The 72,089-nt window shown below is 36.2% G+C and overlaps 2 protein-coding genes across 2 annotated transcripts; one reads left to right on the top strand and one right to left on the bottom strand.

Moving 5' to 3' along the window:
* Positions 1–20,917: 20,917 nt before the first annotated feature.
* Positions 20,918–35,030, bottom strand: LOC105054744 (glutaminyl-peptide cyclotransferase). The gene is made up of 11 exons (XM_010936330.4): positions 34,594–35,030; positions 33,837–33,893; positions 31,189–31,224; positions 30,270–30,334; positions 27,737–27,800; positions 24,855–24,972; positions 24,681–24,778; positions 24,293–24,363; positions 24,142–24,169; positions 21,489–21,543; positions 20,918–21,344 (listed from the first exon to the last, which is right to left on the bottom strand). Exons 1-11 carry the CDS (start codon positions 34,882–34,884, stop codon positions 21,235–21,237), a joined length of 993 nt encoding a protein of 330 aa, XP_010934632.1. The 5' UTR covers positions 34,885–35,030; the 3' UTR covers positions 20,918–21,234.
* A 32,532-nt stretch (positions 35,031–67,562) lies between these two features.
* LOC105054743 (transcription factor MYB41) lies at positions 67,563–69,279 on the top strand. Its single transcript, XM_010936329.2, has 3 exons — positions 67,563–67,852; positions 67,953–68,082; positions 68,461–69,279. The coding sequence occupies exons 1-3, from the start codon at positions 67,720–67,722 to the stop codon at positions 69,113–69,115; spliced, it is 918 nt and encodes a 305-aa protein (XP_010934631.1). The 5' UTR covers positions 67,563–67,719; the 3' UTR covers positions 69,116–69,279.
* Positions 69,280–72,089: the final 2,810 nt, after the last annotated feature.

Below are 72,089 nucleotides of genomic sequence, written 5' to 3'. Positions count from 1 at the left end.
AGAGAGTCCGATCTCTATGGGGATGACAGCTTTGATTCTAAAAGAGAGGTTGAAAGGAGTCTCTCCCATTGGAGTTCTTTGGATGATTCGATAGGCCCATAGGATATTATACAGCTCATCAACCTAAGCTCCCTTTGCTCAGCCGATCCTAGCTTTCAACCTCTGCAAAATGGTTCGACTGGTAACTTTGGCTTCTCTGTTGGCTTGAGAATGGCCTACCATACTAAAGTGCTGGGAGATGCTGCGGTCTTGACAAAATTCAACAAATCTCGAACCTATGAATTGACGACCGTTGTCTATAATAATCATTCAAGGAAGATCGAACCTGCAAATAATAGCCTTCCAAATAAAATTGATCACTTTGGCTTCAGTAATCTTGGCAAGGGGCCTAGCTTCTATCTATTTAGTAAAGTAGTCGATGGCCACTAATAAGAATTTTCTTTGGTCTGATGCTGGTAGAAAAAGACCTAAGATATCCATCTCCATTGAGCAAATGATCAAAGGATGGTAATTGGAGTGAGCGGCACAGATGGCAGGTGCTGAACATTGATATTCTATTGGCATTAGTCATACCGTTTACTGAAGTCAGCTGCTTCATCTTGCATCTTAGGCCAGTAATACCCTTGTCGAAGTAGTTTGTATACTAGAGACTTGCCAGCTAAGTAGTTACCGCACATTCCTTCATGCACCTTTCGAAGAGCATATTCAGCTTCAGATAGGCAAAGACATCTTAAGAGAGGCAGAGAGAAAGATCGCTTGTAGAGTCTCTCATTGTAGAAGATGTAGCGGGTGGCCTAAAACTTGATTTTTTTGGCTTCCTTTGAATCTACAGGCAGCACTCTATTCCTTAAGAAGCGAATAAAAGGATCCATCCAGTAGGGTTCATCATCCACTTGCAGAACTTGGGCTGAATCTTCTATGTTTGATCTTTTCAAGACTTCAAAAAATGATTATTGTGGAAGATCTCCTGGTCAAGGGTTGTCAACTTTGATAGCATATCAGCTTTTGAATTTTTGGCCTGAGGTACTTGTTGCATGTCGAAGTCAGGAACTTTCGATATTAGATCCTTCACTTTCTGTAGGTATTTTTTCATGTTTTCTTTTCGAACTTCGAAGTCTCCTCTTACTTGTCCTGCTATCAATTGGGAATCAGTGCAGATCTTTAGTTTTGATACTCCAAGTGCTTTGATGATCCTTAGCTCTATCAGAAGTGCTTCATATTTCGCTTCATTATTGGTAGCTGGGAAGCTGAACCTCAAGGCATATTCAACAGTGAGCCTTTCAGGTCCGAGCAGTAGTAACCCAGCCCCTGATCCGATAGCATTGGATGAGCCATCTACATATATTACCAAGGAGTTTTTTGGTTCTGATGACTCTGGTTCTTCTATTACATCTTCCTGAATAGGTTCGAGTATCTTCAGATCATCTGAGACAGTACATTCTACAATAAAGTCTATCAAGATCTACGGTTTGATGGAAGGTCGAGGTCCATATTGAAATTTAAATTTGACAAGTTCAATGGCTCATTTTGCCAGTCGATCAAAGGTGTCGAGATGATGCAAAATAGTTTTAAGTGGCTGATCTGTCAACACCGCAATTGGATGCGCAAGAAAATATAGTCGAAGTCTTCTGGCAGTGATAATGAGCGTAAAGATCAGCTTCTTCAACTTTATGTACCTGGTCTCCGTGTCATGTAAGACTCGACTGGTGTAGTAAATTGATTTCTGAATATTATTCTGCTCATAGACCAGTACAGCACTTATTATCATTGGAGATACCACTAGATATAAATAAAACCGCTTGTCTATGTTTGGCTTGCTAAGGAGTGGCACTGAACTCAAATATTGCTTTAGCTCCCCAAAGGCTTGCTGGCACTCATCGATCCATTGGAAATTCTTCGGCTGCTTCAAAGTTTAAAAAAATAGAAGGCAACATTTGGCTGATCTCGAGACAAATCTATTTAAAACCGCCATTCGGCCGGTGAGGTGCTGAACTTCTTTTATATTTCTTGGTGGACTCATCTCTATTATAGCCTAAATCTTCTTTGGATTTGCTTCTATCTCTTGATAGGACACCATAAAGCCTAAGAATTTGTCCGAAGTCACTCCAAAGGCACACTTGATAGGATTTAGCTTCATGTTATACTTTCTCAATGCTACAAAGGTCTCTTTAAGATCTTCAATGCGGGTCTGGAAGGCTTTGCTTTTGACAAGCATGTCATCCACACAAACTTTCATATTTCGATCAATTTGATCCTTGAAAATTTTATTGACTAGGCGTTGGTAAGTTGCATCTATATTTTTTAAATCAAAAAGTATCATCCTATAATAAAAGTGACCCCGTTCAGTAATAAAGGCTGTTTTCTCTTCATATTTTTAAGGAGCCATTCAGATCTGGTTATATCCGAAAAAGACATCCATAAAAGTGAGGAGCTCTTGGTCTGAAGTTATATCCACCAACTGGTCAATGGAAGACAAGGGGTAGCTATTTTTCGGGCATGCTTCGTTAAGATTTGTGAAGTCGATGTAGACCTTCCATTTGCCATTCACCTTCTTCATAAGGACCATGTTCACGACCCAGCAGAGTAGTTGACTTTCCAAATAAAGCTTGCATCCTGCAGCTTATCTACTTCTTCAGCTATCACTTTTTGTCTTTCAAATACGAAGCTTCTTTTCTTTTGCTTAATAGGCTTGTGCTTTGGGTTGACGCTCAACCGATGCATTATCACCTTCGAATCAATGCTGGGTATGTCGGTCGGTGTCCAAGTGAATACATCAGTATGGGCCTGCAAAAAGGAGATAAATCTTTTTCTAGTTACCTGGTTGAGATTCGATCCAATCTGAATGGTATGCTCCTTGTTGCCATATCCAAGTGGGATCATCTCCAAGTCCTCCACCGATCTTCCTCTTTCTTCGGACAAATCATCTCGAGTGTCCAACCCATCGACTGGGTAGGCTTTGGATGGCCCCAATCCATGAAGTGCAATATTGTAACACTGTCGTGCCAAGGCCTGATCCCCACGTATTTCACCAACTCTGAAGTTCGTAGGGAACTTCATCTTCAAGTGATAGGTGGATACAACGGCCTGAAGTACATTGAGTCCTGGATGTTCGAGGATTGTATTGTAGGCTGAAGGTGCTCGAAACACCAGAAAATCCATCTGAATTTTAGATTGTCGAGGGGATTATCTGGCCATTACAAGAAGAGTTATTACCCCCTCAACTGGCACAGCATCCTTAGTAAACCCCATAAGAGGGGTGTCCATCCATCCCATTCATTCTGGTTGTATGCCCATTTAAGAGAAAGTATCAAAAAATAAAACATCAGCTGAATTTTCATTATCAATTAAGACACAACATACATCATAATTTATAATATTAAGAGTTACAACCATCATGCATCCTCTTCAGTAAAAGCAAGGGACTCTTCGACCTTCGGCTTCCTGGATGGTTCGACTGCTTCTTCTGTCCTTTTGCGGGATCCTCTAATTATTGCATTGATCACTCCTGAAAGAGGCCGATCTCCAAAAGGCTCCCTCTGTTGTAATTCTGATGGGGCTAGTAATCTTTGTTGCTCCTCCTGCTGATCCTGTCGACACTGGATGAACTGATCTAAGTGACCTCATCGAATAAGTTCTTCAATTTCATCTCGAAGTTGGATGCAGTCTTTGGTGTATGTTGTGGCCATAGTCACGGTGATAAAGGCAATATTTCTTTAGATTTCGCCGACCAGGATCAGACTTCAACTTTGGTGCTCTTGGAATTCGATCCTTGATCTCCATAAGCACCTGGGATCGGGCGGCGTTCAAAGGGGTGTAATTGGTGAACCTCCCAGGTGATGGTAGGTGCTGATCCCTTTGAGGGTTGTCCCACTACAAAAAAATAAGTTATTAACTACGAAAAATTTTTATCGCTAATAAGTCAATTTCGTCGCTAATAATAATTAGCGACGATTAATGACAAAAATTTTATCGCTAAAATTTTATCACAAAAAATATCATCGTTGATAATATTTTACAATGAAATTTTTTTCATCATCAATAAAAGTAATTTGTGATGAAATATTTTTATTATAAAAAATTAAAAATAAAAAAACTTATTCATAAAAAATAATTTATGATAAAAATAATAGTCGCTAATAAATAACAAATTAATAGCGATAAAAATATATTCATCGCTATTATTTCAAACTTTTTAGCGATGAAAATTTTTCATCATCAATAATTTTATTTAATTAAAAAATAAAAATTAAAAAATTTTAGCAACTAATATTTACATTATAAATAAATATTTTTTCGATAAAATTTTACGTCGCTAATAATTATTTACAATAAAAAATTTTTCATCACTGTTAATCATATATTTTTTAAAAAATTAAATTATTTTTATAATTTTTTATAATGAATATTTCATCGATAATAATTTCATCACTAATTATTTTTTTTTAAATTTAGATATATTTTTTTAAATTATATGTATAATATTTTTTATAAATTAAAAAATTTAAATAAAAAATTTATACAATAAAATGATAAATAAATTTTATTATTTTATTATATCAAATTAAAATTACAAGAGTTTTAAAAAAATATACATCAAAGAGCCATCACATATTGGCATGTGGAGAATGAGGTGGGGATGGAGAATGCTCGATGGAGCTCGGACCGATCTGCTGCTGGCTCAGTATTTGGATCGTCTGCTTCATGTGCACCATCTGCTCCATCATCTGGATCTGAAGTTGCTGATACTGGTCGATGCATGCAGCCAACTCCTGAGCTCGTTGCTCAACCTACTGTCGATCCTCGACAGCCTGCCTCTGCACCTCCATCAATCGAGCCTAGCACATAGAATGGATCTCAGCTCTAGATAATCGTGAAGATGGAGCAGTGATTCCATATCCTAAACTTCTAATATAATAGGATCTTGTATCGAGCATCCGACCACAAATCTCATCATCTGTGGGTGCGATCGAACCCTCAGGAGTAGGCTAGGATCTCATGTCGGTCATACGATGCTGAAAATAAAAATAAAAATTATTTTAATTTTCTAATAAAGATCAAATTATGAATAAAAAATTAATTGAAAAAATTTACAAAGAGCTCCTGGATCTCCGTCGTCCACTCTCCCGATCGTCACTGGTGAGTCCATTGGTAGATATCGATCCTACCAGAAAGCTCGCCATTCTCGGCATCTCTCTGTAATTTGAGAATTATTTAAAAAAAATTAAATAATTAAAAAAATATATCATAATTAAAAATTTAAAAAATACGTACCAAGTACTTTATGTGGTGAGCAAATGATCTCGAACCTCCACAATGCGGTACGATCTGTCTCACTCGATTCATCGCATTATGGGTACATCATTTCTGTAAAATTAGCAGTAAAATTAGTAGATAATAAATATAATTTAAGAATAAATGATTAAGTCATTAAAAATTTTTTAAAAAAATCTAAATGTGTAACCTGATATGTCGGATCCTCGTAATGTCGGCATATGATAGTTCAATCATCGATGGTGATACTGTCATAGGGCTGCAGCTGCGCTGCCTCTTGCCTATGAGCCTGCACCACCTGATACCAATGCTGATGCATGTAATGGCGATAATCCTTGAAGCGCAAGGATAGATGGGTATCGATCGCTCGCCTCACACGATCATCCTTGAAATCGACGTTGTCAAATATACCCTACCAATAACAAACATTAAAAGAATACTATGCAAATTAAATATTCATAATATAATTTATTTTACCTGTAAGTGGATGTAAAAAATTTATCTCTGAGCCGGGACAACATGATGCCAATCGAAGAGTGTCACTGCGGCATAGCTGCGGCATATGATGTCCAACTCGATCTGCCATGGCTCACACCATCTCCTAATGGATCTGATGTAGCCGGTCAGTATCTCTATCCGGAGATGCTATCTCGAGTGCTCACGTCTTCAACGCTCTAAAGTGAGGTTCTTCGATGGACCTCGCCCTCACCTGACCACCAACATAAACTGACCTGAAACAACAATAAATAAATCATTAGTATGATCTAAATAAAAGAATCAAATTTGATTATATATAAAGTGTAATGATTAATACCACTGGGACCAACCTCACTGGGACTCACCTCATTGGGATCCGACTCACTCGTAGTTGGCTCACTGGGACCTGCCAGTGCAGGATCCTCTGACACTGGAGCCGGTGAGGCAATGGAGATCGATGAAGGCACCTCAACCTCCGAGCTGTTTGTAGATAACTGTGAACGCGACCGTCGTCGTCTATCTCTTAGTGCCATATCTGCAAGAATTGAGATGTAAATAAATATAACTGTGAACCCGACCTGACCCATGCCAGCCCGATCGGACCCGGCCCGATCGGTCCCATCCAGGCCCAACCCACCCCAACCCAGGCCCAACCGACCCCATCCAGGCTTGACATGCGGCCCCACACGATCGCGGGCCGCCGTCCCGATCGGGTGGCTGCAACACGTGGCGGCCCGCAGGCCCCATGCGGCCGTGGGCCACCGTCTCGGCCCAAGCGGCCATCCCGGCACGCCAGCCGTGGCACGCGATGGCCCGCAGGCCCCATGCAGCCGCGGGCCTCCATCCTGACCAGGCGACCGTCCCAGCATGCCGGTCGCGGCTCGCAAGCCCCACGTGGCTGCGAGCCACCGTCCCGATGAGGCGGCCGTCTCGGCATGCCAGCCTTGGCACGTAGCGGCCTGCAGGCCCCATGCGGTCGTGGGCTGCCATCCTGACCCAAGCGACCATCCTGGCATGCTGGCCATGGCACGCGGTGGCCCGCAGGCCACCCCAGCCCAGGCGGCCGGTCGCGGCACGCAACGGCCTGCAGGCCCCACGCAGCTGCCGGCCTCTGGCCGCAGCATGCCGGCCTCCGTCCGTGGCACACCCCAAACAAAAAAAAAAGAGACTTACCAACGGTGGCGGCGAAGGAGGTTGGGATGTCGGAGGGGAAGGAGCTCGAGATGCGCGCACGAAGAGAAAATGTTCGGGGGGGGGGAAGAGGAAGAAAAATGGATTTTCAATGGGACTTGACGGGATGCAGGATATTAGTGACAAAAATGTTCATCACTAATAATTCTTTTCATCATCAATAATTTGAATGAATAATTATTTACGATGAAAACTAAGTTCCGTCGCTAATAGTTCTCGCCATAAAAAAAAATTTCATTGGAAAAATTCAAGTCTCAGAAATTATATTTTTCGATGAAAATAAAATTTTCATCGCTATTTAGATTATTAGCGATAAAAATTAAAATATTTTCATCGCTAATAGTTTCTGCCATAAAAAAAATTTTTGCTGGAAAATTAACATCCCGAAAAATTATTATTTATGACAAAAAATATCATTTCATTGTGAATTACATAATTAGTGATGAAAATTATTTTTCGTCGCTAATAATCAACAAAAAAAAAATTCTCATTCAAAGAAGAATTTTTTTAAATGAGAAATTTAAAATATGTCTTGTTCCTCATATTATTTTCTTTCATTTATTTTTAATTCATCTCTTAATTTGGATAATGCAATAATAATATGTATGTGTGTGTGTGTGTATGTATGTATATATATGTGTGTGTGTGTATATATATGTGTGTATACATTCTTGGTATGAAGTAACAATCCCAATCTCACACTCAATGCCTACTCTTGGAACAAGATCAAACCGTGTCCACTCCCTGAGGTTTGTCTGCCACTTTGCTGCCGCTGCCATCCCTACCTCCCTTCCCCCCAAGCTCCGACTGCTGGGTTTGGCGGAGATGGAACCGGTGATCGTCGAGTCAGTGAAAACTGGAGTTTCGTAATAGCTTAGGTCGTCGAGTCCACTATCATCGGTGATGTGGTCATTTTCTCTATTTTCGTTCGAAAATCCACAAGTATCCACAGATGAGAGCATTGCGTGGGGATCGATGAGTTGTTCTTTGATTGCATATGTCTTAAATCTGCTCAGAAGTCCAAAACTCTTCTAATTTAATCTTATTATGGTTTGGGGTTGTTCTAAATTTGATCCAATTTTGCGATTATTCTTTTAGTTGAGAATCTAAATTAATCCTACCCATTTGATCAGTCATGTAGTATCGAAATCAAATCATGTAAATATCGATTATCATCGAAATCAAATCATGTAATTTACTAGGGCACTACGTTTCCCAGCTTGCAGAGCTCATATATGAAGGAAATCAAGCAAAGATTCCTATATAAATTTCAAGAGCCTAATAGTAAGATATTTGCGTAACTAGATGCATGAACATTTCTCGGTTGAAGTTACATTATATATAACTTTTCATGTGCCCCACCATTTACACCAAGATTTCTTTATTTTGAACATATAATTTTTTTAAATTATCTTATATTTTTTATAAATATAAAAAAAATTATTATAATATATATCCTTCAATATGAAAACTTAATGAAGGTTTGAAAATTTTTTAAATATTAACGATGAAATTTTACGTCACTAAAATCACTTCTAACGATAGAAACTCCTTCTAAATCGCTAATACTTTAGTTTTTTCAAATTTAAATTTTATATTTTCTAAGTATTAACGATGAAAAATTTTTATCATAAATAATCGATGATTTACGATGATATTATGATTTATCATCGTAAATAATTCATTATTCATGATGAATAATTTTTGTCACAAATTATCTTTATTTTTTATTTTTTAAAAAATTAACTATTGACAACGAAAATATAGTTTTGCATCGGTAATATTGAAACTATTAGCAACGAAAGTATTTTTGTTATAAATATTTGGTAATTTATTTTAATTTTTTATCTTTTAATTATTTATGACTAAAAAATTTATCATTAAAAGTCGATTATTAGCAATGAAACTTGTTCTTAAGTCACAAATACCTAACTTTTTGAAATTTTGTATTTTTTTAATTTTTTAATTATTAGTGATGAAAAAATTCATCATAATTTCTCAATATTTTTTGATGAAATATTAGTATTCTGTCGTAAATATTCTGATGATCTACGATGTTAATATTTTCATCGTAAATAATTTTTTTATTTTAAATTTTTAATTTATCTAATTTTTTAATGTATTAATGATGAAATTTTCATCGGTAATAACTTTTATTTGCGACATAAAATCAAATTTCATCGTAAATAGTTGAATTATTTGCGACATAAATTTATGCTAAATATCTAAAAATATGAAAATTTTAATTTTATTAAGTATTAGCAATGAAATTTTTCATTGTAAATAATTGATTATTTGCAATGGAATGTGACTTGTCGTCACAAATACTTATTATTTGTGATGTAATATTTTTATCATAAATAATCAATAATTTTTAAATTTTTAAAATTTTTTATTTTTTCTCATGTATTAGAGATGTAAAATTATCATCGTAAATAATTTAGTTTTTATCTTCAATACTTTATAATTTGTGATGCATAATTTTTATCGCAAATAATTTTAAATTTTTGAATTTTTTAAATTTTTTATTTTTTTTATGTATTAGAGATGAAAACTTTTTATCATAAATAATTGATATTTATGATAAAAATTAATTTTCATCGCCAATACTTCATTATTTATGATGTAAATTTTTCATCGCAAGTAATCTTTAATTGTTGAAATTTTAAAATTTTTTATTTTTTTTAAATATTAATGATAAAAAATTTTCATCATAAATAACTAGTATTTGAGATGAAAATTTAATTTTTATTATAAATATTTTTATTATTTACGATGAAACTATTTTCATCACTAATATTTAAAAATTTAAAATTAAAATAAATATTTTATTATTTGTGATGATTAATTTCATCGTAAATAATTTATAATTATGATAAATTTTTTTTCATCTTAAATATGCATCTATTTAAGATAAAAAATAATTTTTATTATAAATAAAAAATTATTAGCGATGAATTTATATTTTCATCATAAATATCCTTATTTACGATGAAATATATTTTCTTCGTAAGTAAATTCATTGCAAAAAGTGGCATTTCTTGTAGTGTCCTTCTATCGAAAATTTCATGGGGGAGTTTGGGATCTTTGATGTCTGGGAGGAGAATGGGGATGTTGCTGGCTTCTTGGAGACTCCGATCTTTCTTCCTTCCTATCTTCGATAGGAATCACTAGGGGCTTGCCTTCAAACTCTTCATCTGTTCTAGCATATTTCTCTGCTTGGGCCAGCATATCGGTGAAGTCATGAGGATAGATTTTTTCTAGAGAATAATGAGGATCATTCTTCAGTAATCAGCCCTTCAGGGTAGCCATCACAACCGATTGATCTAGGTTGTGCACTTCCAATACAGTCGCATTAAAATGGTCGAGATCAAATCTGTTGGACTCTCTTTCTCTCTACTTCACATTCATCAGGGAGTTTGATCCTTTTTGCTTCCTCCGACTACTCACGAAATGGCCAACAAATAACTAGCTCATTTGATCAAAAGAATAAATCGTTAGGGGCTTCAACTGGTATACCAATACCTAGCTATATCCTTCAAAGTAGATGAAAAAGTACGGCAAAAGGTGGCATCGGTTGCCCCATGGATAAGCATTAGGGACTTGGAGCTCTCTAAATGGTCCACAAGATTGGTGATCCTATGGTAGTTCTCAAGTTGTGGCATCTTGAAGTTTAGGGGGAGCGGCTCTTGCATTATTCTGTCATTGAATGGTGGGTTAGTGTTATACCCATCGTCACATATTGGTGCCTGGTGATGGATCGTCTCGATCCGCTCATTCATCTCCCAAAATTTACGATCGATATTTGCAGCAGTATGATTTTCAGAACGTTACGGGGGGATCACCGACTAGGCATTGAATCCTGCTTAGAATGGGGACTTGACAATCGTCGTCTTCTGGGTTCGAGACTTTTTTGAGTCAGCTATAATGAGTCTGCCTCCCTCGCACAGGGCTTCGAGGGGGGAGTGGAGGTCATGCCTGTGGTGTTGCTGCAGGCTGCTGTGGAGGAATTGCCAAAGGTGGATTCGCTATCAATACTGCACTAGCCGGAGGAGGTGCAACCTTAGCCACCACTGCTGGTGTTGCCACCGCCGACATAGGGTACAACTACTACATTGTCTGAACAGTAGTGGTCAGGGTTTGGACTTGTTGGAACAGTAATTGAAACTGTTTCACACTAACAGTCGCCATCTGTGGGGGAGGTGGTTGCTGGACTTCCAGTTATAGCTGCACCAAAACTTGCTAGACCGCCACATTCTCCATGGGCTAGGAGGTGGCAGCGTTACCGGATCTTCGGATGGATGCTCGTCATGGTGCCATAATTATTGTTTAGTGCTCCTTCTCGAATTAGATCAGGACCCTTCCTCTAGCATCAATCTGTTGCCATTGAAATCCAGATTACGGTCGGAAGAAGCTGGAGTAGTGGTGTGTCCTTCCGGTTGAAAAATCTACAAGTAAATCTTGACCGAAGTTAGCTCCAGTAGAGATCCTCCGACGCTCAAGTCAGATCATAGAAAAACAGATGAGAAGGAGTGTTGATGAAATTATGGTTGCCTACCTTAGGAGGTCCCATGTGGATTCTTTTGTAGGTTAGAGTCATGTAGCCATTAGGAGAGATTATGGGGCGATTCAGGTGTGATGTAGTGAGACTTCCGATTGAGATCAACTGGGTGGTTATTGCGCCTTCCTTTTCCATTTCAAAATCAACTGAAGGACATGGGCAATTTTGAATTTTGAATTAAGGTGCAGGTAAGATCGACCCTACCTCCTTAATTGAGGGTTTGGTGTAATTTGATGAAAGTAGATGCTGAGGGAAGAAAATAGTCGAGTTGGATCTCACCCAGCGAGATGAGGATCGGTGCGTGCTCATGGCCGAAGTCAGAGCTCAGTATGCCCAAGTATTCCGCCATCTGCAGTTGTTGGTATGAAATGCTAGTTGCGGTAAAGGCAGAAGTAAATATGACGATGAAATCAGAAATGTGCGATCTTTAAATTTTGCTCAAGACCGTGGTTTAGGTTCAAGGATCATTATGGACCGAAGCTAGAATCGGACCATCTTATTGCATCCATCAGCCCATAACTGGCCGCCTACCCCTATCTTCGGCCCAAGGAGAAAATATCTCCCAATAGCTTATGTCATTTGCCTTCGAGAAGAATGCAAATTTTCAGGTTAATTTTAACTTTGTTAATGGCTATCCCTTTTCTTTCCATTCTCAGAAGAACATCCTAGGGTTGTTGCATACTCACATGAGCTTAAAATATAACCATGAGGTAGCTATTGCAATCTGCTAATTACTTGACCCATGTCTTTAATAGATCTATTTCCTGCACTACTTTATTGACCTAGATTCCGGTCCCCATTGCATGCAGAATTGATGTGAATTCAATATCTAATCGTAAAAGTTTCCTATAGTCTGCTCAATCGTGTGCTACCTCAAAGCTCACTTCATTTTGGATAGGATTTGTCTCTTTTTTTTTTCTTTTTTTGGGGATAAGAATAGGATTTGTCTATTAAAAGTCAACAAAGTGTTTCAAATGGTAAAAGTGGAATATTTAAAGTGGAAAAAATAAACCTAACCTTGAACTTTTTTTTTTTTTTTGGTAAAAGAAAGGAGCTAAGCTGATATTAAAAGCATGTAAATGGTTCACAGATACACCAGCCACCGTGCCTACAGATGATCCACAGAGCTAATATATACAATAAAGTAGCTGCTAATAAAGCAAAAGAAAAGAAGTGATTACACAGACTTCCTCCTGATTGCATCCTCCGGGCAACTGGTTGCCTCCTGATATCTTATAAACCGAAAAGAAAACATTTGTAACAGCATAAATACAGTAGACATGGAGCAGGCACCTGCCAAATGATGATTCGCCAATTTGGAGAAATCTAACCTTGAACTTTAAAAGCAAAAAGTAGTTCATATGCATTTTGACTGGGGTATTGCATCTTACTATAGGATTTAGTGGTGATGTACTCATTTTCGGCAAGGATCTAGCGCTACCTTAGTCTAAGTAGTTATTATTAGCATTAATAACTAATGACTTGATTCTAAATACCACTATGCTACCTTATTCTAAGTAGTTATTATTAGCAATAATAATTAACATCTTAATTCTAAACACGACTATGTTCAAGTTTAGCAAAATCTATCTTTGCTTGAAGGGCTTTTACTGCTCGATCACTTCGATGACATTTGCTTCGAATCCAATGCTCATCTTGTCATTTTAAGAACTACATTGTCCATAATTGGCGATTCCTTTCTATGTACCATAGACAGACAAGGGAGAGAGTGCTTCAGCGAGTTGAAGTAACAACCATGTTTCACCTTAGTTAATTTACCATTGAGATTATTAATAATGAGAAATCCAAGGTTCTCCTTGCTTCATGAAGAGAGCTTTGCTCATCCTGCTTATTTTTCCTAATTCTTCAGCATATCGGCATACATGTTGCAGGAAATGTCTGCCAACTAACATGACGAGGGATGTGGGTGAGCTTCCATTAAAAGTTGAGACTTGAGGGGGTCATCACTTGACCTGATTGTTATATAATATGTGGACTTGGTGAGATACAGAACAAAACGATGATTTTGGTGTACATGCTAGCGTGCATAGAAAAATCTATGAATCATGCTCCAGCCTCAATGTCCAAGTTCTTAGCTGTATTCCTTCTAGTAATGATCGAGGTGGAACACTTCATAGCATACATGAGCACCAACACAGAGTTCCACCAAATATTACCATGCTCTACAAAACCTCTCTTTATAATTTTAGTAATATCACCAAATATTTCTTTTAGGATATATATATATATATATATATATATATATATTCATGAGATTCACTCTTTATAATTTATTTTACTGTTTTTGTTCTGATCTTGTATTGATAGCATAGGGCCTGTTAGATAAGTCGATTTCATATTTTCTTGTGATCTCGCATGGGCCATCTAACGCTCACATATCTGCTTCATTTTTCAGGCTCTATGCTTATGTTATTCTACGTGATCGACCTAAACACATAATAGCATTTTCTCATTGTTTCATATCATCTCCAACTTGAGACAGTATGAGGAATGCTAGTCGTGCGCCCCCCCCCCCCACCTCTTCTTTTTCCATCTTCTTTCTTATTTATTTCCTCTATAATAGAAACAAAGTAAGACAATTCTTTTTGATTTTTTTTTAAAAAAAATTCAATATTTTGTTTTTTTGTCCTAGTTCTTGAACCTTTATTCTCTAGAATTAAGCATCACCATAGCGCTCAAAAGGGACATATGCATATTGTGATGCCTCAAAACCAGGTTACTCGTTAGTTAGGATATCAAAAGCAATAGGAGGCAACGGACTGGAAGTGATCCACTGCCAACTGTTGAACATTATACTGCTACAATATTTGGATGATTGGTATGGATTGATATCTTATATTATTATCTGGATAATTTGAAGCTATCTACTCAGCTAGTTCTTACCACCATCATCTTCAAAAGCCGTTTCCCATCTAATATGGGGTTAAGTTGTATATCGACTCAAAATGAGAAGGTTTAATAATAAATTGAACAGATTTTACAACCGCCGATCCACCTGACATCAATCTTCTAGAAGTTGGTGCCAAATCCCAAGCCAAGTCTATGCAACAAGAGCTTACCATGAAACCTATATGGCTAGTTGGCAGGCTGGAAAACCTTCCTTATTGATTAAAATTTAAGCTATTGAAATGAAGGAGCAAGCCGTTGAAATTACTGAAGATTTGGAATGAGTTTAGACAGTGGTAGTATAATAATTTTTGAAATAGGAAATTGTGAATGAAAATAAGGCTCAATGTTTTCTAAGAAAAAAAAAAACTATTCAATCGTTCTCTCAAAAATATAAAAAAAGACTATTCAACTATTAATATTTCTAAGTTTTCTTTGCATCAATACTTAGCTGCAATTTATGTTAGGATTTGTTACTTCGAGATTCGGTCCACATTGAGCCTACAACAAGGTGCGCGATGAAAAATGGAGTCCAACAAGATCAAGATCACCCCAAACAAAATCCGGACGGAAGAGATACACACGTTTGAAGTCGACATGGAATTCGAGGTGGCGGAGGACCGCCGGCGGCCGGTGGAGCGGCGGCGGTGTGGCCGCGTGCAGCGGGGTGCGGCCCAGCGTGCGACAGCATGCGGGCTGGGTACAGCCCAGCGGGCGAGCCCGGCCCAGGCCCAGGTGCGTGGGCACAGGCCGGCCCAAGCCCACTCACATGCACGTGGCGGGCTCGGCAGCCCGATTCCCCGATCCACGGTGGACCGAGTGATCCACGGTCGAGCATGTAGACCGCGTAGGCATTTCTCATGCGTTTCTCACGATCCACGGTATTATTCTGTGGACCGATCGCAATCGGACGGCTCTGGGATATTGCGGTCGTGATCCAACGACTGAGGGGGTTATTTGGGATTGATTAGGAGACCTAAACCTAATCTAATTTGTGTTTAGTCTTTTAAAAGACCTGATGCTCAACAGAACAGGGGGTGGTTTGGCTGGCGGTTTTCTGGGCACAGACGGCTTCGCGCGAACCAGGGAAGAACCTATGAAGAAGAGAGAGAGATGCGTGACGTTGTGAGAGAAGGAGAAGGGAGGCTCTTGGATAGTGGCCACTTCAGGGGTTCAGGAGAGTCTTCCTATAGAGAGAGCTTTTGTGAAGGAGAACTTTCTGTGAGAGAAAAATTGGGTGTACGAGGGTTGAGAGTGAGATCTTCTCTTATAATATTTCTTTTCTCATAATGAAGTTTGTATATCTCATAGAGGCGAGCTCTTTTTTGACTGATCCACGTATTTTGATTGTTTCTATTTTATTATTATTTTTTTTTACTACATCGCACAGTACGGAAAAGGTCTTGAGAGGTGGTATCCTGACCAGACATCCACCCAATAAGTGGTATCAGAGCGAGGTGGTACAGAGATGTAAATTGTAGCAGTGGTGAGCAAGACTGAAGATGGAGATGACATGATCAATCAAGATGGAGATCAACAAGTTTGATGAAAAAAGTAATTTCTCCTTGTGGCAGGCAAGAGTGAAGGACATGCTCATCCAACATAGATTGATCGATGCTTTCTTGTGCGAGAAGAAGCCGACCATCAAGGAGGTGCGGGATAGAAATGGATACAAATGCAAGTGGTGAGTATCATCCGCATGTACTTAGCGGATGAAGTGGTGATCCATGTGCTTAGCGAGATTTTTTCGATGGTGCTGTGATCGAAGCTCGAAGAGTTGTACATGACGAAGTCTCTCACCAATATTCTTTTCCTCTGGAGGTAGTTCTATCAGCTGCAGATGACTGAGGGACAAAACGTGTAGGAGCATCTAAGCCACTTCTAGAAGATCCTCACCGACCTCCTCAGCGTTGGTGAGAATATTGAGGAGAAGACCAGAATACTGATTTTGCTAGCATCGCTTCCACCTTCGTACGAGTTCTTGATGACTTTTCTTCTAGTAGAAAAGAGCACCATCAAGATTGATGAGGTCACCGCGGTGATACTCCAGAACGAGGTTCTCAGGAGGGAAAACCCAGCTTCGAGCTCAGGTGGTGGTAGCTCAGCTTTGGTGGCTTCTGGAGGAGCAGGAGGCGGTAGACGGAGCAACAGGAAATCGCAACGAGGGTGGTCCAAGTCCAAGAAGAACTTGAGCAAGATCAGATGTTATTGGTGTGACGAGTTGGAGCATCCAACCAGAGATTGCTCTCAACTCAAAAATCGGATGATGGCTGCTGTTGCGACGGCCAATAGCGATTCAAAGGAAGATGTCTTGGAGATATCTGTCGATGTATCTACTTCTTTCCAGCAATGGATATTAGATTCTACATACACCCATCATGTATGTTGCAGAGAGGAGCAGTTTGACTCCTTGGAGAATAGTGAGGGTACTGTTTATTTGCCAGATGGATCATGCTGTGCGATCAGAGACATCATGATGGTCAGTTGGAAGACACATGATGGTGTAGTAAGGAGATTGGGATAGGTCCGATACATACTCAATTTTAGGCTGAATCTTATCTCATTGAGCAGATTGGATTCGAGAGGCTACAGGACGGTGGCTGGTGGAGGAATCCTGAAGGTGCTATGTGGCGATAGGATTGCTCTGGAGGGGAAGAAGGGGAGGAGAGGACATTATTACCTGGTAGAGAGCCCAGTGCGAGGTGGAGCTTCAGGAGCCAGGTGGAGCCCAGAGCGAGGTGGAGCTCCATATGGAGGTGAATCGGGCACAAGATAGGAGACATGGGAGGATGAAAGGTGACGTTGCAAGGTGAGATTCCTATTACCACAGGATGATATTCCGAGCAGGTCTCAGGTCAGGAGAAGCACAGCATACGACGGAGGTGGGATCGAGCGGCCTGGCTTGACTCCCATGTTTGTCCATTCATAATCAGCAGACGATTGTCCTAAGGCATAAGGGTGAGGAGATCCAAAAGCTCTCGAAGTTAGGAGGAGGTCGAATATTGAGTCGAGGTGGAGATTGTTAAGATTTGACGTCTCAAGATTTGATCCATATTGAGTCCACAGCGAGGTCCGCGATAAAAAATAGAGTCCAACAAGATTAAGATCATCCCAAACGGAGTTCGGATGGAAGAGATACACGCGTTTGAAGTCGGCACGGAACTTGAGGTGGTGGAGGACCGCCGGCGGCTAGCAGCGGGCCAGCGGAGCGATAGCGGTGCGGTCGTGCACGGTGGGGCGCAGCCCAGCATGTGGGTTGGGCGCACGCAGGGCGCAGCCCAATGGGTGAGCCCGACCCAGGCCAGGGCGCGGGGGGCGCATGGGCCGGCCTAGGCCCAGGGCCCACGTGCACGTACGTGGCGGGCTCAGCAACCCGATTCCTCGATCCACAGTGGACTGGGTGGTCCACGGTCGGACGTGTGGATCGCGTGGGCGTTTCTCACGCATTTCTCATAATCTACGATACTATTCCATAGATCGATCGCGATCAGATGGCTTTGGGATATTGCGATCGTAATCCGATGGCTGAGGGGGTTATTTGGGATTGATTAGGAGACCTAAACCTAATCTAATTTGTATTTAGGCCTTTAAAAGACCTTGATGCTCAACAGAACATGGGGTGGTTCGACCGGTGGTCTCCTGGGCACGGACAGCTTCACACAGACTAGGGAAGAACCTATGAGGAAGAAAGAGAGACGCGTGACGTTGTGAGAGAAGGAGCAGAGAGGCTCCTGGACAGCGGACAGCGATCACTTCAGGGATTCAGGGAGGTCTTTCTAGAAAGAGAGTTTTTATGAGGGAGAACTTTCTGTGAGCGAGAAATTGGGTGTACGATGGTTGAGGATGATATCTCTTCTTGTAATATTTTTTTTCTCATAATGAAATTTGTATGTTCCGTGGAGGCGAGTTTTTTTTTTGGCTGGTCCCCGTATTTTGATTGTTTCTGTTTTATTCTTTTTTCTTCCTGCTGCATCGTACAGTACCAAAAAGATCTTGGAAGGTGGTGTCCTGGCCAGACATCCACCCAACAGTTTGAATAGTTAACTTTGTTCTCAACTCTAGTCCTGTATTCCATCTAGTCATTTGAGAGAAAATATTATGTCAAATGATGCTAATCACTTAATTTAATATAATTTTAAATTAGACTAAAATATAAGGCAAGAATTTGAAATTTTAATTACCATTTTAATCCTACAAAGTCCTAAGCTAAGAACCCCCAGGAGGCAACTGGAGCAAACTTATCCGATCTTTTTAAAGCTGACCAATCTATCATAAGTCGTAAAGCAAAAACTCATGAGAAGACTAGCAGTCTTGGAGAAAATAGAAGGATTGATCTCACATTGTAGGCTATTTTAGATCCTTCTTTTTTCATTTTTTTGCCATGATTTTTTATATTTATCAATTAATAAGCAAAAAATTACAAGCTCTTTTCTTTACTGTACTTCAAAATGATTTTTCTTTCTCTTCTGGAGAAAGGTGTGTTATTTGTAGAGTTTGGCTATTATCAAGATCATTTTAGATTAGCTTAAAGCATTTTCTCTTATGTACTTCTAAGATCCAAATGTAACATATATCCAACATATAAATATTTCTTGTATATTACTGAGAGTCGTGGTTGTCTGCCATGTGCCTAATTAAGATCGAAGCCCGACAGGCTATGAGAAGAAGCATAAATAGCTGAGATTCTTGTTGTTGACCTGGTGATTGCATGCATGCTAGATGCTCCAACCTGCACTATATTGGCATATGCAATACACATGCATATAAAACTGTATTTTCTTTAGGACCAATGCATATTAGTGAGATCCGGATCATCTAAGCAATAAGAAGACTTAAATCTTAAAAAAAGAAGAGAAATGATATTTCGAGATTCTTTTTCGATAAGAGAGTCTTCCATTAGCATTACGTTTACTAATATCTGGTTTTTCTTTTTCTAAAATAATTCTCTCTCCTTTTTTTTTTTTTTTTCTTTCTCAACTAAGCCACTTAACAAGCTTTTCCTCGAAACAGCTCTTTTCTCTTCTTGATATGAGACCCACAAACTGGAAATGTTTCCAAGCTTTGAGACAGGTTTTTTCCATTATATGAAGAAAAGAATACATTCACATAGGAAAATGGAGATGATATGAGCACAGTTGGAGCTTGTAGGGTTTCATGCTGGAGTCAGAGGTTGCCCACCGGGCGAGCAGAAGGTCGTGACTGGCAATCTGAGGCTACAACTTTGAGGGCATCGGACAGTGAAGGAGCCCATATCGCGTTGACCTATCATTCCAGGCACAAATGCCAGGCCCTGCTTAAATTTATGGTTGAACCTCATCCTCCGAAGTCCAATGAAAGGTGAGTCAGAGATCATATTTAAGTTGTGAGATCCATGTAGGTATGTATTTAATCTACATCAAGTATGCACTATATAAATTTTAGATACTTATATATAGAACTAAAAAATTCAAATAATATTTTTTAACTAATTTTCTTGAATAAAATTCTAAGTTAATATAAATATTAGCAGATCAAATCCACCTCATGGCTCATACGGACTAATGGATACCGTAGCACGATGTATTTAGGCTATTCATAAGTTATTGTGGTGTTTGTGATTAAATTTGAATGAATATGAATTTTTGACTTGATGAAAATGCCAAAATTTTAAATAAAAAATCATTTTTGTCAAAACTTTAAATAAAAAATCATGTGAGAACCTATGCAAATATATGCTTAGTCCGTATCAATTATTACTAAAAAAATCTTAGATACTTATATAGGTAATATAGGAACAAAGAATCCAAATAATATATTCTAACTAGCTTTTTTGAATAAGATGATAGGCTACTAAATAAGTTGTAAAGTTATCTGTATCAAATTAGTATTAAAAATATTAAAATTCTTTCCCAGCCTATTAAGTTTTCAAACGCCTAGATCTTGACACCTGGTTTGCACAAGCCACGGGAATAGTTGGGTCTAACCTTATACGGGGGAGAACTAGGATTTTTGAAATTTTCTATGAGTGGATGGATCTCACCGTTTACAAAGGTGAACAAGGATTAATATTATTTTGCATGGTTCCAATGTGATTCCAGATTTTCAATAGATAGAAGTGCATCTTGTATAAGCCCTCTCATAAAAAGACTTCTTTTTGTGAGAAAGTCTTTCAATAAAAAAAAAAAAAAACTCACATTTTAATGATAAACTTTATAGAATTTGGATTTCCACATGAAACGAGGACTCAGAGTTCTCTCTCTCTCAAGGCAGGAATCCCAAAATTTGAGGCTTCACTACTTGGAGTCGAGCCTCACTCCACCGGAGCTCTCATTATATATAGTAAAATTAGATAGTAAATTGGACAAGATTATTTTTCAGTAACCATGTTTGCCACCACAGTTTCATCCCATTGCACAGCAAGATTTGGATTGCTATGATTGGTTTACACAACTAGTTATCAGATGCACATAAATTATATGGAACCAGATTAATATTAAGAATTTTAGACATGACTAGTTTTGACAAATGGAATTAATATCAGAATCATGTTTTAACTTGCTGAATTTGATCATCTTTAGATAAGGTGCCATCCACACACTGTCCACTGCCTCCCATTTTTGGGAGGACTGAGACATGTAAAAATCTCAACACAAAGTTGCAATATGATAACCATATCACTGATGGACCAAATTTAGCCCATCCAGCGAGCAGTTTTTGCATGCCATACAAACTGACAGAGGAACTAGGTCACTAATGCAGTCTCGCACCATCTGATTTAGATGGGCATGTGGTGGATCCCACATAATGAGCTGCAACTCTCTACTAGTGGTCTTGACAATATTATCCTGCTACTTGGATTTATTTCTTATAGGACAGAGGTCTTCTATGCTTCCTTTCGGTCGGCCCCTCATTGGACGCAGCTTGATCTCATAAAGCTTTGGCCATAACTTTCCTGTCACTGAAAACATTACAACATATCTAGGGTCATGACACTGCTGTATGCAAAATATGCAACAGCTAATATATGTAACAGAGGCATGTTGCTCTGAAAACTAATCAGTACAATTCATACTGGAAATATGGTGGGGAATGGTGTAATTACCAAATAAACGGTTCTTTTCTTCATCCCAAGCAATACCGTTCAGAACATCAATATCCTGGAAGGTTGTAAAGTTCTTGCAGTCACTATGCATGGAAAATAAATATACCGATACAGATAAATGGAAATGCTAAATTAGCAACATGCCAGTTAATCTGTGTGCATGCACATCCTAAAATGCATCTAGGAGATGATGTGGTTTGACATCAGCAATGTTTAAAAAAGTTGATTTATACACAGCTTGATACAAGTTAAAGTAAGACTAGCAGAAAAGAGGCAAAGATAATTGTATCTCAGGTAATAGACAAGAGGGCCTCACCAATAAAAAAGTAACCATAGAAATGATGCAACCCACTTTTTTTTTAATTTGATATTGGTAGAATTTCTTATTTCAAGGTGAAATGCTTGGAAGGAATAAAAAATCATGGTGAAGAAGGTCATAGTAGCAAAAACAATTGAAATTTATATTGTATATATCAGAATAATCCATTTTATCATTAATTGATGGGCAGACGGATGAATGAAAGAAGAGAAAACAATTAGTTATTCATTAAGGTATACTTTGATTCAAGTAGATAAGAGCTGACAATGATTGGCTCACACATAATTGGCTCCACCAAATAAAGGAAATGATGAGCTAGAGCTTCTATGACAGCTACGTCACATTGGCTGAACAAATCTGTCTAGGGCATTATACTGAATGTATATAACAAGCAGAGACAAATCCCATAAGAACACCAAAAGAAGAGGTGAGCGTACATTACACATTAACACAAGTGGATACAAATTAAAGAATGAAAAAGAGTGCCCAGGCATAAGAATGAGAGCACCTATGATGGACAGACACAAGGGTGTGGTGTACAATAATGGAGTTAAAGGCAATGTCACACATGAACTCACATCCAGCTCAAAGAATGCACGTCGAAAATGTATCAACAGTTTGGATAAGCATCAGATACTACAATTAGTCACCAAATTCCTCACTCACAAATTTCAAAATTTGGTCAAGGCTGGAACTCTTCCAGCAACAGATAAAATTTCAATGACATTCGGAGTGGGCTTTCATAGTTTATGATTAAGAAAGTATGCAGTAAAAGGACCTTTTGCAAAATGTCTTGTATCTCGTATCTTTGGGTGGAGTTTGGATGAGGACTAAGTAGTTTGATAACAATTCTGGTGGCAAGACATATTGTTGTAACCATTTAGTATCTCTTAAGCATATGGAATATCATGGATTAAAATGCCGTCAGCATGCATAATCTGGCACAGTTCTGCACATTGCCTGTCTTGGCATGCGGCATTGGAACTGTACCAGATGCATGCTAATTCCTAGCACACTATGGTGCCAGTGCATTACAAGCACTGCCACAACATGGTACTTGCTACGCAGCGAGAGGCTGGCATGATACAAGCACATAATACCTAAAGCCATGTCAAATATAGCATGCCATTTATCTTCATAGTATGACACTAAACTGTAAGAAAGGAACAAATCATGATTTATATTATGACCATCATTAAAGATCAATAATAGCACCGGCAATTTATGTGCATCTTTCAAAATAAAACAGATTCAAATAATTGAAAGGGTTGAAATCAAAAGTCACGTCATGAATTAATCAATAATAAATTAACAACAATAAGAAATACAACTTTAAGATCTGCGGTACCAATCCATACTGCCCCGTGGTAACATACCATACTGGTAAGGTACGAGTCAAACAGGTCTAAAGCATGCAGAACCATCCCACACCAATCCATCCGCCCAGTTTTGGATGGTACTATGACCGAGAGCGACAAAAAAGTATTGCAAGCCTAGATCTGTATAGGTGTGTCTCATATTGTATGGAACCAATAATGTACTAGCATGGTTTTTGGTACCTGCTTTGTGGAGCTTGATGAGATTTATACAGAACAAGCTGTCAAAATTAAATAATAACATTTTAGATCATAAAATATGATAATATATAATTTGATAAATTTTATTCTTACATCCTTCATATCCTTTTTTCCCCTCTTGCTGAATTAGCCATCTAGACATGCATTCAAGTCCAACACTCACATCCATGTCCATGCAATAGTTGTAAAGTGTGTATTTTGCAGCTTTCCAAAATTGAAAATCGAGACCATCTACTTGCAAATGCTCACGTACGTAGAATTTCAATGAAAGTATTTCCATGCAAAATAATTGTTACACAAATTTAAAATGATTATCTACCCCTGTGAGATTGGTCAAACATAAAAGTGCAGTCTATCATTTGTGCATCATAGTTGGAATGCAGTTGAACTTGAAGTTGGGAATACTAGAAGCATGAACGTTAGTAATATCTACATTGTAGGAAGTTGAAGATTGTAAGAGAAATGAGATAAAGTGTTATCAAAGACTGTTCCATCATGGTTAACCTGATCCACATCAGTTTCAAAAGGAAAGCAAGGCCTCAAGAGTCGATGATGGCAATTTTTTGTGATAATTCTCAATGAATGGAGAAGTGACTTATGGAAAATATTACACTGGCTTTAAGAAGGGGAGAAAAAAAATAAAAGGAACAGCTAGATTATCGCTTCTGGGTTTGCTAAGGATAATTAAAAGGAACAGAGATGAAATCACTATGGCTGATATTGACCCAGATACAAGCATAAGGAAATTGAGACTCACTTGGTGTCCAGATCTTAACAACCGTTCCCTGTAAAGAATTATAGGGGAAAAAAAAATCATGATTACAACACAAGACATATACTGTAGCAAGATAATTAAGGAATTTATTATTAGGGAAAAAAGGACACTTAGAAAAATGAAAGCAGCACACCTTAATTCATGGAGAAGGATCCAACCAAGCACCGTGCCATCTTTCTGAGAGATTCTAGCTATGCAATCTGTCTATACCATGTAAGTGTAAATATTTAGAATTATACTGTAAGATGTTATTAAAGCAAATTGACAAGATATCACATCTAATTTTACATACCAATCCACATTAAAAATATTTGAATATACAATACTCTAGCACTCATACAAATGTGAGGTTAGGGTTCTAAACCATGATAATTTTGATAGGGGTGAGACCAAAATTAATCTATGTAACGAATCTTGGTTAAAATAATTAAAAAAAAAAATGAAATTGTGAATGAAATTATGTATCATAGACAAGTGAAACCAAAAGTAATCTGAAATCCTGTAAAGCAAAATTATCTCACCTGCCAGATATTTGCCCAAACTTCACCACTTACATACTCCAATTCATTAACATAAGGAATTTCAAGATCGCCATATCTTACAGTTACATTTCTTGTGACTGCATGATATTTAAGAACAGTCAGAACCAATAGCATACAAAAAATTGATAGTACAACTCTTACAGATTGAGAGACCTTTGAAGGTTAGAGGATCAATGTGATAAAGTGTTGAACTTCCATCACTCCCAAATAATACTTTTCCATCAGTCGCCAGCCCCCATCCATCATGCATCTGATGAATGAACTTCTGACGCTGCACCATGCATGTTTGGTTAGTTAATGTTCAAAGTATATATCATATCAGGTACATATTATATTTTATTTTCGAATTTATCATCAATGGTTGCTTGCTTTCATATTTGGAGGCTAATTTTCTCCTAGGTCTATATTTCCTTTCTTTTTTACTGAGAGAAAGGAGGGATACCCGTCCATGTTATAATTATTTAGTTTCCAATAATAGGGGATGCACCACTCGAGAATTGAACCTAGAATCTATGGTTGCTAAGCAAAAGGGTATGATCATCAGGTTAAGCCTTGGTTCATTACGAGGTCACTGTTTCAAGTTCCAAAATTTATATATTTTAGTTTCTCATATTTCTCATTACTCATGAATATGTCCTTGTATGTTTTATGCACAGCATATGAACTGAGGACAGCCATTATAGGATGAACCAGGAGGTAGAAGACAAGATTTGGTTGAGGAAGAAGTGAATAGGTTCTTTCTTAGAGTTTAACTAGAAACATAAAAAAAAAAAATGTCACAGAGCACTAACAATTTAAATTCTTGATTAGATGTTCCAGAGTAATAAAATTCCAAAGGGAATTTTAAACAAGCATCATAAGGACAACCAGCAAACAATATAATGTAGCATAAAATAAGGTTGACTTCCACGTTTAAAATGTGGTACATGCGTACCAAACTCCTTACTGCATATCATATCCTATATGAGGCTATTATATAATGGCTGGTCCATATATGGGCCAATAAGACGATGTGCATAGCACTTTGCAGACACTATGGATTCAAAAACCATTGGAATGGGATAGTACGACAAGTATCCTACCATTCCGATGCAAAATTGGCACTAATGCAGGTTCCAGGACATCAAAACCTGGACATAGATACACATTGGTCATACCAATTCATACTAGAGTGCACTGATGACACCATACTGACCATACAGATGCATATAGATAATATTCTCTAAAGCTGTTAGTTTTTTACATACCGTCAATACTACTGTGTCATTTAGATGGGAAAACAAAAGGGGGTTTGGTGTCTGTAGTTAAAACCTTATCAGGCACATATGCAATCTTAGTAGATATGTTGCATGTGGCGCACATTATTAGCACGAGGTAGTTAATCTTTAATTATCACTTGGATTGTGTCTATCTAGTTTAATAAAAAGTGAACTTAATTATTTTATTATTTATCAATCAAAAAGGGCCATTCTATCAAACATGCAGGAATGCATCATTCATCATGACTTTGGTACATTGAAAATCTAAATATATAAGAGTTGGGGGCAATTACTCTATGACAGTAGCAAAAATATGGAGACAAGGATAAATTTTTATTCTTTAATTTCACTACTAAAGATAAAAGAAAGGGATGAAAAAAAAAACATGATGCCATTTTGATGCTAAAGGTAATGGTAATGGTGTAAGCACTAATCATGATTATGGCAGTGGCTATGACAAAGTATAGAAAATACTAGCGACATGGTAAGGATGGCAATTTCTGACCCAGATCCACCAATCTACCTGAAATAAATGGGTTAGGTTATGAATCCTTTATAAACAGCTTGGGTTTGGGTTGTTCGAGGCCAACACAACCATAAATGGGTCAGTTTTGAGTTTGGCCCTACTGCCCAACCGGTCAGCATGTATTGCACAAATCCATAAAACCTAGTCCTAGATCCCTAGGATAGTGATAATAGTGCCATGTGGACAGAGGTTATCCAAGTCCTGGTTCAGGTGGTTAGGAAGGTCATGCAATTGATGGCTAAGAGAGAGAACAAAAAAATATTGACGAGAATGGTGGAAAGAATGTTATTGCATTTTCTTTCCATTTTAATCTACTCTGTCATTTTATTTGGATGCTCAACCCTAAATTCCTTTTCTTGGCCTTATTTCCTTCCCATTTTTCAATGCAGATAACTAACAATTGAAGCCTTGTAAACACATCGAATATGGATTCATATAAAATAAAGAGGCCAGCTGTGGGTTTACTCAAGCAAGTATAAATGTGTTTCAGTATAGGTTGTGGGCTTTTTAGTTTCGTTTCATCCTTTTTGAATTCTTTTTCTTTTGCAATTCTAATATAAGATATATATATATATATATATATATATATATATATATATAGGATAAAGCCACTCAAACTATATAACCAGGCATCATATATTATGATCCGCATTCCTGATTGTTTTCTCGCAAGTATGTTTTCTAATTTAACATCACTGCTGATATCAGTCCCTAACACAGATCAAAAAGGTGGAAGCATCAGATTGACAGCCAGTCTTAAAATAGCATGTCAAACTATGAAACTAATACATGTTCAGTACTTGGCAAACGAGGATTCTTAAAGCAAACCCTCAACAGTTGAGACAAGATTTGACAGTTGTGGTTAAGTATTATGCTCTAGAAAGTGAACATTCAGGAAAAAACATGACCACATAAAAAACTCAGTTGCATGAAACACATCACAAACTTATCACATTAAAGGCCTGTTTGGTTGCCCGCTATTGGGCATTGAACTCAGTTCAGCATGGGAAGCCCAATTTGGGCATTTGGTTGTCCCAAAGTGGAGTAGAAGTGAGTTCCTTCATTGTCCCGATTTAGGGAGAAATGGTCCAAACTGGCTTTGGTCCATGGGGAGCTGAAGCCACTTTAGTTAAGTGGGCTCACGCTCAGCCCACTTAAAAACCAAACCAGGCCCTAAGTATATTTACAGAATAATGTGGAATTAAGCAAGATTTCAAGAATATGCAGAGATGTCTGGGTGAAGAATAAACCTCTCTAAGATTATATCGATCATAGATGAAACCAATATTTGTCAACCAAGTCACTTGAAACAACCTACAAATTAAAGAACACAAAATTTAGATCATTATACATCAGTTTACTATCAAGAATTGTCTTCCAGAAAAACCTCGAAGTTATATGACAAAACACTAAAAGTAGTTGTGATGTGTTTGAAAGGTACTCATTAACATCTTTATCATGATATAATAGCCAGAGGCACAAACATAACTAGAGAGCTTTGTTTTATCCGTCTATCACTTGCTCTCTCGAAATTTATTTATAAATGAATTTAGTAGCTTTTTAAAGTTATGCTGCTATGAGAAATCGACAATGGTTTACATAAAATGTAATATTAGATATAGGGGCATGTTATGCTCTTATCTAAAAATATAAGTGCAGATACAGGAGCCATGACCAATACAATGTATACGTGTATATTTATACCTATTTGTGCATATACGGCTTTACATGTGTACATATATCACAAGAGAGAAGGGGATGGGAGGAGAGTTGAGCTGCAAATTATATGACAATTCATTAAATTAAGCATCCAAACCATTGATCATGATCTATAACATAAAAAATGCCTTTAAGAGCAAAAGTCATTCTACCAACCATAAGCGGTCACAAGATAATTAGCTTTTAAGGGCTGGAACACTGATAACTTGTTTCGCATTTTATGAGCATCTGAATTCTCCAGTTCCAATGTACTAGTGCACACTGGTCATTCAAGAGCAAGGAGCACTTATCAGGAGGTTGTGATCCTATCAATAAAGTTTCTTATGAGAAAAATTGATACTTGATATGAATTACACTGTACTTTTCTTTCTCTTTCTCATGTAATTAGTACAATCTAGAGAGAAAATATGGAGGGGTGTATCAACTAAAAAAAGACAAGATTTGTGATACTCTTCTTTCTCTTTCTCATGCAATAAGTCATATTTGTAGCATGGCCAAAAGATTCTAAGTAACATCACCTTCTTGTAGTAATAGTTCCTTTAGAACATTCAGGTGTTGCACCATCTTCAGAATGTCCTCTTCATGAGCTCTAACAAGCCAAATATACTCTCTAGAGTACATAATTCCAATGTAATTTTATCAAAACTGACCTTAGGGCGCGTTTGGCTCGCAACTGGAATTGGAATCAAAATCGGAATCAAAATGAATTGGAATAAGAATAGGAATAGGAATAGGAACTGGTATGTGTTTGGTTTGTGACCGGAATCAGAATCGAAATTGGAATGAAATTTTGAATACTAAGGGAGAGAAGAGATTGGGCTTCAGATGATTGGGCAATTCTCATTTCCCTTTAGAACTAGAATGGCAATGAGACTCCCCCCAACAAAATGGCTAGAATAGAAGTCACTCATTCCCATTCCCATTTTAGAGTCCAACTCCCCCCAACCAAACATGCCCCTAGTTTAGGTATGGTTATACTAAATATTCTTTTATCATATTCAGTATTTTTAAGTGCAGCAAATAAATTCACAACTAAGAAAAATGACAAGCCCCAGATATGTTGTTTCTATCTATTAATAATATCAAATGTGACCTTATCAATGCTTCCTTGAAACCATCGTATTCATATTCTTTAAGACTTGTGATTCTGCCACTTTCAACTTACTACAATTATTCCCATTATTCCAGTTCAAGATAACCAAATTCCAACTTCACCTAAAGAACCTAGCATTTGATTAGGTAAGATTTATCACTCTCCCTGCCATAGTCTGATTTTTTTTTTTTAATTTATTTTTTTCCCCTTTGGCAGGTGAGGAGGACTGTGGGTGATGGAGTTGGGCTGGGCACAATGTCTAGTGATAAAACAATCCAACTTCTCATCCATTCCTAGGTAAAAGGCTTGGATTGACAGGCAATGGTGCAAGTTCAAGTCCTAGGGCAACTTTTTTGTGCAAAAAAGTGCCAGAGATTAGGACTGTCTCCGGTTCAGCGATCCTAGGACCCTGGATCAGCAGGATCATAACTGTGTATTTTCCATTTTTTTAATCTATCATCAGGCTCACTGGGAACATAACATGATTTTAAATGAGAAAAAAGGTTCATGAACATATTATTTCGGGGAACCCTGACTCCCCTCATAAATGTTACATTATTTATTATAGCAGCAATTAAGATGTGAAGGTTTTACAGAATGCCTTGAAGCTTGAACTGTTGCTCCAGAAATTGACATAGTAGCATCTTTATTTAATTGGCTCCATGTTTGATATACTTAGCTTCAGTGACATACATTAACAAATTAGAAAGAAGAGTTGTAATTGCGCAACACAAGCAGTATAGGATAATTATATTGTAAAGGATGAGTTAACTGTTTTGCCTGATGTGAATAAATTAAATAGGAAGAAATAGCAACTAGAGAAAAAAATAATAGAACATGTTCCATCATGACAGCAAAAAACTAAAAGAGAAGCAATGAATTATTTTTTCTACACAACAAATTGTCTCATGTAGTTCACCATTAGAATGAGCCAAGAGAGTAAGTTCAACTATTAGATGTTTGGTAGTAACCTTTCACCCAAAAGAGTAAGACCTTCTCCAAATAAAGATCCATCCATTTCGTAAGAAGTCTGGACCTGGAAATCGATCAAACAAGAAATGATGGTCACTACTGAGGCTACTCATTTACCTCACAATTTTACAAGAATGATCCTTTTAAAAATAAAAAGACAAAGTACTGCTCATTTTTTAGCTGACATTTTCTAATCAAATGATTATAATAACAGATGCAAGCATAAAACACAGCTAACACTTCTACAACACACCAGATGCATGTAATATACATCCCAGCATCTATATACAATTCCATCAGACGTTTATTTGGCCAAACACCTACGATAGCCTTATAGTTAAAGCTAAAAATTCAAAAGTAAATTAAGATCCAGTGAACTGCATATAAAATGAATACACACTTCAAACATGATTCTTAGCAATCACAATCCCTTCCATGATTCTATGTTTCTCATGGTTTTCAGAATAATTGGTTTCATGCAGGCCATCATATCTTGGTAGTAGCAACATATATTCATCTGTAATAACTACACAATGCATAATTAATAATCACGGCTCAACAATGCACCGTATGCTGTGATACTGAGAACAAGTGATACTTCCAAGGAACAGAAAATTCTTCGCTCTGCTTTGATTGGTGGACATTTGAAACTTTGAATACTATTTCAAGTCAATCCCACTAACTCAAATCAGTGATATAATCATAAATTTTTGTATATTCTTAGAATATACCCAACTTTAAAAGATGACCCAGCAATCAGTTGGCTAATGGTCTAAGATGAAGACATGCTGACAATAGGTTTATTGCATCCAAACATGGAAACTAGCAATGGACTAACTTGTCAAGCACAATGCCACTGGTTAAATTAATACTATCAATTTCATTGAAACTATAACAAAAACGGTTAAATTGACTTACCCTTCCAGTCTGGAGAAGAACATGTCTGACTGATGACTGAGTTTCACAAAAGGAAACAAAAATAAGGGTCTTAGTAAAGCAGTAAAAACAAGCATATAAAACTAATGCAATACTTGTTGAGAAATATAGAAAAAACTGTGCTCATAGCTTAATAGCAAAAGACTAAATACACATTGTTGTAAAAGTATATAGTCCCAGATATGAACTTTGGCTCTTCAATTTCTTGAAGCAGTCCAAATCCTTTTCTCTAATCAATACTCCAATTGCTTTACCTATGCACCATATGGATTAAAAGTGCCTATCAGTTTATTTCTTACTGCACACATATCATTTTGGAAAAGGAAAAAATAAAAAACAAAACTATCCCCCTCTCTCCCCGCACACCCCCTCCCCCCCAAACAAGACCAGACATTCATCCATATACACCGGGTCAAACATGGGTACGACACCATCTAGGGACACTTATATGCCTCCTCATGGTCCTGGACCTGTGCTGGATATTTCTTAAGGTGGTATCAGATCATACCATTGTGTAACTTAGTGTAATGGCATAACATTGCTCAATGCTATATGATTGATGTTGATAAAGTCCAATATGGTTCATCTACATATCAAATGGCATTTATCATACCAACAAGTCTGCATCATATCATATTGGACAGTACAATATGTAGCACCAATTAAAATATTTTCATGTCTTACTTTTGGAATTCCCAGTTTTGCTTTTTGTTCTTCTTAGTAAGTTACAAGTTTGTCTTTCTTGGTTGCATTTCCATGATAACATCATGTTTGCAGGAAAAAAAAATTACTTATGCATGCCTGCATGCATTATAAATATTTTCTTGGATAAATCCTTGTTTTTATTACTCAATAATTATAGCTCATCTTTTGTAGTACAAGTAAGGTTTGCTGCCTCGATACCAGGCCCTGTATCAGTGTCAACATGTTACTATGTTGATATAGAGCCGGTTCGGCATACCGAGTGTCAGTACAGTCCCCCACCCCAAATACCACATTTCGGTACCAAACCGATATGGTACAGCACACCTTGTGCCTTCTGGTTCAATCTGGTACAGCAAACCTCAAGTACAAGCAACATCCCAAACAACATGGATGTTATCAATCAAAGACATCAGCAAGGGTGATGAGAAAGTTCTATTTTGGTTTTTATTATGATATTATTATTGTTTATTTAGTTACCTATATAAATTGGCCACAAAGCGTCAGGTTTTAGTAGTTTTCCTCTTTTTCTTTCTCGAGTTAAATGAGGAGATAGGTGATAAATATAATCTTTAATAGGCCATGACCTCAGAAAAGAACATATATACACTACTTTATAAGGACTAATGTGAAGAATTAAATGGATGACAGCACTATCTACAATTAATGACATTTTTTATATAAAAGAAATACAATATCCAACTACATGCATTTAATCAGACAGTCATTTTAAACATGTGAGAAAGAAATGTTCAAATACAATATATTTGTGAATTCCACTAAAAATTGATGAAGAAAAATTTAAATCCTCCAGTCACTGAAAATCTTCAAAATTGAAATATATAATGAAATTTAAACACCAGTCAACTTGGTGGATTTTATTTATATGCAATTTTAATGTCAAGTGAAAATTATCGAAATGAGACAACAAAGAACCTACACATCGCAAATAGTCTAAACGTTGCATTTCAACTTTCTAGGATTCTTCTGTATTTTCTTCTTTTAAGAAATTTCTTCTGATTTTTATGACTAAAACTACAAAATTCAGAGAGAAACAGTTGAGACCACAGAAACCACAACTCCATGAGCCTCACCAAAACCATATCCAAGTTTACAAACCTTTGAAGTAAAAGAAAGAAACCTTTTGATTTTGGAGGATATAAATGGAAATTAATTTTCAATTGAGCCAACAAGCAATATAAAATGATTTTTTGCTTTGATATTGCTTTTCTGATATAGTTCTATTTTCCATATGCATATACAAATTTCATTCAATTATAAAAAATTTAGTAAGGTTAATTTTTAAATAGCCTGCCTAATATGTATGAAACATGGCTTAGTGAAACATGAATAGTATACTGGATGAAGATAATAATACTGCAGAAAGGTTTAAACTTTAAATCTTAAACTTATTCAAGATCTAGTGAAGGTTTTAGTATGAAATAGTATGACATCTAGATACATATAAAACATGCCCTATGTTAAATAGGGTCAGCAATATAACTTATACATTTCATGGCTGTCAGAAAATCACACACTCGGAGAGAGAAGCCAATGATAACTAGATTATTTCAACAGATGTTGGGACAAGAGCAAATCATATTAGTAACAAGGACAAACTTGAAAGCTTTAATGTGGAGGACCCAACTGCTTAAGTAGAAACTAATACAGCAGTCCAATTAGGTGACAATTTTTAGGGAAATGACAGAATTTAAAAATAAGAAACAAACTTAGTATATATAGGTTAGAGGCAGCAGCATCATATATAAAAACTTTTCATTAAAGATACAACAATAGAAAAGATATCTACATAGTGAAGAAGAATGGAGGCATTTCCACTGAAGTCAGAAAAGCACTTTTGCTGAAATTTCACCGATAAATTTTCTGGGTACCAAAATATTTTGTTTTCAAAATTGATATGTGCATACCTTTTTATAAAGGCCAGTTGACTCAAATAATGTATCATTTCCTCCATATACGAGACCCTGACAGAAAAGGGGAAAAAATAAAAATTAATGCCCGTAAACACAGCATCAAATTATTAAAATGAGAGCACTAATATAAATAATAGTCCAAAAAAAAAATCATGAAAAATTTGACGTGATATCAGATAAGCCTGCTAGGAAAGAGGCTGGTGCTGAAAAGTCTAATAGTACCTAATTGTTTCTAGGTCGATTGGGACATTAAAGGGTTCTTTCCGAAATGGTTAGATTATCATAATTAATTTTCTACTCGATTCAAATATTAAAAATTGCATGCCAGCAATATACGCAAGTAGATTGCCCGATATACTACTGTCTTGCATCTTCTGCTATTATTCTTACAAGAAGACAGACAAAGTAATGACTCATCAAAGAAAAGAACCATGTGCAGCTTAAATTTAAGATCTTTAGAAGTAAGAAAATAAAATCACAATAATGAACAGACAAAAGAATTAATCACCATATAAAGTTAACAGACAAAATAGTTTGGCTTACTGAATTGAACTTGACTAAATATATTATACACGTCATTTTCAGAATTTTCTTATAAAAACCTAATTTCCATTGACTCCCTGAGTTCTTTTTTCAGCATCTAAATTGTCACATGTTCTGTGAGATCCCCATGTTATAATTCAGGAAGACGTCGTCTTCTGTGATCCACCAAGAACAAACAAACACTCAAGAAATGGCACCGAAATTATACCTGGGTGAAGGCGCCGGGATCGTGGGGGAACTCATTGACGATGTCGCAAGAGTAGAATCGAGGAGAATAGACGACGAATGCACTCAATTTCCAAGCGAGATTGATGAGGAGAAGGACGGCAAGGGAGATCAAGACGAAGAGGAACGAGAGTCCTCTCTTCCAGGGGCTTCGGTGGCGGGCGGTGGAGGTGGCGACCGCCTTGGGGCGCAGCGGAGGGGAAGAGGCCATGGGAGGAGAAGGGTCGGAGCCTAGCCGCGTCGATTTCGCTCTCGTCCGGGATCTAATGGCCATTTCTTGGCGTTCGAACACTGTAACCAGTTTACTGTAAAAAAAAACGTACTTACAATCCCAATCAATCACACGAACTTAGTGCACTGAAGCTCTTCACCGCCTTGTAAGACCCCACAAGCCGAGGATATCGCCGCTCGGTAATTATGCAGCGGGCCATCCGACCCGGAGGGAGGGGGAAATTGGAAGGAGAATTGAGATGGAATGGAATAAGAGGCAGGAAATAAAGGTCCCGTTTCCTATTTTATTATTTGTATCGTTCTTTGACGTCGTATGCCATTATTTTTTAATTTCCTAAGTTTTTCTTAATTGAAATATTTATTTTCATTAAATGTTTAAATATTTATCTCATAGATTTTATTTTATATGCTATTTGAGCTAGCTCAACATCAAGCCGGCTGGCTATAAATGTCTGAGCTGTTTACAGTTGTCGTTGCCGAGGAGCGAACGTGGACAAGAATTTTTTGAGCAAGTGGAGGCTTAAGAAGTATTTTAATATTTTAAATTTTTCCGTGTAACATGGATTCCACGACTCTCCTTTGTTAGCGTAATACATAATAAATTTTTAATAACAATTAATATAATATTATAATTATATTTTTTTTTGATATGGTAATAATTTTTGATTAAATATAATTAATTATGGATCATTTATTTTGCATCGTAATCAGTTTATTTTTTTTTTAATTTAGGAAGGAAAGCAAAGATTGCCACCCGCAGTATTAAATAAAAACTATTTACAAAGAAATGTACAACGTAGGATTAAAAAAGAAGAAGGGGAAGGAGTTGTACAGATTACTTTATTCGCACCGACAGATGCTAATTCACCCTAGTTGACGACCATCCTCTCCATTAGGAAGCAAGCGGATCAGTATATGGGTCCCTATTGATTTTTGGTGGATAAATGATTGAAGGACTGGGAACATGTTTGACTTTCTTTTCGGCCATGAGTGCCAGTAAACCGCCAATATCAACTAACTAGATATCAGTATATTTCATTATTTATATTCACAATTATTTTATTTAACAAATATAAATATAATTATAAATATTAGTTCAATATAAAAATTTATATTTTTATTTATTTTTAATAAATATAAATATAAATAAAATATTAAAAATATTGATATAAATATAAATATAAATTAAATAATTAAATTTTATATCTATAAAATTAAAGATATTAATGAGTGGATGATAAATCAAATTAATATCATATCAATATGATGATATATCTTTTTTAAAATTTATGAGTCTTAAATAAATTAAATAATATTATAAATAAAATCAGATATCTAGATTTTGATCAGATTATTATGTATCGATATTTATATCAATTTTTTTTTGACAAATATAAATATGAATGTATATATTAATTGAATGCTTAAATTTTTATCTATATTTGAATAGATTTAGATATCAAAAATAAATTTTATCAAATATTACCTAATTTACTTTCATTTGTTAGTCATTGTAATTACGAGTCTATGTGAATCAAATTTGATCAAGCAAAATTGTGGAAAGTTTCGTTCTAAAAAGTAATATTTTGTCTTCCTTGTATATTGTCTGATCATATTTAAACATTTGGCAGGTTCCAGCCATATGGAAAATTTAGCATCACAATAAAATGTCATGATCCTATAATCACGATCATGTTATAAGCATGATTTGAAGTAATAGTTGTTATAACAAACGGCAGTTCGAATGGTTTTTAGGACTTCTAATTCTTGACGGGATTTGATTGCAAATCACTGGGTACAACTATCAATTACCTCACCAGCCTGGTAGGCCAACACCTTCTGTTGTGCTTGACTTGTATTTCTTGTTCTGTTGTTTTCATTTCTCTGCTGGATTTCATCACTCAGGTAGAAGGGAAACATTCTCTGCAAGATTGTTGGTGCGATTTGATTGTGTGCTATCTCTCTTTTCCAGCAATTAGAAGAATATATGTCTTCATTTGACTTGATGTTTCACAATTTTCTTTTGTACATTAGTTAAAATTTTGTGTGACTCTCTATCTTTGATTAATGTTTCAGATTACCTAGAAGTTAGGTGTTCCCCTACTATTATGTTAGATGAGGGAAGTGATGCTTACAGCTTGAGAATATCTATCATGAGACCTTGTCGTACTTGCAACAGTATGATAAGAACTCATAGAATCCTACCAAAATTACAACAGTTGTTGATATAGACCAAAGAATCTTGGTCCAACATTTGAGTTGGCTTCAACAACCACTTAGGTCAACATCTTCTAGCAGTGAAGTTTCAGTAGACATTACATTGCATTTGTTCCAATGAATATTGTTGAAAGGGTGATGAATTGAAACAGATCTAGAATCCTAAAAGGATGATTGGATTGTTTGGCAAATAGATGTATGAGTTTGAAATTCACATCCTTGTAGTTCATTAAAAGTGAGAATTGTTGGTTATAAGTGTTAAAGAGAATATCTGCATTTTATCACTTTGTGCATGGAGAAGGCTCCATTCAAAATTTAGCTTATCAAGTAATGTTCTCCACCAAGTAACTACACAGGCAACCGCTAAGAAGAATGCATATCAGTTATAATTTGTTCAATTTGTGGTAAAAATATTTAGATGGAATGACCAACATGGTTACTGATTTGAAGCATTTTATAAAGATGCCACCTACCTAAATTTTTAACTGGCCATGCATGACATAATCACAAGCAATGTAAGTGTTATTGTAAAGTATGTCGTAAGAGAATGCAAAGGTCTCTCGCATATGGAATGAGATTTCAACTAAATTTTAATATGTAATGTTTCAAGTCTTGCATATCATTCCACTAGACAAAGAAAAGATCATTGGCCTTCGCCAGATATCAACCTTGGTGTGTTGATGTCCGAATGACTCATGCACTCATGAAAAAAAAATTATTTCAACTAGGCAGCGCTTCAAATGTGATAACTTGAATCTATTGTTGAGCTAGTTTGGACCATTATCCTTGCATTATGGTTAATAAAATTGTCACGCTTTGAACCCAACATCTGGATCGGGCACACGATGGTCGTACACTCCATAAAACAATTCCTAAGGAATATCAGTCTCTCATGAATATTATTGATCTCAATTTATAATAAATACTTCATATTAACAAATATCAAATCTTATACCTTTTATAAGATTTGATCATCCGACTGATATTGCTGATGTTCTATCTAATTAATTCTTTCAAATTATAATCTCAATCTTAGCCAAGTACAGACATCCTGTAACTGAAAAAGAAAGAGATGGAGAGGGTTATGAGTTTTACAATCCAGTAAGAATTTTTATACACCAATATTGATATAATAATAATAAATAAGAATTTAATCATTATTATTATTGATATACATCCATGCCAAAAAGTATCATAATTCATAAAACATGCACAGCACATATGTTTTTGTGTAATAAGTCATATTATATAATTATCTCAAACCAATGTATATATCAAATCCTATCATATTAAGGTGCTCGGCTCTGGACTACCGTGGTCATGTTTCAAGTTCGTAGAAAAACAATAAAATGGCTAGTCTTATGGACTACTAGAACCATCCATGATATGATGATAAAATAGCTAGTCCTGTAGACTACCACAACTACATTTCAAGTCCGTGAGAGGACACCAAAAAATTTGCCAATCCAAAGAACTACAGATGCTCAACTCAAAACTACCACAACTACATTTTAAGCTTGTAACGGGGCACTCATAAAGTGGCTAGTTCAAAAGACCATAAATGCTCAATCTTGAACTACTACGGTCATATTTCAAACTCATGGCAATGCAGTAATAAAATAGCTAGTTCAGAAGATCATAAGTGCTCAACTCTAAACTATCAGGATCACGTTTCAAGTCTGTGAGAAGATATCAATAAAGTGGCTAGTCCAGAGCACCATAACACCTTATTCAGTCATACAATTCAATTATCAGCTTGTTAGGTATTGAAATTTAAGATAATCATATCCTTTTTATAGAATATTTTGATTATCAAAATCCATCCAAGTCAAGATCCGTGATATGTAATACATAACATTATACAAGCCATAAATATATGCTTAACAATTAAGTATGTAACATGTCACTATCAGAAAGATATGGATCGAAATCACTGATGCGCAAAATAATTTTTATATAATTAGATGATCAATATCCATAAATTTTTATTTTTACTATCATTAAACTGAACTCTCTAGATTTATGATCCAGATGTCCAGAATGCTATTTGATATCCTCGTCACAAAAATTATTCTCCTGTAATTTTAAAATTAATATTAAAAATAAAATCTATGGTGTAGGGATTATCTATCTAGAATCCTCTATCGAGGTTCACTAGGGTCTACGGACAAATCCTTAGATCCTTTTTTCCCCATGGATCCCCTAATCCACCTAAGAGAAAATAAATTAAATAAAAAAATAATATAAACTAGGAAAGAGAGAGAAAAGAAAGGAGAGAGAAAAGAGAGAAAAGTGGAGAGAGAAGAAGGGGTTCTTCTCTTCTTCAAAAATAGGGGATTCCCCCTTCTCTTTCTCTTCCCCAAACATGACTGTAAGCCTAACATCCGATGGCCCCCCACACTGTTTGATGGTGGGGACTCGACGATGCATCCATGAACATGGTCCGACATCAACTACATCGATAATGGTCAACAAAACAAAGAAAAAAGCTGAAATAGAGGATCTGATTTCAAATATGAATTTTGACGAGCTACCAACTCAAATCAAGGTGGGTTGATGGTATTAAGGTTGGAAAAGAGAGGAAATCAAAGGGCTTAGGTCCTTACCTAAGTTTGGTGAGGCCACAAAGGTGAGCCAGTGGTCTTTTCAAGTGAGAATTTGAGGATAAAATTGCAACGAAAAGCTCAGAATCGGTGGTGCTTTCTCAGATTTTTTGGCAGTGGAGTACCTAGGAGAAGTCGGCATCCTTTTATAGATGAAAGCTAGGGATTTAATCCAATTTAGAAGCCCTAGCCTCTCCTTTTTCTAGCCATAATCGAAGAAGAGGAGGACTCCCATCAGCTATTTCTAGCCGTAATCGGAGAAGAGGAAGACTGCCAATAGGAGTTTTCCATCTCCTGCCTCACCTGCACAATGCGTGGGTTTCATTTCTCTTTTTTTTTAGTTGCTTTAAAATTCATGCGAAAAAAAATAAGAGGGACAGGTCCTCAGATTCTCACCCCTTAAAATAATTTCATTCTTAAAATTAGTATAACCTTTATATCTCCCTTAAGTGTCCAAATTATCTATGTCACGTCCTAAACCAAGCATCCGAATCGAGCACATGATGATCGCATGCTCCTTAGGATAAGGTCTTAAAGAATATGCAAGACCTATTTTTTTCAATACATAATCACATTAATCACTCAGGCAGTGATAAAAGCAAATTCATGAATTTTTTTTATTTAATAGAAAGATAAATTCTCCATGGCTAATAAGAAATAGAACAAAGATCCAATAGAAGTCCAAAATAATTTTTACTTAAAGACTACTAAACAAATAACACATAAAACCCTATTCTCTTCACTAATTAGTCCTAAGCCCCAAAGGATCCTCTAGATCTGAAACAATAAAAAAAATAATAAAAAAAAAAGAAAGTGAGCTTTACGGACTTAGAAAGTTACTAATATCTTTAAGGGATCAAGCATAATTAATTTTTAAAATATAGCAATTTGATAGTAATATGTAATAATATAATTTTCTTTCATATATGTATGCATATCAGTAAAATTCAAAAATCCTCTCTTAATTTTTTTTGGTGACTATGGCCACTATCAGCCCCATGAAAAGATTCGAAAGAGACTAGTTTCTGAAAAAAATATGCAATACATCAACATGTGCCAACGATTAGTCCCGACTAACAGGTCCGAAAGGAACTAGCTTTAATTCATACGACTACAATTAGCCCCATAGCAAGATAAAGAGATTATTTTTGAAATATGTACATGCGACACATTAGCATATACCAACGATCAGACCTGCTTGGCTAGGTCTGAAAGAACTAGCTCTATCAGCAATTATCCTTGACTAGCTAGGCTCAAAAAAAATTAGTTTCTGATGTGTGGCCAACGATCAGTCTTATTGACTAAATCTGAAGCATAGTCTAACTAGAAATTTTTTTTATAATTTTATCATAACTAAATAACTATACTTATTTTCATAATAATATCAAATCCATTTTTTTTTTCACATCTCATTTTCAAAAATTAGAGGATAATTTTTAGTCAAAATTCATGCAAGGATAATCATGATTAATCTTGTTGCCAAAAAAATCATGTAACATTAAAATAAAGAAATCATCTCATTTCAAATTCATAATCATACTGAGGTGACACCATGCTTGATCCATAATTTTAAAATACTTTTCATACATAAATATATACTTTTAATATTTTGATTTCTAAAAATTTTAATAATTTTTGTGTACAAAATCTAATTTTTAAACACATGAGTATGCATTAAAAATTTAGAGATAAAAAAAAATTTATAGTTAGATCCAAAAATCATGACCTTCAACTTACAGTTCATTCTCTAGATCCAATGCTCCTTTGGTATTAAAGGCTCTGATCAAACAATTTAAAAATATTCTTAGCCTTCAATCAAGGAGAGATTTAGAATAAAAAAAGATAATCCTAGTCCTAGCCATGATTTGGGTCCAATAATGAGTCAAGCCTAAGCATCTTGGATTGATCTAGATTCAACCAGATTGGGGTCCGATCAATGGAGAGGTTTCACATAAGATTGACTTTTTCTCTTTCTCTCTCTTTTCCTCTTTCTTTTCTTTTCTTCCTATCTCTCTCTCCCCCAAACATCCAATAGGGCTTCCCATCACCAAAAAGAAACCAAGAAAAAAAGGGGGAGGGGCAAGAGATGGGTGGTCTAACAGTTGTCAGGGTGGCTAGATGATGGTGAGGCGGTTGGTGGTGGCGATCAGCTAGAAATAGGGAGAGAAGAGGGAAAAGGGGCACCACCCTTGGCTGCCCTCATAGCAGCTTCCTTGGCTAAGAAAAAAGCAAGGGAAGGGAAGGGAAGTCATGACAAGCAATGGAGATGGAGGAGCTCGATCGAAGAGGGCAGAATCTAGTGGTCATGGTAAGCCTAAACATCAGAAACCAAGTGGAAAAGAAAAAGATGGAGAAAGAAGGTGGCTGGTGTGATGATTCTCTATAAGGAGAATCAAGGATTTGAGGGGAAGTTATATAGCAATGGAGGCTAGGATTTCCTTGCCTCCGATGAAGTTGAGATGGAGGAGGAAGAGGAGATGGAGGAGGACTCTTCCTCCTCCATCGTGTGAGAATAGGGGACTCCCTATTTCCAAATCAAGGGGATGGCATTGGGGTTTTTTTTTCTTTTCTTTTTTTTGAAGGTAGGCTGATCACCAGCTCAAATACTTGGGCCTCAGTCTACATCTCAAAGTGCTTGTTCTACAAATCTTCTACATAACTGATTATATGATATTTCAAAACTAGATTCTTTCTATCTATAAGACAATAAATTTCTTTGATCTCTTAAGCTTGGTTTAAAATACCATAATTTCTTGCCCATGAAATTGGTTGCTCTTGATTCATTTTGTATGAAAATCATAATCGACCCAACCTACTCTTAATAAAAGTAGAAGAGTGCTAGAGTATTGAATACTCCTCATGATTTACACCAAAAAAAAAGAAATGGTTAATGATACAATCAACCAATGAATTTTTACTTAATTTTTTTATCATTTTTTTCATTAAGATTTTATCATTAAGATCTATCTGATTAAGATCTATCGGGTCGAAATAAATAAAAACTCCGAATTGAAATGGTAATATTACTGAATCGTCAGAACTATTTCAATATCTCATTTTGAGTTTCTACCCATAATGGAGTTTTTGTAAATACATATGTATACGGTTCTAGTTATTGCATTTCTTTGTTTCGAAACATTCTTTCATTCAATTCTTCTTTCCTTTCTTTTTTCTTCTAGATACTATCTTTGAGTTCATCTCTTTTTTGCATTTCATTCAATCCACAATCGCAGACGAAACAGAAAGACTTATATTGGAACTATATAAATGCAGTGAACCGCAATCAAATCAATCAATAATATATATATATATATATAGGGTATATAATAATATATATATATATATATATATATTAGGAATAGTCTTATATAACTAGTAAATATCTAATATCACATATACATTTGTTTCTTCCATAACGTAAACCACCCGCATTTTATATTTTATATTGAATCGGATTCTAGAATCATTCCTCGAAACAGACACAGGGGCTGGACTTATAGAGATTACATACATCTAGTGTGACCCCCCCAACCCATCTTTTTTTTTACAATTCCGCAATATCGTCTATCTTTTTTCCTACGACTCTAGGTCGTATATTCATACATATTTGTATTTGTATCTATTATATTCTCCAACCAAGTAGATTATCTTGAATCATGCATGAATTGGGATAAGCTTAAAAAAGATTATTTCGAAAACTAGTCAATGATGACCCTCCATGGATTCACCTATATAAGCCGCGGCTAACGTTGCAAAAATAAGAGCTTGAATACCACTTGTAAATAATCCAAGAAGCATAACAGGTATAGGAACTACTGAAGGGACTAAAGAAACAAGAACAACAACTACTAATTCATCAGCCAATATATTCCCGAAAAGTCAAAAACTAAGAGATAAAGGTTTTGTGAAATCTTCTAGGATGTTAATTGGTAAAAGTATTGGGGTTGGTTGAATGTATTTTCCGAAATAACCCAATCTTTTTTTGGTAAGACCCGCATAAAAATATGCCGCTGACGTGGGTAAAGCTAAAGCAACAGTAGTATTTATATCATTCGTAGGCGCAGCTAACTCTCCATGAGGTAATTGTATGATTTTCCAAGGTAAAAGAGCACCTGACCAGTTAGAAACAAAAATAAATAAGAACATAGTTCCAATAAAGGAAACCCAAGGACCATATTCTTCTCCAATCTGAGTTTTGCTCAAATCTCAAATAAATTCAAGGACATATTCGAAGAAATTCTGACCGTCGGTCGGAATGGTTTGTGGATTCCGAACAGCTATGATGACTGAACCTAATAAGATAGCAATTACGACCCAAGAACTGATAAGTACTTGGGCATGGATTTGTAAACCTCCTATTTGCCAATAGAAATATTGGCCTACTTCTACACCCGATATATCGTATAACCCTTTGAGTGTTTTAATGGAACATGGTATAACATTCATATTGTCCTCTGACAGAAATTGAACTTCAAAAAAAAGAATTATTTTGATTCAACCATCTATTTCTCAACTCATTAACTTGAATCATTAATCGTATATTTTATTTACGATACCAAGAAATTACATAACATCATAACATAATATCAATATCCCCAGTACTTTTTTTATCTCTTTTTAAAAATTCAAAAAAAATAGTACCGATCCAATAAATCTATGGAGTTGCCAAATAATTAACTAATCTTATTATTCTTAATGATAATCAACGATTTCTTATATAGCTAGAATGACCCTCACAAATTGCAGATACTAATTTGTTAAGAATCAATCGGATTGAAGCTATAGCGTCATCATTTGCTGGAATCAAAATATCTGCGAGATCTGGGTCACAATTTGTATCGATTAAACAAATTGTCGGAATCTCCAAAATGACACATTCTCGAAGAGCCGTATATTCTTCTTGCTGATCAACGATGATCACAATATCAGGCAACCCCATCATATATTTGATCCCGCCGAGATATATTTGCAAGGTAGATAATTTTTTCTTCAACATTGCTGCATCTCTTTTGGAGAGACAGTTGAGTTTCCCCATCTTTTGTTCTGCTCTTAAGTCCCTGAACTTGTGAAGTCATGTTTCCGTAGTGGATCAATTCGTTAACATACCACCAAGCCATTTTTTATTAACATAATGACACCGAGCCCTTATTGCAGCTGATGCTACTGAATCCACTGCTTTATTTTTTGTACCAACGATTAAGAAGTTTTTTCCCCTACTTGCTGCATCAAAAACTAAATCACAGGTTTCTGCTAAAAAATGAGCAGTTCTAGTGAGATTTGTAATATGAATACCTTTACGCTTTGCAGAGATGTAAGGGGCCATTCTAGGATTCCATTTCTTAGTACTATGACCAAAATGAACTCCTGCTTCCATCATCTCTTCCAAATTGATGTTCCAATATCTTCTTGTCATTTTTCCCCAGACTTTCTTTTTTTTTTAACAAAGAGACGAAGTAACCTGAAATAAATAATTGTTCCGATGGAACCTTCTACGGGGGATTGACCGTTGATACACGACCCAAACCATTAATTTCTTTTAATTACTTATTTTATTTTTTACCAAATCAATAATCGGACCAGATAATTGAAAAATAGTTAAAGTGAAAGAAAAGAATCTGCTCTTAGGAATCATTAAATCACGTAAATGATTGTTCTGATGTCTCATGGAAATTTGTCTCATGGAAATTGTTTTGGGCATAAGAACAAAATAATTCTCTATGGTGTAACAAAATATCTCTTATTTCCAAATGAATGTTCTTGTCTTGCCTTGAAGGATGTACTAATTTTTGGAATCCGGTACCAATAGGTATAATCCCCCCCAGAATAACGTTCTCTTTCAGGCCTTTCAACCAATCAATACGACCTCGTAGAGTAGCTTTTGCTAAAACTCGAGCGGTTTCTTGAAAACTTGCTTCGGATATGAAACTTTGAGTATTTAGAGATGCCCTCATTATTCCCAATAAGATTGCCCGATAACAGATCGCTTCGTCCAAAGCACGCCCTGCTCGTTCCGCTCGCAAAAAGCCGATTAATTCTCCAGGTAAAAAAATATTAGACATTCCATCAATATCTTCCCACGAATTAGTGAATCAGGCAGGGTTCTTTTGTGCAGAATAAGAAACAGCGGGTCAATCTTTGAAAATTTCATTGTAAATGTAGTAAATGTGAAATACTCATACAAATGGTGGAGAGATCAAGAAGATGCAGCAGGATCGTTTATCTGATTGGTTAGTCAAGCATGAGCTAGTTCATAGATCTTTGGGCTTCGATTGTCGAGGAATAGAGACTTTACAAATAAAAACCGAGGATTGGTACTTCATTGCTGTCATTTCATATGTATATGGTTATAATTATTTATGCTCCCAGTGTGCCTCTGATGTAGCACCAGACGGATTTTTAGCTAGTGTGTATCATCTTATGAGAATACAATATGGTGTAGATAAACCAGAAGAAGTATGCATAAAAGTATTTGTCCCAAGGAATAATCCTAGAATCTCGTCTGTTTTCTGGATTTGGAAAAGTACTGATTTTCAAGAACACGAATCTTATGATATGTTGGGAATCTCTTATGATAATCATCCACGCCTCTTGATGCCTGAAAGTTGGATATACAACCTCCTTAATCCTTTTAACTTCCTACATGATGTAACAATTAAAGTTTTATCATAGAAAAACCTCAAATCTATTCAAACAAATGGAGCAATAATATCAAAGCTAAGAAAAGAATATCTATATCCAAAATATTATATATCCGAGCTCAACTAAAGATTATCAATCCATTAACCCTAAATTTGAGATGCTCAAAATTCTTCTATCCATCACCAATAACAAAAGAACTAATTACTGAAGATGGTACTATAATGTCTAGATGAGCCCATGAATCAACAACTTTGTCCTTTCATTTATCAATGGTGATCTTTGAAAATCAAATCACATCTTCAATCATAATAGTTATTGAATTAGAATTAGTATTCTTAACTAGGTTTAACATAAGCGAACCACCACACTGCACATTCTGATCTAAACCCACTAAATCCTCTAGGGTTATCAGATGAATCATGTCAAGAATATTGTTTTATATTAGAATCTAAAAAGATCCAATCTTTCAAATTTTTGATAGATTTGGAGCAAACTTTTAGATTTCTTTGCCCATCGAGCATATTGCATCAAGATTAAATCTTGATCCACTTTCATATTTCAAGCCCTTGTGTAAGCTCACCACTTATCCAAAACCTCATAAATCTAGAACTAATTGGAATGAGTTAACCCTATATTTACCTAACGATCAATTAAACAATTCTAAACTGACCTTTCTTTTTTAAAAAATAAAGTTAACTCTAAACCTCAATAAATTAGCAGACTTTAAATCAACATCTCTATGAGTAGAATCAATTCGATTATTCTATATAGAATTTTCTTCATCACGACCCTTTGCATCAATAAATAAATCGACACATGAAATTTTATCCCTTATATGTTATCCCTTATACATTAAAACTCATATAAGTCTTCCAAAAAAATATTTCTCAACTCAATTTAATAATAATAGCAAGATACCTTAGATCAAGTTAGAAACCTAAACTCTAATTTAAAATCTAACATACCAATAATATCTAACAAATATAAGAAAAATCAGGTAGGCTGATCCAAAGATGATAATTTAAATTATCAAAGATTGTATCACAATATATCACTATAAGAAAACTAACTATTAGTGACAGTTATTTACCATCGTTAATAGTCAGTTTGCCATCTTTAATGCTATTAGCGACGGTTTTCCATCGCTAAAAAGCTGACGAAAATATTACCATCACTAATTACCATTATTAGTGACGGTAATTTTATCGTTGCTAATAATACTAATTAGCAACGACATTCAGCCATCGCTAATAATCAGTTTGTCATTGTTAATGCTATTAGCAATGACTTTTCATCGTTAAAAAGCCAACAAAAATACCTCCATCGCTAATTACCATTATTAGTGATTGTAATTTTATCATCGCTAATAATACTAATTAGCGACGGTATTAGCGACATCAATACCGTCGCTAATAGTTATTTTAATTTTTTAATTAAAATTTAAAAAAAAACTATTAGAGACGGTATAACTGTTGCTAATACCATCACTAATAGTTTTTATTTTTTTTTAAAAAAAATTATAATTAAATTTTTTAAAATATGCTTTAACCATAGTAACAAGTAATAATTTTTTTAAAATTTATTATAAATAAAATAATAATTATTTAATATAATTATAAATATAAAATTAATTATATTATATTAAAAATATAAATTATATAATTTTACATACAGTTATTGCTTTACAAGTATCAAAATTGCATACATATCAAAAAATAAAAAGTCATGTAAGATCTTATTCGTCGTCCTCCTCATCCTCCTGTACGTCCTCTCCAATAGCTGATGGGTGAGAGCTGAATATCTCAGTATCCTATAATGAATAAAAATAAAATATTATTAATAAATTTTGATACGAAAGTGGATATGTCGATACGGAGATGTATATTTTGATATACTACTCTGATTCTCAAACAAATTGTTCCTACAAGTTTCATTTGATGATATAGGCTATAGACACTTCCGACCCATCATTTGAATGATTAGATTAAATTTTTATCCTCTAGATTCCATTCTCGAATTATTAATAAGTTCCGATACAAAAGTATATATATCGATATAGAGGCGTATATTTCGATATACTACTCCGATTCTCGAACAGGTTATTCTTACATATTTTATTTGATGATATAGAGCTATAGATACCCCTAATCCATCGTTTGGATGGTTAGATTGAATATTTATCTCTTAGATTCTATTTTCAAATTATTAATAAGTTTCGATACGAAAACGTATATATCGATATGGAGGTTTATATTTTGATATACTACTTTAATTCTTGAATAGATTATTTCTACATATTTCATTCGATAATACGAAGCTATAGACACCCTCAATCTATCGTTTGGATTGTTAGATTGAACTTTTACCCCCTAGATCTTCTTTATGGATTTAAGTTTCGATACGGAGGCGTATCTTTTGATACGAAATAATACCTTTCGATACACTCCTCTGATTTTCGAATAAATTATTCTTACATATTTCATTCAATAATATGGAGCTATAAATACCCCTGACCCATCAATTGGATGGTTAGATTGAATTTTTAGCCCCAGATCTTTTTTTCCGACTCAAGCTTAAATATGTGAAGCTTCTAAATATGAAAATTTAAAATAAGTAAAAGAGTTTACTAATAGAATTACCTGATGTAATGGTTGGGACAACGAGCTCAGCTGGTCGTACAGCTGCAGATCTCGGAGAATCTCTATGATCATGTGCCAAATGGTATCTTGGAAGCTCTAAGGTCGCTGGCTCAGAAGCCTCTGCATGACCTCCTCCATATGCGCATCACTCCAAGTCTAGGACGTCAAGGCCTATAATAACGTCGAAGAGTATTGAGCCATTGGATGGTCGAAGCTGTGGCCGACTCCTATGACCCGACTCCTACTCACCCCTTCGGTGATCCTAAACCATCCCTTAAGGTTAAGGGCTGAGTGGATGGATCATCGTCGTGCCACGCAACGACATACTCCACGTAATCCACTTACACAGTTCAGAAATACATTAGTTCTAATATACATATTAGATACTATAATAACTTAATAAATATATTTTAAAATTTTTATCGCAATCTATCACGATCTAGAATCTAAGTAATCACCAATCCTCCTAAACTGATATGTGGCTTCTCACAACCATAGCTGGCTTGATGGATGACCCAACTACCATATCTACAATAAGTAAACAATAATATTAAATTAATTAAAGCATATATATAAGAGTTTTTACAATTCTAGTAAAGAATTTTGTTATAGATTTTTTACCAGTCTGTCGACAACAACATGTGTCGATGGAGCTATCCATGTACTTGATCAGATCTTGCTGGGTGGCCCGATTCTGTCGGACCCTTTGCCACCTACTGGAGTACTCCTCGCTACTCTACTAATCGCAAAGGGCCTCCCATATGTCCATCCGCATCCAGTGATCTCTGTAGGATCTACAGTCCGATGGTGACTGAAAACTAAAATTTTCGATAGCAGATTGCCTAAGACTGTGTAGCCCATCTCGAAACAAAAATCGAGTCAACTTGGCAGACGTGGCAGCCACAGAAATTTCAAAGTTTTAGATCATATGAGTCTTTTTTTGCGGTTCTTCCTCTCAATTCATGCAGACACCCCTTCCACTATAGTCTTCTATGGCAAGACGGCCTTTACCATGGATTTTGAGGAGTACTAGACTACTAAAAGATAAACTATACTACACATATCATATATTCATACAAATAAAATCAGATCTTGATAGTATTGCATAAAACATCAATAAATCAAATCAATTTTATTTCTAATTTATTAGATGTCAGATTCATGCATTTATGTTCATGTCAATAATCTGGCTCTGATACCACTGAAAGTTTGCAGGTAGTTTCATGCATGTAATTCAAAAAAAATTTTGAATCTTAACGCAGCAGAATGAATCTAGATTAAACACTTGAATCTAACATACATTAGATCTAATCTAAAAACTACCTAAGCAAGGATCTTATGACTTTACATAACATGCATAATCTGAAATCTAAAATCAATAGAATATATCGTATTTACAATGTAGATCATATCTACTATGAAGTTAAGATCCGATCTCTATACCTGAGAATAGGTCGATATACACTATAGCTGATAACCGTAGATTTGTTAGGTTCTTCAAGGTGCACAGCAGCCACACAGACGGGGTGCTGGCTCGGAGATGCGGCCGTAAAGACGAGGGCGTAGGGATGGGGCTGCAAGAAGGCGGCATGGGTCGGTGTCGAGGGATTGGGCCAGTGGGACAGGGGCCGCAGGGTCGGGGCCGCGGGTTCGGGTTAGTGGGGCAGGGGCCACGAGTCGGGCCGGTGGGCTAGTGGGGTCGGGGCTGCAGGGCTAGAGGTGGCAGGGCCGAGAGGCTGGGGGCGGCAGGGCAGGGGCTGCGGGGTCGGGCCAACGGGCTCGGGGAGGTGAGAGGCAACCGAAGGCTCGAGGAGGCAGGAGGCGACCGGGGGCTTGTAACCTGGGGCTCGAGGAGGCAGGAGGCTGCTGAGGGCTTGGAGAGGCGGGAGGCAGCCAGCGGCTCGTGGTCGAAGGCTCAGGGAAGTGGGAGGCAATCGAGGGCTCGCGGTCAGGGACTCGAGGAGACGAGGGCGGTCGGGGTCTTGGGGAGGTGGTTGGGGACTCGATGAGGTGGTCCGAGGCTCGAGGATGCAGGAGGCGGCTGAGGGCTCGGAGAGGTGGGGGGCTCGAGGAGGCGGTCGGAAGCTCACAGTCAGAGGCTCAGGGAGATGGGAGACAGTCGGGTGCTCACGGTCGGGGGCTCGAGGAGGCAGTAGGCGATTAGGGGCTCGAGGAGGCAGGTCGGGGGCTTATGGCCAGTAGCTCAAAGAGCCTGGTCGAGGGCTCTGGGAGGCGGCTAAGGGCTCAGAGAGGCGGGAGGCGGTCGGGGGCTCGGAGAGTCAGGAGGCAGCCTAGGGCATGGAGAGGCGGTCAGGTGCTTGCAGCCAGGGGCTCAGGGAGGTGAGAGGTGGTTGGGTGCTCACGGTCGGGGGCTTGGGGAGGCGGAGGTGGGGGAAAGAGGGGGTGGGGGAAAATGAGGGGGGGTGAGAGGACGTGCAAGGAAAAATGAGGGCGCACTAGGGAAGGAAAATTTTTTTATTTTTTTTAGGTAGCCTATTAGCGATGGCATTCTTATCTCTAATGCCGTCGTTAATAGTTTTTAAAATTTTTTTAAAAATTCATAATTAAATTTTTTAAGATCTATTTTAATCATAGTAATACATAAATTGCTGCTATACAATATATAGCAATGGTTACGCAACCGCTGCGATAGACATATAGCAGTGTAATAATTTTGTTACATAACCGCTATTATTATGCAACTACTGCTACAGAGGTAGAATATAATTTTTTTTATTTTTTTCTGAATATGATATAATTTTAAAATTTAAAATTTATCTTCATCATTTATTATCTAACTAATTATCATTAGATTATCGTCACAAAAAATTATCTCGATCTGATAGCCCTAGCTATATCGATCAATAAAATTCAATTTTAACGGTCATGAAAGATCATATGATGATCTAATAGATAGAGACCATCGATGGATCAAAAAATTTATAACGATGATCTCGATGATATTTATAGCATACTATCAAAATTTTACTTCGATCGAACATTATTATCATGTTCAATTCAGTACGTGATGATTTCAATCATTAAATAAAAAATGAGTGATCAAATTAAAGGCTAAACGACATCTGATTAAGATAATTTTTTAAATAAATAATTTTTATTATTATTTTAATTATTTATACGATGGTGATTATAAAATTTAAATCACGTATATATAAACCATCCACGTTAAGCAAATCTTACAAAAGCACAAGTATAATTACTTAAGGACTTTAAGAATGAGTATCAAGAGATATATAATTTTGGATTGTTTATATACATATGATTTAAATTTTATGATCACTACTATACAAATGATCAAAGTATAGCAAAGATTATTTATCTAAAAAATTATCTTATAATCGAATGCCGTTTGGCCTTTTGATCATTCATTTTTTATTTAACGGCCCAAATCATCTCGTGCTAAATTGATCATGATAATGATGTCTAATTGAAGTAAAATTTTGATAGTGTGCTATAAATATCACTAAAATTATTGTTATAAATTTTTGAATCCATCGATGGTCTCTACTTATCAAATCATCATGCGATCGTTCATGGTAGTCGAAATCGAATTTTATTGATCGATATATAGGGCTACAGGTTCGAGGTGATCTTTTATGATGATACTTTAATGATAATTATTTAGATAATAAATGATGAAAATAAATTTTAAATTTTAAAATTATATCATATTCAGAAAAAAATTATATTCTGTATTAAGTATTAGCGACGGCATATGCTGTCACTAATACTCTTCCTACCATCGCTAATAATTTTAATAAATAAAAAAATTTATTTTTTATGATGATGGATGCCATCACTAATGATTATTAGATATGACAATACCATCGCTAATGCTCTTTTCACCATCACTAATAATTTTAATAAATATTTTTTTTTGTGATGGTGAATTTCGTGGCTAATAGTGCCATCGCTAATGATTATTAGTGATGACCTTGCCGTCTCTAATACCATTTTCATCGTTGCTAAAACTACTATTAGTAACGGTATTATAGCCATCGATAAAATAATTATTCATGATGAAAAATTTACCGTCGGTAATGCCGTCGCTAGTACCCCCTATTAGCGACAGCAAAAATACCATTGCTAATGGCTGTCGCTAATACCTTAATTTTTTATAATGTATATCCCATGTCCTTTTAATAAAAATCTAAACTAATCAATAGAACCTAATATCAATATAATACATAATCTATCAATAAGTGCAGCCCCTGAAGAATATCCTACACTCTTAACAACTTGTTGCTAAACCCAAATTTGCAACCAAATAATCAACAACAAAACTATGAGGCCTATTATGGTTTGCACCCGCATCAAATTCAAAATTCTAAAATTATCTAAATAACAATTGAATAAGTACACACCACAATACATCGATATCGCAAACTATACTCTAGGGTCAATATCTCTTATACTTATGTCAAATCTTACTTATTAAAATCTTAGACATAACTCATCCAGTTCTATTATATATATCATTTACCACTTATGTATAAATTTTATTACAATACCTATGAATCTGAATTTCAAATTTTGAATCCTTTCTACTACTTTTATCATATCCCTAGTAATCATAATCTTAAGTTCAAATACCACTTAAGTCATATTCTCAAGTGATCCTAACCTTAAGTTTCAATATCACTTAAGTCATAGATCTAATACCACTTTGTAACAACCCAGGATCTTATCCAAAAAAGACTAGCTGGAAGGTATTATTTTAGTTCTTTGGTCTTATATGAGTATCTAAGATCTTTTCAGTGAATAACTGATGTAAGACTAAATATACATCCGTATGGATCCTCACATACTCTCTCCATTTAAGTCCTGACATCGTCACCAAGCTAAGGATCCAAATTCATGCATCCATTCATAAATACTATGATTGGCCTACCGTCAACCCAATGAACATGTGCTGCAGTATCCTCTAGTCTATATAAGCTATGAATTGGATCGACTTTGATCCCACTCTATCATGCCTCGAGCTCAGTATCTGAGTCGGATACGCGATGGCTGCACACTCTTTAAGACAAGCCTAAAGATATATGCAAAATCTGTAAAATTCGTTAGAATCTTAACACCCCCTAAATATTATTGATTTCAATTCATAATAAATATTTCACATTAACAAATATCATATCTTGTACAATTTATGGGACTCGATCATCAACTGACATTACTAATGTTCTATCTAATCAATCCTTTCAAATCATAATTCCAAATCTTAGTCAAGTACAAGCATCCTGTAACTCTGAAAAAAAATAAAGAGAGGATTGTGAGCTTTACAGTCCAATAAAAATTTTCATATACCAACACTAATATAGTAATAATAAATGAGAATTTAATCATTGTTGTTACTCATATAAATCTATGCCAAAAGATACCACAATTTATAAAACATGCATAGCCAATATTTCTTTTTGTGTAATGAGTCACCTTATATAATTATATCAAACCAACAATATCGGATTCGATCATATCAAGGTGCTCGGCTCTGGACTATCATGGTCATATTTCAAGTCTATGGGAAGATAATAAAAATAGCTAGTCCTGTGGGCTATCACAACTACCTATGATGGGGTGACAAACTGGCTAATCTTGTAGACTACCACAATCACGTTTCAAGCTTGTGAGAGGGCACCAAAAAAATAGCTAGTCTAAATGATCATAAGTACTCAACTTTAAACTACTACAACCATGTTTCAAGCCTATAGTGAATACTCATAAAGTGACTGGTCCAAAGGACCATAAGTACTCAATTTTAAACTACTATGCTAATGTTTCAAATCAATGGTAAGATAGCAATAAAGTGGCTAACCTGGAGGACCATAAGTACTTGACTCTAAAATATCACAATTATGTTTCAAACTCATGAGAAGGCATCAATAAAAATGGCTAACTCAGAGCACCATAACCCCTCATTCGGTCACATAATTCAATTACCGACTTGTTAGGTATTGAAATTCAAGATCACATCTTTTTGTAAAATATTCTGATGCACATAATTATCAAAATTCATCCAAGTCAAGATCAATGATATATAATACATAACATCATATGAGCCATAAATATATACTTAACAATTAAGTATATAACATATCACTATCAAAAATACATAGATCAAAATCACTGATACACAAAATAATTTTTATATAATTAAGTGATCAATGTTTAGAAATTTTTGCTTTTACTGTCGTCAAACTGAACTCTCTAGATTTATAATCTGGATGTCAAGAACCCTATTTGATATCCTCTTATCCTAAAAAAATTATTTCTTATAGCTAGTTCTAAAATTAACATTAAAAATAAAATCTATGGTGTAGGGTCTATCTAATGAGAACCCTCTACCAAGGTTCATTAGGGTTCATCAACAAATTCTTGGATTCCTTTTCCCCATGGATCCCTTAATCCACCTAAGAGAAAATAAATTAAATAAAAAAATATAAACCAGTGAAGAGAGAGAAGAAAGAAGAGAGAGAAGGGAGAAAAGAGGAGAGAGAATAAAGGGTTCTTCTCTTCAAAAATAAGGGATTTCCCTCTTCTCTTTCTCTTCCCCAAACATGACCACAAGCTCGATGTCTGGGGGGCCCCACACCATCCAGTGGTGGGGGCTCGACGATGCATCCATGAACACGGTCTAACATCAGGCACACTAGCAGTGGTCGATGAAATAAAGAAGAAAACCAAAATAAGGGATCTGATTTCAAATATGGATTCTGATAAGCTATCGGCTCAAATCAAGGTGGGTTGATGGCATTGAGGTCGAAAAAGAGAGAAAATTAAAGTGCTTAGGTCCTTACCTAAGTTTGGTAAGGCCAAGAAGGTAATTTGGTGATCTTTTTCGATGGGAATCCAAGAATAAAATCACAATGAAAAGCTCGGAATTAGTGGTGCTTTCTCATTATTTTTTGGCGATGGAGTCCTTAGAAGGAGTCAGCATCTTTTTGTAGATGAAAACTAGAGATTTAATCCAGTTTAGATGCCCTAACCTCCCCTTTTCCCCACCATAATTGGAGAATAGGAAGACTCCCTTCCCATCGACAGTCTTCCATCTCCTACATTACATCACGTACACAATGCACGAGGTTTCATTCCTTTTTTTTTCAATTGCTTTAAAATTTATGTGAAAAATTTAGAGGGATGGATCCTCACAAAAGTACATTACTTAAAAACTAATATTAAAACTTTTGGATAAGTGTAATTAAATATGTAAAACACAGTTCCCAACAGTAGTATTAGAATAATAAAGCAGATCAATAGCCCTACTTATCACCAACTCAAGACTTATGCTAATTATGGACTATCTCAAATATTACCAAATAATTTAAATAAATTAAATTGAAACATGGAATATCTTACTAGTAAGTTTTTTTTTTTCGAGAGAGAAAAAAGCATTTGTAGGGCTGTAAATGGGTCATGTCAATTCATCATGACCTGATCCAATCCCAACTTAATTAGGCTTGACCCTATCCATATTTGGAAACCTATAGATCGGGCTAAGGTCAAAAACTAGACCTTATTTGAAAAATAAGTTGGTTTTGGGTTTTGTCATTCTTGGTTTGACTCGACCATACCCAACATGTATATTATTTAGGCCTAGTTGGGGCCAATAAAGTAGACCTAACCCAAAAACACAAATCATACAAAATTCCTTCTCATTCACCTTAAAAATTTTTCTCAATTCATTGAACAAATCTTTTATTTAAATTAGTCCTTTTATGCTTACCTCTATAATTACATGGCCTCTTACCTACATTCACTTGAAAATATTAAAAATATTCATTATTTGTTTGGCACTTTTGTGTTTTTAATTGTTTTAAGTTTATATATATATATATATATATATATATATATATATATATATATATATATATATATATATATATATATATATATATATATATATATATATATATATTTTTTTTTTTTTCTCAATTCATTGAACAAATCTTTTATTTAAATTAGTCCTTTTATGCTTACCTCTATAATTACATGGCCTCTTACCTACATTCACTTGATAATATTAAAAATATTCATTATTTGTTTGGCACTTTTGTGTTTTTATTTGTTTTAAGTTTATATATATATATATATATATATATATATATATATATATATATATATATATATATATATATATATATATATATATATATGTTAAAATAAGGATTGTAAACTTCTTCCTTGAGAATGATGAATTTCTTACATGAAATTTAAGTTTTCAAATAAAATTTATGTTTAAGTTTTTAAATGTTATCTAAAAATTAGCAATTTTATATTTAATCATTAAATATTATACTTAATTAAAAAAAAGTTAAATGCTTGACTCTAACTATGAATTGAATTTGATCTACGTAGAGAGGAAATGGGATCGCATGTGGACTTTAATAAACAAACTTTTATTACTATCTTAATGATAGTGCACTAGTACACTAAGTACACTCATGCATTAATTAGAGTGGGATACACACTCTCAATGCTTGGAAGAATATCTCATTTGGCGGCACTCCATAGCACTCTCACATATATAATAAATTTGCACGTTCTTAACTTACACCTACATTGTGGTTCTTAATCCTTAGTTATTAGATGCTATAGGTTGGTAGATAGCTCCATTTAATGGTGTCCAACTAGCCATTATGTCTCTTCTTTGACTCTAGGATGACAATGCAAGAAGGATCTAGAGAGATAAAGAATATTTTTGTGATGATCTGTGATGGTTGTTGATAATTTCTAGGAGAGATACGGAATATTTAAGAGATAGAAAAAATTAGAAAGATAGAAAGATATTTGATGAATAGAAAGTAGGGATGGTAATCAGATCGGATCGAAAATAAATGGATCAGACCAAAAATAGGTTGAGTCAAAAAATACTGAGCCCGAATCCGGCCTGTTTATCTAAACACGTCAGGTTTTAAAATTCAAACCCGACGTACTTAATAAATAGATCATCCGATCCGATCTGTTTACCATCCATTTATATAATCCATTAAAAAAATAAAACTCAACCCATTTATAAGTTATAATCCATCAACCCGTTTATAAGTTATAACCCATTAAAAAAATAAATAAAAATATGTTTATCTCCCCCGCGGCTCTACCCTCGTCAGTCGTCGCATCTCCGCCCAGCCACTCCTTCGCCTTGGCTCGGCTGGCCATGATCTCGCTGACTCCTCCCGACTGGAGCTCTCGACCGTTTCTCGGCCTCCGAATCAGATCTCCATTGTCGACAACTGAAAGGAGGCAAGGGCCCTAAAGCGTCACCGCAAGGAGGAGGAACAGGCGGAGGAGGGCCATCATCGCCGCCGTGCTCTCTTCTCCTTTCCCTCCCCTTTCGCGGATGCCATCAAGCTCGTTGAGGAGCACCTCGGCCTCTCCCTCGATGCCCTAAACCCTAACACAAGCCCCCTTGATCTCCTCCTCCAATGCCTCATTCCCTTCCCTCCGCCCATCTCCCCGCTCGACTTCTTCAAGAGTGCGGCTGATCTAATCTGACCACTCAGCATTGCCAACCGCCGTCCTCCTGCAGATCCAAGAGTGGGCGGAGATAGAATGCTAGCTCTGAAACCTCAGCGATCAGATCGCCGCCCTTGAATTGGTAGGAGAAGTCGACCCGAATGCTGACTCGATGGCTCCATGCGGCATCGAGGTTTAGAGTTGGGGAGAGAGATTGGAGGAACCACTGGGAGAGGGTTTCGAGGGCGACAGGGTTGTTGAAGTCCATCAGAGCGAGGAAATTAGGGAAATAAACACGTGGGGGGTAAATTTGGGAGAAATAAACACGCACGCTTAATAAATAAAAATCTTAAACGGGACCAAAACCCACGGGACCAAATAAATAAAAATCTTAAACAAGATAAACAGGTTGGACAGGTTGAAAATTTTAAACTTAAATCCGACCTATTTAATAAATGAATTACATAGGTTGATCTATTTACGATCCGAATCTGTTTAATCCAAATCCAAACCTGCTTATGATGGATCGAACACGAGTCGGATTGGTGGGTTGGGTCATATTTTTTTACCTCTAATAGAAAGTAGCAGTAGAGAAAGGAAGTTCTAGAGTGAAAAAAGAAAGAGCTGTTGTTGAATCCCAACAATTTAGCCTAAACTTGGACCTGAATATTTCAGATTAGGTCAAGTCATACTCAACTGCAACCAACCTAAAAATTTTTTGATGGACTTGACATGACCCAATCGGCTAGTGAGTTGGGTTTGGATCCAAAATCAAAATTCGAGCATAAAACCAAGTTGGGTCAGGATCATGCAATCTAATCCAACCTATTTGGAGACTAGTCATTTGATAATATAATATCATAATTTCTCATATGATGACACTTATAGAGGTCATGAAGGATATAAACGGAAACCATGATTCTAAGTACTGCATTTTTATTACTGATGATGTAAAGTTAATAGGTACATGAAAAATAAGTGAGCCAAATATGATAGTTTCTGTCTTTATAGAACACCTTTTTTTTTTTTTGAGAAAATATTTCAGTAAACAACTTGCCTGACATATTTTACTAGCATGAATCAGAAGGAAATTTTTTATGGTGTTTTATTTCTTATATGAGGGATGGGTGTTACACCACCAAAAATGTCCTAATTTTGCTTGTGATGTTTCATCCTTCAATGAGTTTAAGAAACCTTATCATTGCATTTGTATGGAATTTTCATGGAAATTCTAAAACTAGAATTTGTTTACTTTTTTTTTGCTGATGTCTCCCTTCAGCAAGTTTGGACAAATTGAACCTTTAACTTGTTATAATGATGTATATGAGTTGCAAACACATATTGTTGCATGCCTGAGCCCATCTAGGCCAATACTAGTCTCATCTAATTGGGATCTTGTAAGTATGGGGCAACATAGTTAATTAAGGTGTATCGCATGCCATGTTACATACTTTGCCTATCAAGAATTTTCTCTTTTAAATGTATATAAATGTTTCTATAAAGGATATTCTCAAAAAAAAGGAAAAAAAGAGCTTTCAGGAAAGATGTGTTAGATCAAACAATATATAGTTTATACATTTGACTATATATGTTAAATTTATATAGTTTATACATTTGACGATATAATGTACGTTGAATGTATATAATGTATGTTAGAACTATCTCACTCATGGAAACATTAAATATAATTATGTATGAATATTGGGGGAAGTAGTTCACTTCCTCCTGTAACCCTGATCAAAAGAAAACTATACATGTTGGATAGGTTACATTTCATTACTGAAAATAGAAAGGAAGCAATTTAACTTATTATCATGTGTTAGTTGACACACATGTGCATGTATACTAAATAGAATATAGAGATAAATATTTAACTGTCGCCATGAATCACGATGCCATGTGCATAAAACCAAGGTACATAGCTCAAGGGGCAACTCCATGATCCACATGGTGCTCACCACTGTGGATACAATTTTTACCATGTTTAAATGCAAATGTGCTGAGATAGACGAGTGACATCGACCTAGGCTAACCAACCAGAAACCATCCATGGCCAATTAATGCAGGCTTGGTAGTCCCAAGCCTTGCCCTATGTATGCATATTTGTCTGCATTCTATGGGATAAAAGGGAAAGGATAAGGACAGAACCATGATCCTAAATGCATCAAACTGCTTGAAGATGCTAGGAGCCAATGAGTTCACTAGATACAACTACTTATAAGAATACCAGGATGAAAAAACAGAAAGGACAAACTACATCAACTTATAATTTACGTCAAAACTCATCATGTGCATTGCTATTTAATTGATCCAAAGAAAAAAGTTGTGGGAAAACTTACGATTCCATCGAGTGATGACATTTTACTAGTAAATAATGAAACCAAAAGTATTTGAAAATTGTTGAGATCCCAATTTTTATAAATCAAATTGGGTGATTACTTGATAACTAATTGTGATCCCATCAACCAATGACATAAAAAATGTGTCATGACATGTCACGTGGCATGCAAATTGGTAATTCAAGACTGTGTGGACAGTATGAGTACATGATCAATCTGTAGAAACATTCATAATCACTGTCGGTTCAAATAGCTGAGGATGCAACATCAATCACACCACATGAATCATATGCTTGTCCCATTCCTTCAGATAACACCTAACATGCATCCTCGAGAAGGCAATTCCAATTCATCAATCATAGAAAAGACTAGCTGGTCCCTTTAAATTTCCATCACTTTCTCTATTACGAAGCCAGCGAGTATGGACCTTGCCAGACTACCACCTAACGAGGGATACCCCCACAAACAATTATTTTTCTTTTTTTGGAACAGCAAGCACCGCTACAAAAAAGAACTATAACAATGCTTAAATGACAGTAATTTATAAAATTACTGCTATAGAACCTACGATGATAGAAGACCTACCGCAGCGATTACAAATAACAGCCATCATAGGTCGGATCTATGACAGCAGTTATGGATGACGGATCTACGACGGCAGTTATCCGTAACCATTGCCATAGGTCCTGTTATGGGCAGGCTGTGGGGGGACCTCCTTTAATAGTCCCACATCGGGCAACTCTGGTATGTGCATGTATTTAAGAGGGATACGAGCACACCTTTCCTTATGAGGCACCTTTTGTCCATAGGACGAAGGACAAAACCATGAGGCCGTCCGCATGACGTCGGGTCGGGGCGGAATGACCCCCGATGGGGTCCGATCAGGGACTCCAAGGACAACCCCCGGTGGGGACTACGGGGCATGCTTCCCGTTCGGACCTAGCCGAAGTGGACAATACTTCGTGAGGCGGAGCGTGGTTGATTCCGACGACCTGCTTGACACGTGCACACAACAGTGGCGCGCCAGGTAGGGGGCACCCGCCCCCTGTCCGCACATGCACCCTCCAAAGTGGGGGGCATGTTGTGGGCAGACTGTGGGGGGACCTCCCTTAATAGTCCCATATCGGACAACTCTGGTGTGTGCATGTGCTTAAGAGGGATACGAGCACACCTTCCCTCACGAGGCGCCTTTTGTCCATAGGGCGAAGGACAAAACCATGAGGCCGTCCGCGTGACGTCGGGTCGGGGCGGAATGACCCCCGGTGGGGCTCGATCAGAGGCTCCAGGGACAACCTCCGGTGGGGACCACGGGGCATGCTCCCCGTCCGGACCTAGCCGAAGTGGAGAATACTTCGTGAGGCGGAGCGTGGTTGACTCCGACGACCTGCTTGACACATGCGCACAACAGATCCGATCTACGGCGGCGGTTATTTATAACTACCGTCATAGATCCTATAACTGCTGTTATAGGTAAAAACTTGTTATTCCATAACTTTTGATCCAAAGGTTAAATTTCAGTGAATTTTTTTTTTGACTTCATAAAACTTTTCGAAATCTACATGGCTACAATGATGATTTTACAAAAAAATATCATTTGACTCCTCAAATTGAAGTTTTAAAAAAATTTAGTTGATACTTACAAACAATTTTGGATGATTACGTGAACCTGTAATAATGAAATCGAATTTCAAGCACATCTTCATCGTTCATTATTTAAATAATTATCGTTAGAATATTCTCACAAAAGGACGTCTTGATCCAGTAGCCCTAGCTTTGTCAATCATTAAAATTTAATTTCGATGGCTACGAATGATCACACGATGATCTGATAGATAGAGACTATTAATGAGTTCGAAAATTTACAATGATTATCTCAGTGATATTTGTAGTATACTATCAAAATTTTATTTCAATCGGACATCAGTAGCATGGTCAATTTAGCATAGGATGATTTTAGCCATTAAATGAAAAGCGAGTGATCACATGACCAATCAACGTCCGATTGAGGTGATTTTTTGGATAAATGATCTTTATTCATACTTTAATCATTTATACAGTAGTGATCATAAAATTCAAACTGTGCGTATATATGGAATCCACTTGAGCACATCTTACTAAAACACAAGTACAATTACTTAAGGAATTTAAGAATGAGTAGCAAGCGACATATAATTTTAGATCGTTCATATATGCGTGGTTTGAATTTTACGATCATCATCGTACAAATGATCAAAGTAGTAGTAAAGATCATTTATCTAAAAAATCACTTTATAATCAGACACCGTTTGGTCTTTTCATCACTCATTTTTTATTTAACGGTCCAAATTATCCCGTACTAAATTGACCATGATAATAATGTCTGATTGAAGTAAAATTTTGATAATATAATAAAAATATCACTGAGATCATTACTGCAAATTTTTGGATCCATCGGTGGTCTCTATCTATTAAATCATTATGCGGTCATTCATGGCCGTCGAAATCAAATTTTAATGATCGACTTATCTAGGGCTGCCGAATCGAGGTGGTCTTTTGTAACGATACTCTAACGATAATTATTTAGATAATGAACGATGAAGATGAACTTTAAATTTTAAAATTATATCATATTTAGAGAAAAATAAAAAAAAATATATTTTGCCTCTATAGCAGCGATTGCTTAATAACCGCTGCTATAAGGCTATGGTAGCGGTTTACTAATCATTGTCATATTGTACTTATGACATCGGTTATACCAGTGATTAGGTATAATCGCTGTTATATCTTTACCTATGGCAGCGGTTATCACCAACCACTGCCATAGATTGGACCTACGGCAATGGTTACCGATAACCGTTGCCATAGGTCAGCCTATGGCAGCAGTTATCGATAACGACCTATGGCAGCGGTTATCGATAACCGCTACTGTAGGTCCAACTTGTGGTTAATTATGACAGTCCCACATCAGCTGTAGAAAAAATGAATGATCTGTATATAATGACTTAAGTAGTCAACCAGCAATAGTATGGGCTTGAGCATTTCGCGATCTCTCTCTACCCGAGCCCCGCGGCTACCGTTGCTGCTCATCGGTCGCCGCTGCCGCTCGCTGCCGTCCGTCGCTATCCTGGTCGAGCCCGCCTTCCACTGTAGCCACCCCGACGGGCTCGACTGCCGCCCACCCCACTGCCGGCTGCCCCCTCCCACTGGTCGACCACCATCTGTCATCTACCGGCTTTTTTGACCGATGAAAGATTACGGTAGCGGTACCAACCGCTGCCATAGCTACGGTTGAATAACTGCTGCTATAGGTGTACGGTAGCGATTGGACAACCACTGTCATAGATCTAATCACTCTCATAGCCTCTATGGCAGCGGTTGATATAGCAGCAGTTACAAAACCGCTGCCATATCTTTCTATGGTAGTGATTGACACAATCGCTGCTGTATTTCAAAAAATCGTTGTCATAGGTCTACGGTGATGGCCACAGTGACAACGGTTGTCTGATCACTGTCATAGGCTGTGATATAGATTTTTTGAGCTACGGTAGTGATTTTCAATTACTATCGTAGTCTTATTTTGTAGCAGTGAAGCACCATTTAATTAGTCCAACAGTGATGTAGCTGATTTTCTATGTCTTATATATTATCAAAATCTTCTTAAACTATTATTTTTCTTTTCTTGGAACAGCAAGCACCACTTAATTAGCTCAACAGTGATGAAGCTGGTTTTCTATGTCTTATGTATTATCAAAATCTTCTTAAAGTTAGACAGATATCGGGAGGGATCCAGAAGGAAACAGGCCCGCACACACGAACACACAAACACACACACACAGAGAGAGAGAGAGAGAGAGAGAGAGAGAGCTCTAATTTAAGAAAGGATTACTTTCTGATGATTTAAGCTCATCCCCCTTACGTGGAGAATGGATTCCTCGTGTGGATTTGCCCACATCGCCAAAGGACGTCGAGGGGACGAAGGAAGAAATGATCTACATTTAAAGAAAAGAAGCATGGTGGAGACGTCTCATCCATATTAGACTAGGTTAGCTTAACCAACCTTTGCTTGAAGAGAAACGTTCCATTTCCTCTAAACACTTGGTAGGCCCTAAACCTCTATTGCTCCTGCCCAAAGTTACGTGGTAATGATTTCCCCTCGCCCACCCTGCCCCACCTTCAAATCCTTTTCCCCTTGTGCTTGCGATCCATCCAAGCAAAAGCCTCTCATGTCAAATGTGGTGAGTGATTGGTGTCAATCAATCAACGATCACCCACACCTTTTTTTTTCTCTCCTCTCTCTCTCTCCCCCTTCATACATCTGTACGTCAAACCGTATAAAACGTTACCAACAATATTTTAACAACCCTAAGCAATACTTTATTTATCAACACTTCAATGACATTGACTGTATACCTCCCATTCCCATTGATGTCTGTGCTTTCTCCATATCCCTTGCCAGAATCGTAACTAAATACACAGCGACGCCATCAACGTGATACGCATTGTTTTCCCTGTACATATTGTTATATGATTGAGGAATTATTTAGAAATTCTACACAATTAATAGTGACTTTATGGTTGAAAGGAAAATGTCTTTCTAAAATACTTATGAACAATTACTTTAGAAAAATTTCTTTCCACTCCATTCGATAGATCTTAACTGGGATAACTCTGTCAGCAAATGGTAGATCATTATTTTATAATAAAAAAATAAATTATAAAAAATTTCTTAAAATTTTTATGTGTTATATTTATATTCAATAATTTATAAAATATATATTTATCTTATATTAGATTAACGATGTCAGTGAAATTCTTTATTTCATGCAAAAAATCAAAATTACTTTTGAGTAGAGAGAAACGTACACGTATTTTTTTAGAGAAATTTTTATAATTTATGTTAAAAAATCCTAGCTATTTGGATCAAATCTTGGATGCAAATCCAATTAGATCTGGATCCAAGTCATGCTAAAGAAGCCCCATGCAAACTAACTCGGTCGGATAGCTACATACATTTCGTTTTTTATGGAAAGATAGCTACGTACATTTCAAAGGCCACTTAGGCAGAAAGAGCGAAGGCGATCGTTCTGGCCCCTCTCCGGAGGGGACAAATTTGTTACTATACCAATAAAAAAGCTAAGGAAGAAGATTACGCTGGCAAGATTCTTTCTTGCGATTTTGGGACCCAGCAACTAGCAACGTATCACGATGCATTTAAGATTTGAATGTGACACTTCATATGGTAGTCGGCATTGCGTCATTCTACTTCTTCTCTTTTTTTCTTTTTTTCTTTTTTGAGAAAATGTCATATCACTTACACTTACTATCATTCTTAAATTCTCAACTTAGCATTTTTTTAAGATTTAGGAGAAGTCCATTTATCTCACGGAGTTCCGGCAGAATCCAACTAATTATACAAATGGTGCTCTAAACTTTTTGGCAATAATTAATCCTCATATATATTTTGAATTTTCCCTAGTCTATTTGCTCTATATTTCAAGTACAACTATGACCAAAAGAAATTTAGATATGCTCTCCTCTTGATTCAGATTTTAAAAAAATAAAAAATAAAAAGAAAAGGTATGCCTTGCATATTCATTTTACGAAGTGCATGTATTGCATAATTTTTGGCGTGTTATGCTGTGGGCTATACTTATTTCCAGTTGATTTGACCATACAACTCCCGGATAGATTCTTCTATAGTTAAAAAAGCTATCGATGCCAAACAAAGCCAAGTCAGGGATGGTCCATGAAGTTTTTTTTTTTTTCCATTTGTTTGGTAGATGAAGTCCATGAAGTTTTATACTACTGTTGGAGGTCATATCTGTGGTGTCCACTAATCACTCAATAAGTCATATTGGCAGCATATGTAAGTGTGGTAAAATAGTTGGAGAGGTAGAAACATATATTCTCTACAGTAGAAAAGGATTAGCAGAGTGTGCACAAAATATATGGTACTAGAATTGTCCTTTGCATCTCTAAAAAGCAACCTCCACCCCTTTTTAGCACAAAAAATTAGTAGTTTAGGTCTAACAACGCTCATGTTTACCCACCCCCACTCACAAACGACTTTGTTGGATAAGTAGCATCATGGAGCACTAGATGAAGCTATGATATTTGAAGAGGAACTCAATTATCTATGTTTAGACAATATATATACAACTTCATAATCTAAAATACTCACAAATACATATTGTTTTATATTCTGAACCATAGATTAGACCATGTCAAATAGATCATGTCTAAGTATTATACACTCAAAGAAACGACAGAAAATCTAAATTGTAGTCAGCTTACATACCATGTGATACTATCTTAATAATATTGGACCAGCAACTTAGCCAACAATTAAGCCTTTGTCAGCGAAGCTCAGTTCAAATATTCATTTTATTTGTTATGTAATTAAAAGCAATCTATTGAGTTAATAACGAAAATGAGACATGAAAACAATTGTCTCTGTTATATAAACAGCCGTTACACAACAAATTAAGGGCTAAATGATGGATACCATTCAAAGGCTATGTTTAGGTGGTTTGCTTCAGTGCTTGCTACCTCCAACCTGTTAGCAGGCCACTCGCTGTTAGTTTGGACATCACAGTGTCATGTAATGAAATAACTGACTTCAGGTGATCGCAAGTATTGTTTCTGTAGGAACTAGTGCCAGTCTACGTAGCGCAGAGAGCGAGAGCGAGAGAGAGAGAGAGAGAGAGTCCGATGCCCAGTCGCTATAGGGTTAGATAGAAAGTAACAAGGCCAAGGGATAGGACCCATTCGGTGCAGTTGTCGGAGGCAATGACGGCTTAAAAGAGAGAATGAAGAGAGAGAGAGAGAGAGAGAGAGAGAGAGAGAGAGAGGGAGAGGGAGGAGGGAGGAGCTAACCCTTCTCCTTCACATAAAAAGGGAGAGCTCTCCAACCAACCAACGTCTCAAGAGGAAGACAAACAGAGGGGAGAGTGGAACCAGATAATAACAAGAGGAAGAGGTAGAAGGGATGGGTCACCACTCCTGCTGCAACCAACAGAAGGTCAAGAGAGGCCTGTGGTCTCCTGAGGAAGATGAGAAGCTCATCAGATACATCACCACCCATGGCTATGGCTGCTGGAGTGAAGTCCCAGAGAAAGCAGGTACTCTCCTTCTCTCTCAAACAGCCATGGCGTGGAAGCATTAAGATATTGTTAATGTGAGGCTCTCATCATTTCTTCTTACTCGTGCTTTATCGCGCAGGGCTACAAAGATGTGGGAAGAGTTGCCGCTTGAGATGGATCAATTACTTGAGGCCCGACATTAGACGAGGAAGGTTTACACCAGAGGAGGAGAAGTTAATTATTAGCCTCCATAGCATTGTTGGAAATAGGTTTGAGAGACCCTTCTCATGTCCATTTTGTTTATGCTTGTTCCATAAAATAACTGTCCATAATGTGAGCATCACACATTTGTATACTTCGCATCGAAGCCATCTTCTATCTCAAAGTATACTCAAACGAGGTGTCACATCCATTCTTTTCTTCATTTCACATCCATTTAATTACATTGCATGAAACTGGCGCAAATGCAAGACTATCTTTACATCGTTCTTTTTAAATATTTATCAAGTATTTTACACATTTCTTTTATTATCTTTTCTTTATAATCAGATATAGGTGGATACACGAAGTCCTAGCTAAAGTCATAATTGCAATATTAGGTGTTACATGACCTCTTTAAGTTAAACATGCATGGTGGCATTTGGCAGGTGGGCTCACATAGCGAGCCACTTACCAGGACGAACGGACAATGAGATCAAAAACTATTGGAATTCATGGATTAAAAAGAAGATAAGAAAGCCTACAACGCCTCCATCAACAAGTCCATCCAGTGTAGAGCTAATGCAGCCAGGGTTCAACTCTGTCGATCAACTCGATGCCATCATCAACCAAAATTTGTCAACAAAGCCAACTCCTGATAACATATTTTCTTCCATGCATTGTCCGATTTTCATGTTCGACACGAGCGCCGGGGATAGCCGCCCGGGCAGCAGTGCAAGAGATGAGATCATCCAAGATGTTGCAACTCTAAATTCCGACATGTGGAACCCTCAGAATCAAGACCAAGCACTGCCCACTCTCCTCGATTTCTCGAGCAGCATGGACACAACCTATTTGCCATCCTTGGTCGATGGCATGGGAAACATGGTGCCCATGGAGGCACAACCATGTTGTGTGGGAGATGATGGAGCGACAAGTAGGGAGTGCTTTGATAAGCAAGAGTTGAATGAATGGATGGACTCACAACAGTACTCTAGCCTTCTTATTTGGGACCAAGTGCAAGGAACCCTTGGTGGAGAAGGCCTCCCAACTGCTACAACCGGTACAGACAGTATGGTTACTTCATTCCCTTCATCTTTATAAGCTGGGATTGAATGAGGTGGATATCCCTCTCTCTTTCTAACTCTCCCCATCTCTATCTATAATAAGGGTCTTCAAGATGTGAATGTTATTTATTGGTTTGGTGTTACTTTTTCTTTTATTTGGAGTGAGGGGTTGTGAAGTTTCATAAAGGGTTTGAGCTTGCATGAGTGCAATGTTCTTTTTTCTTTTTTTTTTTTTTATAATAGAAGATGACCAAAAAAAGCCAACAAGGAAGTAGTTGTGAGTGATAACTTGTTCCATGGGTCTTCTTTGGGTGTTCGTCATGCTTGTGTCAAATGATAAAGGCTCACTTTCTCACTTTTATAAACTTTTTTCCTCACGTAGAAGTGCTTCGACCTCGAGACCTGTCTCCTTAGCTTTGTGGGTCGCAACGCAATGAAGTAGAGAATCTCAGAGTACCTAATCACTTTGGAAATTGGGAGACTATTGTTTCTCTTTGTACTTGCAGCGTTCTTATCTTTTCAACAAAAGAACGTCCCTACCATGCAGCTACTGGGATGAGGTAATGACAGAACGAAGCCTTCTTATAAAATAATCTGCTCCGCTCTTCACCTCACGTCCTCTTCTTAGAAGAAGGACCAACAGTATCTGGTGACGAAAGACAAGTACAAGACCAGCATACAAGATTTAATGCGAAAGAAAACTACTGGAGCATGCCTTGCATTTTAGGTGCAGGCAATGGTACAACGTGCGTCTAGAGATATAAAAAAAATTCTAACCACCCAGAGGAGCACCAATCCAGAAAGGAAAGACGTGCCCTTTGGTCTACTACTGATGCAGGTTTAGTATGTTATCGATAAATTTTGTGAAAAGAGTTTGGTTAAGCTGAGAAATGTTTGAATAAAAGCTTTCGATAGACTTAATTTGAATATATGAAAGTGGCATGGCAAAAGATAAATCGTAAGTGTTAATTTACTTTGGATCTGATTGGATTGGTCCGTTAATTTAAAAATAAAAAAAAAATATCTGTAAGTGTGCTATAGGCACTATGGTAAGATAAATTACTGGCTTTCATGCTGATACCATCAAAAATTCTATCCTAAGATACAATCAGATTATCCTTTCTTAGAGTAACATCATGAAAAGGATTAACAGATCTTTCAACACTCAGTAAAAGGAAAAAGATGATTAAACACTAGAAAGAAAAGAAAGATCGCGCATGTGGTATATAACCCACTTTTCTCTAAAGACCAAGCAAATGTGGGCGAAAGAAGAAAACATACATATATATATATAATGAAACAATTATCCTTTTCCAATGGTGGGACTAAAAATATGACAAAGGCTTTTACAAGATTTTGGAGAAAGGCATTTTGAATTTTTCTTCTAAAACTCCAACGGTCTAACAATTTTTTTGAAAATTTAAAATTTAAAAATAAATAATAATGATTATTTAAACAATCAACATAATTATAATTTTATTATCGAGTATTTATACCATATGGTGGATGAAGTGTCTTAATCTCATTTAATATAAATAGTTTCCACTTGAAGAAATTAGAGTGAGTTAGGTCTCAAATTACGTAGCAATGCTTGGACCTTGAGACTTGTCTCCTTAGCGTTGTGGGTCGCAACACAAAAAAGTAAAGGTTCTCAGGCTACCTAATCACTTTGGAAATTGGGAGATTATTGTTTCTCTTTGTACTTGCGGCATTCTTCTTTTCAACGAAAGAACGTCCCTACCATATCATGCTGCTATTTGGATGAGGTAACGACAGAACGAAGCCTTTTTATAAAATAAGATATCTACTCTTCACCTTGTCGTCTTCTACATATATCTGCTGACGAAGGACAAGTGCAAGACCGGCATACAAGATCGAATGCGAAAAAAAACTATTGGAGCGTTTCTTTCATTTTTGGTGCGAGCAATGACGCAATGTGCATCCAGAGAAACAAAAAACTTCTACCACCAAAAGGATAACCAATCCAGAAAGGAAAGGCTTGCCCTTTGGGCTACTGATGCAGATTTGACAAGCACAAAGAACGCCTATAGAGGGGAAAGAAGTGGAAGAATTAAAACCCTTCATGGGATTCTACTAAAACTAGTTCCAGTAGTTCCCGTAAATGCACTTAGGACCAAGGGTGAAGCCCTCAGGAAAAAAATTAGAAACAGCAAAATATATATGCGAGGATCTCCAAAAAAATCCTAAGGATCCATTTGGATGAGATGTTGTCAGATTACAATATAAACCACGACGATTCTTGAGAATTACTTATCTAAAAAAATAAGTATGGAAGAAAATAAATTGCACTATGTTTGTTGATGAAAAAATTATTTTAAAAAATAATACTGAAAAAAAAAATTATATTTGATTGAAAATAATTTTATATAAGAATATAATAAAATTTATCAATATATTTTTTCAATATAAAATAATCTTTTAATATGAAGATAGTATTATCATATCTAATTAATTTTTATATAATGATTATAATTACATAAACTTTCACATAATATTATTTGCATCTTAATTTTTTTATAAAAATATTTATTAAATAAATTTAAAAAAATATCAAAATAAATTCAATAATTAAGTATATAGTTTTATTGAAGATATTTTTATCAAATATAAATTATCATCATTTAAAAATTTATTAAATATCAATTTCATAATATTTATTTTATTTTTTTAAAAAAAATAAATATAAAAATTATTATTATTTTTATTATTTTTAAATTTTTTATATTAAATATAATAATTTAATATGAAATTTATTTTTTCTGCATCAAATTAACACCGACTATAAAAAAACTCGGAGTGAGCATTGTACCGTCAAAAATTCTGAAGTGGCATGGTAATTAATCTTCAACTCATAGATCTGCATTGGTCCCCGAGAGAAAAATAAAAAAAAAAATTGGAGCTAAAACTTGAAATTTTATTGATGGTACCTGATTCATGGTGGACCACGGATACTTTATCAGCTAGAAGCATTTAATACATGTGCTATTGAG

The sequence above is a fragment of the Elaeis guineensis genome, chromosome 12 (genome assembly GCF_000442705.2).
Source record: "Elaeis guineensis isolate ETL-2024a chromosome 12, EG11, whole genome shotgun sequence".
NCBI classification, from domain to species: Eukaryota; Viridiplantae; Streptophyta; class Magnoliopsida; order Arecales; family Arecaceae; genus Elaeis; species Elaeis guineensis.
Note: the sequence above shows the minus strand (reverse complement) of the source record. Positions and strands in the feature narration are given on the sequence as shown.

Coding starts and splice junctions, on each gene's coding strand:
- LOC105054743 (XM_010936329.2), top strand. CDS start 67,720: ATGGGTCACCACTCCTGCTGCAACCAACAGAAGGTCAAGAGAGGCCTG. Junction 67,853..67,952: donor TGAAGTCCCAGAGAAAGCAG/GTACTCTCCTTC, acceptor TTTATCGCGCAG/GGCTACAAAGATGTGGGAAG. Junction 68,083..68,460: donor CATAGCATTGTTGGAAATAG/GTTTGAGAGACC, acceptor GGCATTTGGCAG/GTGGGCTCACATAGCGAGCC.
- LOC105054744 (XM_010936330.4), bottom strand. CDS start 34,884: ATGGCCATTAGATCCCGGACGAGAGCGAAATCGACGCGGCTAGGCTCC. Junction 30,335..31,188: donor TTCTTCTCCAGACTGGAAGG/GTAAGTCAATTT, acceptor ATCGATTTCCAG/GTCCAGACTTCTTACGAAAT. Junction 24,779..24,854: donor TGATCCTCTAACCTTCAAAG/GTCTCTCAATCT, acceptor AATATCATGCAG/TCACAAGAAATGTAACTGTA.